Below are 72,089 nucleotides of genomic sequence, written 5' to 3'. Positions count from 1 at the left end.
TCTTCAGAAGTTTAATATACAAATTGCTCACGTGGTTCTAATTTGTTCATAATTTTTGGAGTAGCAGAAGTATGGTTGGAGTACAGATTACTACAGACTGTTCTGTTTCTGACAGATTCTATTTTCAATGCATAGTTTGCTTGTTATCTAGTTTCTATGGCTTATATTGCTCACTATAAATTGTGGAAATGATATGCTACAGTATGAATTGTGTGAGAACAATTATGAATCTTGTTTTTGATAGTACCAAAAGTGAAATGGTTTGCTCTTTATCATACTAACCTATCTCACAAAGTTCAGTTAAGTTTTGTGTGATTGAAGTTTTCAAGTTTTGGGGTGAGATGTCGATATGAGGAGAATAAGGAGTGACAAGACCCTAAGATTGGGGATGCGCAAGGCACCCCAATTTAATATCCAAGGAAGATCCAAGCAACTAAGCTTGGGGATGCCCCGGAAGGCATCCCCTCTTTCGTCTCCAACATTATCGGTAACCTCACTTGGAGCTATGTTTTCATTCGTCACATGACATGTGTTTTGCTTGGAGCGTCAATTTATTTTGTTAGGATTTGCTTTCTATTATTTAGAATAATGTTTTACATCTTTTATTTCAATAAACGTGGCATTGATAGCCTTTACTATGCTTATTTTACAAGTCTACATGTTGCTGTTTGAAAACAGAAAGTTTACCGCTGTTGCAAAAATTCCCTAGAAAAGCTAAAAGCTAGAATGTGATAAAATGTTGAAACTTTTTGCAAAATAAGATCTGATAAATTTTCTAAAGTTTGGTAATTTTTCAGAATTTTTCGATTTAGGGAAGTATGATGAATATTGTATTCTTTACAGACTGTACTATTTTGGCAGATTGCTGTTATGTTTGCATATGTTTGCTTGTTTAATGATTCTATTTGAGGATAGGAGTATTGAATATGCAGAGGCATTTAGTATGCAATGTTGAATAATAATTTTAGTGATTTGCTACAGTAGAGAATGATAAGTGTTAGAAGGGAGAGAGAGATTTGGTGGAATTGTTCGTTGTATTGCTTGAGCCTCGTGGGCATATATATATAGGAGTACATGATCTACTTGGAGTACAAGGCAAGCCAGAATATTTCCTAGTCTAACCTATGTTTCCAATATAATCAATATACTCAACACCCCCCCCCCCCCCCGCAGTCACAACGGTAGCGACGTAGATGGTGAGACTGGAGAAGAATCCGAAGGCAAGCCGACGGACACCCCCCACAGTCGTAACGGCCGATGTATCGCGGAAGCCGTGGCAACCAACAAGGTTGCTCAAGCAAGGCGGTAGCCCTTTGTGCCATTTTTCGAGGTAGCCGAGAGCGTAGGTGGTGGAGCCATGCTCGAGGTAGCCGTGCGAAGAATGTCGTGGTCGATGTCGAGTCGGGGTGGCCAGTGTCGAGGAATTCGCCATGGAGCCGCGGGCGCAAGGGGGCGCCGAGTTAGCATGGGAGCAGTCGTGTCGAAGTAGTGGTGCACCGGGAAGAAGATGTTGTTGACGACGCGTCGCGGTGGGTTTGCCAAGCCCGGGGACACATCGTAGACGAAGGCACGCACCGGTGTTGCCAGTACCGGGCATGCGTAGACAAACGAAGACGAAGTTCACGAAGCGTCACACCAGGCTTGCCAGGCCAAGGAACACGTCATGGACGAAGGCATGCTTCGGTGTCGCCAGCACCGGGCATGCGTAGACTGGGACCTGCACGAGCTGTACGCCATGTCGAAGAAGTTGGAGAAGCCAGCAGAGAAGGACTCGATGACGGTTGCGGCACCAATCAGCGCGGGGCCGATGTCGCCCGTGGTTTTTGGAGTAGACAAAGTGGTCAGGGTAGATGACGGTGATGCTGGCGACGGGTGTCGGTGTCAAAACCGGCGGATCTCGGGTAGGGGGTCCCGAACTGTGCGTCTAAGGTTGATGGTTACAGGAGACAAGGGACACGATGTTTACCCAGGTTCGGGCCCTCTCTATGGAGGTAATACCCTACTTCCCGCTTGATTGATCTTGATGAATATGAGTATTACAAGAGTTGATCTACCTCGAGATCGTGATGGCTAAACCCTAGAAGTCTAGCCTGTATGACTATGGTAATGAGTATATCCTTTCCGGACTACACCCTCCGATTTATATAGACACCGGGGGGATCTAGGGTTACATAGGGTCGGTTACATAAGAAGGGATCTTCATAGTTGGTCGCCAAGCTTGCCTTCCACGCCAAGGAGAGTCTAATCCGGACACGGGAACAGTCTTCGGCCTTCATGTCTTCACAGCCCACCAGTCCGGCCCATTGATAATAGGTCGGACGCCCGAGGACCCCTTAGTCCAGGACTCCCTCAGTAGCCCCTGAACCTGGCTTCAATGACGAGGAGTCCGGCGCGCAGATTGTCTTCGGAATTGCAAGGCGAGTTCCCCTTTCCGAACTCCAAGATAGTCTTCGGTCGCGATGATAGTAACCGGACCTGTCACACACACCATACACAACCACAGAGAGAATATAATTTTACACGAGTCCAATCCGCTGACAAATTTTTGTAGCATGACATCATGTCCGACCGGTCATAATTCCGAACCGTTTTGTGTCCGCCGCCCCACGTCCCGAGACGCGATTGCCATTGGCACGTCTTGTCAAAGCAGAGATCGTGCTCCCTTATTGTGGGATTCTCATCAATGCAGGTATGGGTAACCCAACCGTGCCGTTTACACAGCCCTTGGGAATAGGCGAATTCTAAGGCGAGTGGGGAGGCGTTCAATATTCATTGCCCTTATAAGGGGATAAGGATTCCCTCTTCCTCTCCCACACCTTCTCTCTATCTCCGCCCTTCCAATCTCGAGCTCCAGCGCCCAAGTTCTCATCTCCTTTCCACTCGAGCTAGCACTCAACCATGTCCGGATCCGGAGGTCAGGGCAAGTGGATGGTCTCCTCCGTCAAGGAGGAGGACATTACTGAGCTTCGGGCAGCCGGATACTTGGCGAAGGAAATCACCCACCGTCTGTCGGCCAAGGGACAAGTCGTCCCCACGCCGAAGCTCAACGAGAGGGTGGTATTCATCCCTCATTTCTTCCGCGGACTAGGGTTCCCACTCCACCCTTTCGTCTGCGGGCTGATGTATTATTACGGGATAGATTTCCACGATCTGTCCCCGAACTCCTTCCTCAACATCTCGACGTTTATCATCGTGTGTGAGGCCTTCCTTCGCATCCAACCCCACTTCGGGCTGTGGCTCAAAGTCTTCAACATGAAGCCGAAGGTGGTGGATGGCCAGCACGCGGAGTGCGGAGGAGCCATGGTGAGTAAGCTGTCCAACGTCTCCTGGCCGAAAGGCACTTTTGTGGATACAGTAAAGGAGTGGCAGAAACAATGGTTCTACATCACAGAACCCCGTGGCACCTTGGGCCGCAGCTGCCGAATTCCGCTCTGGTGCTCCCATGCGGCTCACCTCCTGGGTTGAGAAGAGTCCGAACTGGTGTTCGCCCGATGAGCTGATAGCGTTGCAGACGCGCGTTCAAAGCATGATAGTTAAGAACGTCAAGCTTGTCGATGTAATCCAGGTGATGCTAGTTTGCCGGATCCTCCCGTGCCAGCACAGAAGTCGCCCTCTGTGGGAGTTTAATCCGAAGAAGCATCAAACCCTGGCGAGGCTCGTCGAAACCACTCATGAAGGTGCCTGGAAGTTGCTCTTTAAGGGCAACGAGAAACCGCCGGCCACAGATTCAGACCGTGGGCACGACATTAAACACCTCGCCAGCGAGGTATGTTATTTTTAACATATCCCCTACTTGTTTGTTTCGAGGATGATGTCTGAGCTTTTATCATCGCTTTTTCAGGATTGGATGGAGAGGGCGAAGCGGATCCAGTGTCCGGCTCCGCTGCCTGAAGAACCGGTCATCCCGCGTCTAGCGAAGATGTTGGTGCCGACACCATATAAGGCGCCGGAGAAGAAGGCCAAGGGGGCCAAAAGTGGCCCCCGTCGCAAGGGCGCTTCGAACACGACGTCCGAAGACGAAGGAGCCCATTCCTCCATTCCTGAGGATGACGACGAGGAAGAGGAGGAGGAGGAGGAGAAGAACCCTCCCCCTGAGGAGGGAAAGAAGAAAAGGGGGCTTCCACGAATCTGGAGGCGGGAACGCCCAAGAAGGGAAAGGGCGCTCTTGCAGTCAACACCGCGTGGGATGTTGAGAGCAGTCCGGAGCGACGCCCCCGCACTAAACCTCGGGCCGTGTTGTAAGTACTATGACTCACGTATACCCGTATACCCGGCCTCTCCTTTTTATCGTTTTGACGTGGTTAATTGTGCTATTGCAGTCCGGCCCGCGATAGCATCCAGCGTTCCTCATCTGGAGGTTCGTTGGATCCGTCGGAAATGGCCAGCATGTCACCGCCGACCGCTTATTCCCTCGGGGCCAAGGACGACACCGAGGTGTTGTCCCAGAGGACCGCTCCGAGCCGGGGAGGGGCCCAAGACGCTGTCCAGGAGGCGCCGCAAGGCGAGACCTCCGCTGCCGGACACACGGGGGAGCAGATCCCCATGGAGACTGGTGAGGAGGGACGTATTCAGTTCGGCCCTCAGCCGAATACTATTCCGGGGACCAGTACGGCCCTGGAATCCGGCACGCACCTTCCTTCAAAGGAGGGGGGTGCGCCAATTCCACCGATGGCCCCTGTCCAACCAGGGGCACCGGATAACCTGATGGAGGCGCTACAAGGCGCCTCCATTGTGGACGAGCACCGTGTCCTTATGGGTACGGTGATCGAGAAGGTTCAGCCCATCAAGAGCGGACTAAACAAGGCCTACAACAATATGTTGACAGGTTTTGAGGTAAGTCACATAGAAAGAGAACACCCCGTGCTGACAGTAGCCCCTGAGACACTGTCCGGTGTTTGGAAAGAAAGGCCGGACAGAGGATCAATCCTTTGTAGGAGACTAACTTGATATGTGTGAATAAGCAGGCGTCGCTGTTGGCCGCGACCTCGCATGCTGCCGAAGTCTCTGAACTGAAGCAGAGGTTGGAGCGGACCGAGAACGAGCTCGGCGAGGTGAAGATCCAGCTCCAGGAGAAGCAAGGTGAGTAACGACTTGCTTTTACTAACACGGATTCGGAGTTGCCCAGGGTCTTTTGCGAATCTACCATGCAGCGTGTCCGATGCTGCGGAGTTCTTCCGAGCCAGAGAAGGGAATTCCACAGAGAAGCTGTTCTGGTCGCAGTATGCTGTGCCAGAACATCTGGTGCCCTGAAACAGTTGGTCGAGCTGCACAGGGTGACTGAACTGGCCATGAAGGATTTAATAATCCGGCTGTGGCTAGCCGAAGCTATACCTAGCAGTTATTTTGGCCTCGTGAAGCGGGTGGTGGAAGCATGTCCGCGACTATACATCGTCAAGCGATCAGTATGCATCGAAGGTGCCTGCATGGCCTTTGCCCGTTGCAAGATGTGGTGGGCGAAGATGGACGCCGTCGAGGTGGCCCGGGGGCCGCCAGAGGGCAAGGAGCACCGCACACCCGAGCGATACTTTGCGGATGTCCTAGAGGGATCTCGACTCGCAGCAGCGCAGTGCGGGTAGGACATTATTTTCGAATGAATGTATTCGTGTTTTTGTCTTTGCCTTGTATGATGAAAACAAAGCCTGGTTTGCAATATAATATTTGTTATGTTTTAATTGTTTCCTCCTGTGCGGCCGTGTTGTATGGAATCTGAGGGTTGGCCAGTCGTCGGCTTTTGCCGTCACGTAGGTAGTACGGAGGTGTTCGGGATGGAATATAAACAATCTTGATCCAATTATATGGTCCTTGAAGGAGTTGTTTAGCGCAACGAACCAGGCAATCAGACTATGCGGCTTAAACGCCCTCACTTAGCCATGGGAGTTTTATAATAAAACATGGGCGCAGCCCCTGGTATATGAACCAGAGTGCTGTTAGCGTCTGATCAGGAAGTACCGATCCTTCGCAAAATGCGGAAAAAATCTCCAGCGATTTGTAACCTCCGAACAGCTGACCGGCTCTCGCCGCATCATGACAGTCAGTTTTTGGCTTTCTCTACTGAGGTGCTAATCCGGTTTAGACCAGGGCACAATCGCAGTATTCTCCCTTTACTACCCTGGCCGATGTAGCGGAACGTAGGGTAGCAAGCACAGGAGCCGGGCAACCCAACTATTGACCAAAGACATGTTTCGGAGCCAATGCATATAATGCTAAATTCGGGGTGCCGAACTTGTCGATAAGAAGTGTTCGGACTTTATTGCCGCATTATGGGGCGATGGGGAGCCCCTGGCAAATATGAAACGTACCAAAGTGTACAGGTGCGAGAAGATAAGTAGTTACTGGCAAAGGGAAACAGAAAGAGAGCAGAGGTAGTATCTGGGGCCCTTGGACTTGGGCCGTGAACCGTTTCCATTATAGTTGGGTTAATGCGTCAAGGCGCATTTATACAAATAGTGTGATAAGCAACCGGCTATTTAACATGCCATAACCAAGGGAGAGCTGCATTTGGGGTACTGGAAACAGGTAGAGTAATCGTTGGATTGTCCTCTAGAACTCCCCCTGTATGCATGTGCTCTATGCCAATCTGGTGTACTTGTCCTTTGACAGGACCAGTAATCAGGCCATCGAAGGAGGCCTGTATAAAAGAGACCTGAAAAAAGGGGAAAAAGGAAATAGTAAAGATACAAGTGAGTCCGGGATCGGTGTAGCCGAACTATGGACTACAAGCTAGCTGTGCCTCCGTCGATGCCCATGGGATTTTGAGTGCGTAGTTATGTATGCGTGGTACGAATGCCACTACCTCATCGGGACTGGGACGGAGGCCGAATTGCTAATCGAGCTCTTGATGACCCGAGTTATCCTGTTGCAGTGTGGTCCGGACCCTCTTAGTGATGTCCATGGGCTCGGCAGCCGGATTATAGTTCTACTTGAGAAGGCCGCTCTGTACCTCTGCTGCTAGGGCGGCTGTGTGCTCCTCTGTACGGAGGGAGCGTTCGGTGTTTCCATTGACTGTTATGACGCCGCGTGGACCGGGCATCTTGAGCTTGAGATAAGCAAAGTGTGGCACCGCGTTGAATCTAGCAAACGCCGTTCGTCCGAGCAGTGCGTGGTAGCCGCTGCGGAAGGGGACGATATCGAAGATTAGCTCTTCACTTTGGAAGTTGTCCGGGGAACCGAAGACCACTTCCAGCGTGATTGAGCCCGTACAACGGGCCTCTATCCTTTAAAGGTAGTCTTTGTGGGCTTGATTCGTGCGGGACTAATGCCCATTTTGCGCACTGTATCCTGATAGAGCAGGTTGAGGCTGCTACCACCGTCCATTAGGACTCGTGTCAGGTGAAATCCGTCGATGATTGGGTCGAGGACTAGTGCGGCCGAACCGCCATGACGGATATTAGTTGGATGATCTCGACGATCGAAGGTGATCGGGAATGACGACCACGGATTGAATTTTGGGGCGACTGGCTCTACCGCGTAGACGTCCCTGAGTGCGCGCTTGCGCTCCCTTTTGGGGATGTGCGTAGCATATATCATGTTCACCGTTTTGACTTGAGGGGGAAATTTCTTCTACCCCAGTGTTCGGCTGCCGGGGCTCTTCGTCATCGTCCTCACTTTGTGATCCCTTTTCCTTGTTCTCGGCATTTAACTTGCCAGCCTGTTTAAAAACCCAACAATCTTTGTTGGTGTGATTGGCTTGTTTGTCTGGGGTGCCATGTATCTGGCACGGACGGTCGAGTATGCGGTCCAAGCTGGATGGTCCCTCACTGTTCCTTTTGTAGGGCTTCTTTTGCTGGCCGGACTTGGAGCCGCTGAATCCGGCGTTAACTGTAGTGTCATCGGTGTTATCGCCATTGCTTCGGTGTTTGTGTTTGTTGCGCCGGAGCTTGCCGGTGCTGTTTTTGGCCTCGGAGGGGCCTGCTTTGTTGGCTGTGTTTTTACTACGAGCCAGCCAACTATCCTCACCCGCGCAAAAGCGGGTCATGAGTGCCGTGAGGGCTGCCATCTATTTCGGCTTTTCTTGGCCGAGGTGGCGGGCGAGCCATTCGTCACAGATGTTGTGTTTGAAGGCCGCTAGGGCTTCAGCATCCGGACATTCAATGATCTGGTTCTTTTTGGTTAGGAACCTAGTCCAGAATTTTCTGGCTGATTCTCCAGGTTGTTGAACTATATGACTTAAGTCATCGGCGTCTGGTGGTCGGACATAAGTACCTTGGAAGTTGTCAAGAAAAGCTTCTTCCAAGTCCTCCCAGCTGCCGATGGAATTTTCAGGCAGGCTATTTAACCAGTGTCTAGCTGGCCCTTTTAGTTTAAGTGGGAGGTATTTGATGGCGTGGAGATCGTCTCCTCGGGCCATATGGATGTGGAGAATAAAATCCTCGATCCATACTGCGGGATCGGTTGTTCCGTCGTATGATTCAATATTGACGGGCTTGAACCCTCGGGGAATTCATGATCCATTACTTCATCTGTGAAGCAAAGAGGGTGTGCGGCGCCTCTATATCGGGCTGCATCGCGGTGCACCTCCGATGAAGTCCGCCTGCGGTTATCGGCCCGAGCGTGACTAGGTTTGTCACGTCCGAATAAGTAGCCGTCATCGCGAGTTGAAGAGCGTCCTCGCGATGCGTAGATTGATCTGGTGTGTCCTGCTCTACTGTCCAGGTCCTGCCGAAGGTCGTATGTGTAGTCCCGAGTTGTTTTGTCTCTGTTTTTACGAGGCAGTGGGGCAGGCTGCTGTTCGGCCTGACTTGTCGTTTTGTCTCGACCGCGGGGTGGTCGGTCCGCTGCACTACCCCGACCGCGTGGTGGTCGTTTCGCATTGCGCGAGGGAGGTATGGGCTCCGGCGCCTCCTCATCGAACTGAGGTAGCAGTCTGCGCTTCGGGTAACTCTTGGCTGGACGCTTGAGGCCGTATTCTTCGGCTGCCAGGACATCAGTCCATCTGTCAATGAGTAGGTCTTGATCAGCTTGAAGCTATTGCCGCTTCTTCTTCGGGCTTCTTGGAGTAGCTATTAGCTCGCGCTTGAGGCGCTCCTGTTCGAGGGGTGCCTCAGGCATGATGAAATCCTCGTTGCCGAGGCTCTCCTCGTCCTTGGAGAGTGGACGGTAACTATCGTCATCCTGGTCGTTGGGCATGGCCTGTTTATCAGGGTTAACTTGCCTGTTGTCTTGTTCCTCCTGTTCGGATGTTGCTCCAACAGGGTCGTCATCGTTTTCGGCGTCGTCCGGAGTAATATTTTCTCCGGTGCCAGTGTTGCTATCTTTTGAACGACGTGACTTAGAGCGGCGTTTAGGGCGCCGGCGCTTGGACTGTGTCTCAGGAGGTTTATTCGCAACTGGATCTTCTTTGTCATCGTCGCTAGCTTTTTTAGGTGTGTCAACCATGTACACATCGTACGAAGAGGTGGCCCTCCAACGTCCAGTGAATGGTGGGTCTTGGCCTTGCTCCTTGTCGGCATCGTCGTCCATACCGTCGATGTCTTCGGAGCCATAATCAAGCACGTCGGTTAAGTCCTCGACAGTGGCTATGAAGTGGGTGGCGGGTGGGAAGCGAAATTCTCCATCATCAGCCTCTAGTTCGAACCGGACATAGTTCAGCTGTGAGTCCCCCGCCAAGGACAGGCTCTTTAATGAATTTAGCACATCACCCAAGGGCGAGTGTTGGAAGACGTCTGCGGCGCTGAACTCGAAGATCGATAACCGATCCAGCTCTGCGTCCGCAGGCGTGCGTGGTTCGGAACTTATAGCCGGAAACGAGTCCGGAACTCCGTTGACGCAGATATTCCCAGATGTTGAGTCTGTGTGCGGCTCCAACACCGCGGACTCTGTGGCTTCGGATGGTGCAATCTACTCCGGATCTAAGGCCGTAGCAGTTACAGGAACCATCTCCCGAATATGGTCCGATGACAGATTTAAGTCATGTTCATCGGAGCGAGGGGGAGCGACCGCCGCGGTCTCAAATCCATTGAAGATCAAGTCTCCACGGATATCCGCAACATAGTTCAAGCTTCCAAATCTGACCTGGTGGCCAGGGGCATAGCTATCAATCTGCTCCAGATGGCCAAGCGAGTTGGCCCGCAGTACGAAGCCGCCGAATACGAAAATCTGTTCGGGGAGGAAGGTTTCTCCTTGGACAGCGTCACTATTGATGATTGAAGGGGCCATCGAACCTTTCGTCGACGGCACAGTGGAACTCTCAATGAAAGCACCAATGTCGGTGTCAAAACCGGCGGATCTCGGGTAGGGGGTCCCGAACTGTGCGTCTAAGGTCGATGGTTACAGGAGACAAGGGACACAATGTTTACCCAGGTTCGGGCCCTCTCTATGGAGGTAATACCCTACTTCCTGCTTGATTGATCTTTATGAATATGAGTATTACAAGAGTTGATCTACCTCGAGATCGTGAGGGCTAAACCCTAGAAGTCCAGCCTGTATGACTATGGTAATGAGTATATCCTTTCCGGACTACACCCTCCGGTTTATATAGACACCGGGGGGGATCTAGGGTTACATAGAGTCGGTTACATAAGAAGGGATCTTCATAGTTGGTCGCCAAGCTTGCCTTCCACGCCAAGGAGAGTCCAATCCGGACACGGGTACAGTCTTCGGCCTTCATGTCTTCACAGCCCACCAGTCTGGCCCATTGATAATAGGCCGGACGCCCGAGGACCCCTTAGTCCAGGACTCCCTCAACGGGCTGGTGCTGGACGAAGACGAAGGGGGTGGACGGGCGGCTGCGGCGGCTATGGGGGTAGCGGCGGCGGTGGCCGAAGAACGGCGGCGGCGGCGGCCTGACGGCCGCGGCGGCTAGGTTAGGAGCGCGGCGGCGATGCTCGAAGGAGGCGAAGAACCCGACAGTGTGACTAAGACCGGCGGGGACGATGGCGTTCGCGCGCCAAGGGAGCCGGTGCGGCGCATACCACGGGAAGTCGACGCGCGGGGACGACAAAAGTGGACCGCGGGCCGCGACGCTACGGCCTGAAGGGGCGACGCAACTGCGGCGGGCAGGTCGGGGCGATGGCGGGAAGACCTCAGGACGGCGGTGGGGACTGCGGACCGCGACGTTGCGGCCCGAAGGGGCGACGCAATGGTGGTTTGCGAGTCGGTGCAGCCACGGGGACGGCCTTAGGACGGTGGCGTGGACCGTGTGCCACGCTCGCTACGGCCCGACGGGGCGACGCAGCGGCATCGCGAGGGCCGGTGCAACCACGGGACGGCCTGGAGCGGACGGCCTCAGGGCGGTGGTGAACCACAGGCCGCGACACTACGGCCCGAAGGCGCGACGTAGCGGTGACGCGGGTCGGTGCAGCCGGAAGAAGAACCACGGGGCGGCGGCGCTGCGGCCCGATGGGGCGACGCAGCGGCAACCCGTTGCTCGATCGATGGAGGGGCGCGCTGAACTCGGGGATGATCTTCACGGGACCCGCGGAACGCGCGCAACCGACTAGCCAGGTCGATCGTGCGGTGGGGATGAAGTGGATCGCGTGCGCACAGATGATCAGTCCAATCGCTACGAGGTGGAAGATGCACAGACGACAGTAGAAGGCAAGCACCATATGCCAGCGAAGAAGTGATACGTCTCCAGCGTATCTATAATTTTTTTATTGTTCCATGCTATTATGTTATCTGTTTTGGATGTTTAATGGGCTTTATTATACACTTTTATATTAGTTTTGGGACTAACCTACTAACCGGAGGCCCAGTGCAAATTGCTGTTTTTTTGCCTATTTCAGTGTTTCGCAGACAAGGAATATCAAACGGAGTCCAAACGGAATGAAACCTTCGCGAGGATCGTTTTTGGAACAAAAGCAATCCAGGAGACTTGGAGTGGACGTCAAGGAAGCAACGAGGCAACCACGAGGTAGGGAGGCACGCCCCCCACCCTCGTGGGCCCCTTGTGGCTCCACCGACCTACTTCCTTCGCCTATATATACTCTTATACCCTGAAAACATCCAGGAGCACCATAAAACACTTTTTCCACCGCCGCAACCTTCTATACCAGTGAGATCCCATCTTGGGGCCTTTTTCGGCGCTCCGCCGGAGGGGGAATCGATCACGGAGGGCTTCTACATCAACACCATAGCCTCTCCGATGATGTGTGAGTAGTTTACCACAGACCTTCGGGTCCATAGTTATTAGCTAGATGGCTTCTTCTCTCTCTCTTTGGATCTCAATACAAAGTTCTCCTCGATTCTCTTGGAGATCTATTCGATGGAATACTTTTTGCGGTGTGTTTGTCGAGATCCAATGAATTGTGGGTTTATGATCAAGATTATCTATGAACAATATTTGATTCTTCTCTGAATTCTTATATGTATGATTTGATATCTTTGCAAGTCTCTTCGAATTATCAGTTTGGTTTGGCCTACTAGATTGATCTTTCTTTCAATGGGAGAAGTGCTTAGCTTTGGGTTCAATCTTGCGGTGTCCTTTCCCAGTGACAGCAGGGGCAGCAAGGAACGTATTGAATTGTTGCCATTGAGGATAAAAAGATGGGGTTTATATCATATTGCTTGGGTTTATCCCTCTACATCATGTCATCTTGCCTAATGCGTTACTCTGTTCTTATGAACTTAATACTCTAGATGCATGCTGGATAGCGGTCGATGTGTGGAGTAATAGTAGTAGATGCAGAATCGTTTCGGTCTACTTGTTGAGGACGTGATGCCTACATACATGATCATGCCTAGATATTCTCATAACTATGCACTTTTCTATCAATTGCTCGACAGTAATTCGTTCACCCACCGTAGAATTTGCTATCTAGAGAGAAGTCACTAGTGAAACCTATGGCCCCCGGGTCTATCTTCCATCATATAAGTTTCCGATCTATTTTATTTTGCAATCTTTACTTTTCAATCTATACCATAAAAATACCAAAAATATTTATCTTATTATCTCTATCAGATCTCACTTTTGCAAGTGGCCGTGAAGGGATTGACAACCCCTTTATCGTGTTGGTTGCAAGGTTCTTATTTGTTTGTGCAGGTACGAGGGATTTGCGTGTAGTCTCCTACTGGATTGATACCTTGGTTCTCAAAAACTGAGGGAAATACTTACGCTACTTTGCTGCAACACCCTTTCCTCTTCAAGGGAAAACCAACGCATGCTCAAGAGGTAGCAAGCAGCACGACTAGCCCAGTCCACGTCCCGTCCACTAATTGCGTACGGTATATGTAATGCACAACACATGTGCGTGCATGTAAGCATCGCGTGCAAGCTAGCTGGATGTGGACGGCAGACGGAGCACCCGGCCACACGCGCGTAGTCATCCGACGGTTGATGAAACGGGGTGAACGAGTTGATGTAGGATTCTCGATCTGATCGAGGCGACGACAATTGGCAGACTGATGTGCGAACGGAGGCGCGGACGGCGGCCGTTCCGGGCCGCCGTGTACCGCGCGAAGCCGTTAAGTCGGAGAAGACGCCGGTGGAGTCGATGCCAAAGTCCGAGTAGAGGCGCAGGGGTCGACGGCGGCGGCAGGCGACGTAAACCGATCATAGATTGGAAAACCAAAAAGAATCGCCGATCTAAATGACCGGCGAGAGAGAGAAACCCAGAGCAAGAACTCTGGAAAAATACTCTCTAGGGTAGCCGGTCAACACGACCGGCAGACGAACCCTAGGTATGGGCGGCGCGGCCCCCAGCGGCGGTCATGGAGGCGGACCGCCCCGGGGACGGCGGGGAGCTGAAGCGTCGGGCAGCGGCTAGGGTTTGGATCGATTAGGCTGATACCATGTTAGAAGGGAGAGAGAGATTTGGTGGAATTGTTCGTTGTATTGCTTGAGCCTCATGGGCATATATATATAGGAGTACATGATCTACTTGGAGTACAAGGAAAGCCAGAATATTTCCTAGTCTAACCTATGTTTCCAATCTAATCAATATACTCAACAATAAGGTTTTTGCATTGGTTTATACTAACTTATCTCACGAGTTCTTGTTGAGTTTTGTGTGGATGAAGTTTTTAAGATTTAGGAAAACCGTGATATAAAAGGAATTAAGGAGACACAAAAGCTCAAGCATGGGGATGCCCAAGGCATCCCAAGATAATATTTTCAAGAAGTCTCAAGCATCTAAGCTTGGGGATGCCCCGGTAGGCATCCCACCTTTCTTCAGCAATTATCGGTTAGTATCGGTTGAGCCTAAGTTTTTTGCTTCTTCACATGAGTTGTGCTATTCTTGAAATGTCATTTATTCTGTTTTGCTTGCTGTTTGAATAAAATAATTAGATCTAAAAGTTTTTAAATAAAATAGAGTCCTCAAATAGTTGCCAGGGAGGCTAGGTAAGCGGCACTCACATCCCATCAACGAAGCTCTTTTCTATGGAATTGCTCTTGTGCTTCACTTTTATCCTATGAGTAATTGTTGAATAAATTGAATGTCATGAAGTTGAAATCATATCATGCCTAGTGGTAGCTTCACAATAGGTTTAGAAAGTGAAATCTTTTGAGGCTTGACAATCACAATATTGGTCATACAAGAAATTCATGAATGATTAAGTAGAAGGAAGAGAACTTTCACATGCAAATACACTATCTTGGAAAGCTTTTGTGATTGTGAGCCCCCATCAAAATATTATATGCCAAAATTGTTGACGTTGGACAAGGAAGACAACGTAATGATTTATGTTTGTTCATATTCACATAGAAGTTATATTGCCATAGATCCTTCAACATGTGGTGCATGCCCCCCATCTTTGCTAGCCAAAAATTCCGCACCAAGTAGAGATACTACTTGTGCATCCAAAAACCCTTAAACCCAAATCTTATTTTCAAGAGTCCACCATACCTGTAGGATCGGAAGTATGTCTAGAGGGGGGGTGATTAGACTACTTGACCAAATAAAAGTCTAGCCTTTTCCCAATTTTAAGTCTTGGTAGATTTTAGCAACTTATCACAAGTCAAGCAATCAACCTACACATGCAAGTCTAAGAGTATAGCAGCGGAATGTAAAACATTTGCATATGAAGGTAAAGGGAGGAGTGTGGAGGAAGCAAACGCAATGTAGACGCGGAGATTTTTTCCGTGGTTCCGATAGGTGGTGCTATCGTACATCCACGTTGATGGAGACTTCAACCCACGAAGGGTAACGGCTGCGCGAGTCCACGGAGGGCTCCACCCACGAAGGGTCCACGAAGAAGCAACCTTGTCTATCCCACCATGGCCATCGCCCACGAAGGACTTGCCTCACTCGGGTAGATCTTCACGAAGTAGGCGATCTCCTTGCCCGTACAAACTCCTTGGTTCAACTCCACAATCTTGTAGGAGGCTCCCAAGTGACACCTAACCAATCTAGGAGACACCACTCTCCAAAAGGTAATAGATGGTGTGTTGATGATGAACTCCTTGCTCTTGTGCTTCAAATTATAGTCTCCCCAACACTCAACTCTCTCTCATGGATTTGGATTTGGTGGAAAGATGATTTGAGTGGAAAGCAACTTGGGGAAGGCTAGAGATCAAGATTCTTGTGGTTGGATTGGAATATCTTGGTCTCAACACATGAGTAGGTGGTTCTCTCTCAGAAAATGTATGCTGGAAGGTAGGCACGTTCTGATGGCTCTCACCACGAATGAAGAGTGGGTGGAGGGGTATATATAGCCTCCACGAACCGTTACACACAATTTACCAAACTCGGTGGGACCGAATCATGAAACTCGGTCAGACCGGTTCAGTTCAAAATGTGAACGTTAGGCTTTTCGGTGGGACCGACATGTCAACTCGGTGGGACCGATTTCATTAGGGTTAGGGCATAACGTAATCTCGGTGAGACCGATCACATAAACTCGGTAGGACCGATTTTAGTAATAGGCAAACAGAGAGTTTGTCAGGCAAACTCGGTGGGACCGATTCGCTCATTTCGGTGAGACCGAAATGTTACGAAAGGGAAGTAGAGAGTTTTCATTGCGAACTTGGTGGGACCGATCGCTCATCTCGGTTGGACCTAAACGTTACGAAGGGAAACAGAGAGTTTGCAATCCCATCTCGGTGAGACCGAGATCCCTATCGGTGAGACCGAAGTGACTAGGGTTTCTGGCAGTGGCTATGTCAAATGAACTCGGTGGCGCCGGATAGATCAAATCGGTCGGGCCGAGTTTGACTTTTGGTTTGGGACATATGTGAATATGAGAAAGTGGTTGAGGGCTTTTGGAGCATATCACTAAGCATTTTGAGCAAGCAAGCCATTAAGCAACATATCATCCCCTTTTAATAGTATTGGCTTTTCCTATGGACTCAATGTGATCTTGGATCACTAAAATGAAAATGTAGAATCTTGAGCTTGAGCCAATATGTGTCCTTAGCATTTGAGGGGTCCACATTCCTAGTCCATGCCATGCCAATCATTGAACTTTCTAAAATGATCATCTTGAAAGAGCATTAGTTCAATGAGCTATATGTTGTCAGGAATTACCAAAACCACCCAGGGATAGTTGCACTTTCAATACCTACCTAAGGATTGAGTGAGATCCTTCAAGTAAGTTGTCATCGGTGCAAAAAGGCAATAAAAATTTCTTCTAAAAGTGTTAGATCATTTAGTGTAAGAGAAAATTGAGCGTTGTACGAACTTGTGATAGCAAAGAATAAAAGCGACAGACTTCATAATAAAGGTTGCTATCATAAGGGAAATATAATGTGACGTTCTTTTGCACTAAGGGGTTGAGCATACAAACAAATAAGTGCATGGCAACCTCTGCTTCCCTCTGCGAAGGGCCTATCTTTTACTTTTATGTATTTACTTTTATGCAAGAGTCAAAGTTTTTCTCTCTATTCCTTTTTACTTTTCTCTTTTGGCAAGCATCATGTGGTGAGGAAAGATCTAGGCACATATGTCCAGTTGAATATGGGTAGCATGAGTTATTATTGTTGACATCACCCTTGAGGTGAATACGTTGGGAGGCAAAACAATAAACCCCTATCTTTCTATGTGTCCGGTTGAAACGTTTTGCTCATGTGTACGCTGTGAGTGTTAGCAATCATAGAAGACTATATGATGGTTGAGTATGTGGAGCTCTTATTTAAACTCTGTTGAATAAGTTGAATTACAATTGCTTGGTGACTGAGAACATAGGTTGTCTAATTTCAAGAGAATTCATTGTTTGAACCTTAACATGTGAATTGGTTGCTACTTTAACATGAGAAGTTTTATAAGAAAGAATTGCTATTATGATGCCAGGAAAAGTGATTGAAATTGTCATTGATCAAACTTGTGCACTTTGCTAGCATTCACACTTCATAAATGATTTCTTTTATCATTTACCTACTCGAGGACGAGTAGGAATTAAGCTTGGGGATGCTGATACGTCTCCAACGTATCTATAATTTATGAAGTATTCATGTTGTTTTATTATCATTCTTGGATGTTTTACAATCATTTTATAGCAACTTTATATCATTTTTTGGGACTAACCTATTGACCCAGTGCCAAGTGCCAGTTGCTGTTTTTTGCTTGTTTTTTACATCACAGGAAATCAATATCAAACGGAGTCCAAACACCGCGATACTTTTTGTGGATTTTTTATGGACCAGAAGACCACCAATGTGCCAGAGTAGCACGTGGGGGTTGCCCCGAGGGGGGTACAACCCACCAGGGCACGCTTGGGGGCCCAGGCGCGCCCAGGTGGGTTGTGCCCACCTCGGTGGCCTCTCGCACCCCCTCTTTACCCTATAAATTCACAAATATTCCGAAAACCCTCGGGGTTAACCTAGATCAGAAGTTCCGCTGCCGCAAGACTCTGTAGCCACCGAAAACCAATCTAGACCCTTTCCGGCACCCTGCCGGAGGGGGGAATCATCTCTGGTGGCCATCTTCATCAACCCGACGGTCACCACGATGAGGAGGGAGTAGTCCACCCTCGGGGCTGAGGGTTTGTACCAGTAGCTATGTGTTTAATCTCTCTCTCTCTCTCGTGTTCTTGAGATGTCACAATCTTGATGTATCACGGGCTTTGTTAATATAGTCGGGTCCTATGGTGTTTTCCCCTCTCTATCTTGTTGTGATGAATTGAGTTTTTCCCTTTGAGATTTCGTTGTTATCGGATTGAATACTTTTATGGATTTGAGAGCACTTGATATATGTCTTCATATGAATACTCGTGGTGACAATGGGGTATTATATTGATTAACTTGATATATGTTTTGGCATTCAACTTGCGGATTCCCAAGGTGACATTGGGGTAATCTATGCATAGGGGTTGATGCATGTTCTTGTCTTTGTTTCTCCAATAGAAATCTTGGGGCACTCTTTGAAGTTCTTTGTGTTGGGTTGAATATTATGAATCTGAATTTGCTTTGGTGTTATTTTAGTATGAACTCTTGGTTAGATCAATCAGAAAGAATAGCTTGGTGTTATTTTAGTACGAACTCTTGGTTAGATCGATCGGAAAGAATAGCCTGGTGTTATTTTAGTACGAATTCTAGGATAGATTGATCGGAAAGAATAGATTTGAGGTGGTTTTGTACCCTACAAACAATTCCGTCTTATGTTCTCCGCTAGATAGGAACTTTGGAGTGATTCTTCATCGCACTTTGAGGGACGGTTATATGATCCAATTATATTAGCATTGTTGAGAGATTGCACTAGTGAAAGTACGAACCCTAGGCCTCATTTTCAAGCATTGCAATACCATTTTTGTGCCCATTTACTATTTGCTACCTTGCTGTTTTTATTTATTCAGATTATAAAAATATATTTCTACCATCATTATTACACTTTTATCACCATCTCTTCGCCGAACTAGTGCACCTATACAATTTGCCATTGTATTGTGTGTGTTGGGGACACAAGAGATTTCTTGTATTTGGTTGCAGGGTTGTTTGAGAGAGACCATCTTCATCCTACACCTCCCACAGATTGATAAACCTTAGGTCACCCAATTGAGGGAAAATTACTACTGTCCTACAAAACTCTGCGCTTGGAGGCCTAACACGAGTCTACAAGAATAAAGTTGTGTAGTAGACATCATGGCGCGCATCATAAACGTAGAGCCAGTTTGGTACGTGCCTGGACTGCGCCTGGTAAGGGAAAACCACAGAAGTCCGACTGCAATGGTAATGCGAGCACAAAAGAGTAGCAAGGATGGAGCATATGGGATATGCGAGATATCATAAACAGTTGTCTGAAGACTCGCGTTTGGGATACATGTCAGTGACGCATACGCTTAGTTATCTAAAATGGATGCATTGCTACTCCCTATCCCCGACGGTTTCTGGGTCGTGTGGGAAGGACCCCTTATCGCCCACACTCACCAGGCGATGGTTTAAAATGATGTCACGGAAAGGGGTTAAAAACCATTTGTATAGCAACTTGTTGTACCAGTGATCACCTAGTGTGATACCTTGGGGCCTTTGGACATGAACCATCTTCAATTCATTCACTTGGTGAATCAAATAAGTCACTGGAGTTGGAGGATATGATAGCTATCCTAGCAACACCTTCATCTTGACTATAGTCAGAGTCAGAGTGATAGCTTCTATAGGATTGGTTTTCAGCGTTGGAGCCAGATATCCATTCACCAACATGAGCTTGGGGGTCTATTCTTGAGTAGTTGTTGACTTGTCTTTCCTCTCCGAACCCTTGCTTCTTCGGGAACGTCTTTGTTCATATTGATCTTCTCTACTCCTTCTCTCTCTACGAGGTGAATCATCTCTTCTACTCCTTGGTGACTCATCTCTTTTCTTAAGAGGTGTTGTACACTCATTTGAGAAGTGTTTGTGTCTTCCACAATTGTATCAACTTTGGTCACGACTTGAAGATCTTTTTGCATAATGTCTTGAGTTGTAGCTTCTCTCTTTGCCTCTATTCTTGTAGAATTTGATGAAGTTCTTGACCATTAGGCTTATCTCTTCATTGGACACAAGCTTGTCACTTGATGTTGTGGGAGCATCACTTGAAGCTTTGTAGGCACCACTAGACTTGTTGTGGAGCTCCTCTTTGTTCTTGAGTGACATTTCATGAGCAACAATCCTTCCAATGACTTCCATGGGCTTGAGATCTTTGTAATTTGGCATCATTTGGATCGATGTGCAAATGCTATCATACTTTCCATCCGAGGCTCTAAGGATCTTCTTAATGTTGAATTTGTCGGTCATCTCTTCACTTCCTAAGCCGGCAATCTCATTTTTTATGAGAGCGAGCCTAGAGTACATTTCCGTGACTCCCTCACCATCCTTCATCTTGAACTTGTCAAGTTGACACTCGAGCACATACAACTTGGATTCCTTGACGGGATCGGTACCTTCGTGCATATCAACCAAAGTATCCCAAATTTCCTTTGCATTCTTGAGGCGGGTAATCTTGTTGAACTCATCGGGACACAAACCATTGAAGAGAATATCACATGCTTGAGCATTGTATTGCAACATCTTCAATTCTTCTATGGTTGCTTCACGATCCGGTTCGTTTCCATCCTCAAAGAATTCACCTCTCAAGCCAATAGGAACAACAACCCAAACGACAGGATTATGACCAAGAATATGCATTTTCATCTTATGCTTACAACTAGCAAAGTTTGTACCATCGAAATATGGACCTCTACGGTGATAGTTTCTTTCACTGGACGCCATACTATCTTTGGTGGTTAAAACAATGCAATGGAGACCAATGCTCTGATACCACTTGTAGGATCGTAAGTAGGTCTAAGGGGGGGTGATTAGACTACTTGGCCAAATGAAAACCTAGCATTTTCCCAATTTTAGTTCTTGGCAAGTTTTAGCAATCCACACAAGTCAAGTAACACCCTACACATGCAAGTCTAGATAGTAGGCAGCGAAAATTGAGGACTTTGCATATGAACGTAAAGGAGGGATGAAAGAAACCAAACACAATGAAGACACGGTGATTTTTGGTGTGGTTTTGATAGGTGGTGCTATCATACGTCCATGCTGATGGAGACTTCAACCCATGGAGGGTAATAGCCACGCGAGTCCACGGAGGGCTCCATCCATGAAGGTTCCACAAAGAAGGGACCTTGTCTATGCCATCATGGCTTACGTCCGTGAAGGACTAGCCTCACTCAGGGTAGATCTTCATGAAGTAGGCAATCTCCTTGCCCTTACAAACTCCTTGGTTCAAATCCACAAGATTTGGAGGCTCCAAAGTAACACCTAACCAATCTAGGAGACACCACTCTCCAAAAGGTAATGGATGTTGTTTTTGGTGATGACTCCTTGCTCTTGTGCTTCAAAAGATAGTCTCCTCAACACTCAATCACTCTCTCACAGATTCGGCATGGTAGTAGGAGAAGGATTGGAGTGGAAAGCAACTTGATGGGGCTAGAAATCATGGATCAAATGATTGGAGTGGAATCCCTTGATCTCAACACAAGTGTAGGTGGTTCTCTCTGAGAGTAGGTGGTGTAGGTGGGGTATATATAGCCTTCACCAAAATCTAACCGTTACACACCTTTATACAGAACTCGGTGGGACCTGGTGAAATACCCGGTGAGACTTTATCAGTGCAAAAGGTTTGAACTTTAGGCATTTCGGTGAGACCAGACGAATCCACTCGGCGGGACCGATTGAAGATGACCTAAGCACTTTTGACGATTCGGTGACACCGATCTGTTTCACTCAGAAGTTTCGAAATGAAAACAATGGGTTATAGAAGGTCTGTCAGTGCACTTCGATGGGGCCGAATGTCATCTCTGTGAAACCGAGTTTCTAGGGTTTAGGCAGTGGCTCTGTCAAGTGTATCTCGGTGAGTCTGGGTAAGATTGAATAGGTGGGACCAAGAATGACTTAGGGATTTCAAAAGATTGGAATGTGGGTGTGTGGTTGAGGGTTTTTGGAGCAATATCTCTAAGCACTTGAGCAAATGACTCATGATTAAAACCTCATCCCCTTTTAATAGTATTGGCTTTCCTATGGACTCAATGTGATATTGGATCACTTAACCAAAAATGTAGAGTCTTGGAGCTTTTGCCAATGCCTTGTCCTTTACATTTGAGGGGTTAACATTCACATCTCATAGCCATACCTAGATTGAACATTCCCGAAATATTCTTTGAATAGGCATTAGTTCAATGATGCATATGTTGTTATGAATTACCAAAACCACCTGGGGATTAGTTGCATTTTCAGTCCCTGAAGTACTAAGGAGTTTGCTATAAACTAAGAAGATTAACATCTGTGTTGCAGAGAAGACTTCTATCCAATATATTGCGTGATGGAAGTGACCCCTGAAAATTGCTGACCTGAAGAAAATTTTTCAGTACATGTTCCATGTGTTTGACTGCAACCAAGAAGAAGGCAGAGAGAAGACGTAGTATTTTCTTTCGTAGTTCTTTTTCTCTTACTTGATTCATAGGACCACCATACTACTAAGGGGGTAGAGTGTTTTGAAACTTATGTTTCTTTGATGATAAACCAAAATCTATAAGAGTTGAGAGAAATCTCTTCCAGCCTCTAAACATTACTTGCCAGCTAGAGACGTTGTTCTTCTAGGCTGCGAGAGATATATTTCAACAAAGGAGTTAGCTTTACTCATTACTCGAGTTAAGTTGCCGAGTGGGTTTGAAATCCGACCATTAGAGACGTGTCTGTTGGCCATTGGTTGAACGTCATGTCCTGAATGGTCATTTTCCCCTCGGGATTGCTTTGGCTATAAATAGACACCCCATTCCAACTATGATGGTTAGCTGCTCCGTGCGATTCTGGGAGTTTGTTTGAGCACCCACTCTTCAAGACATTTGAGTTTAAAATCCATGGACAGAAAACCCCAGAGTTGAAAAACAAGATAGTGGTTTAGCATCACGGGGATCCAAGTTTAGTACGCTTGGCCTATTACTCTTGAGAGGTGCTAACTCTCTAGACGGCTAGGCGTCAAAGTCTTTACCAACCAAGAGTCATTGTGGTTAGCAAAGACAGTCAGTGAAGGTTTTGGAGATCGCCTGAAGTATCTACCTTGAGTAATAGGCACAGGTTGATGAACATGATGTCGAGGAGAATAGGACGAAGAGAGTTCATCTTCTGTGTTAAATCACAATCCCCTCCAACTGGAAGTAGATCTTTTGCAAAAGAGTGAACTGGTCTACCAAATTCTTTGTCGCCATCGAGCATCATCTTTAACTTGAAATACTTTCAGTTCCTCTGTAGTGTTTTAGTCATGTAATTTATTTTCGGTGTTGGTATTTGTTTTGTTTCAATATCAAATCTGTCTGAGTAGTTTCCTTTCATAGTTAAGTCAAGTTTTCTTTCATAGTTAAGTCACTGGGAGATTTCAAGTTTCTCAAAGAAATTTTAAATCTCCCATGCACCCCCTTTGGTGACATACTTTGTTCCTACAAAATCAACAATATGTAGATCTCCTCTAAGCACACCAGTAGACACCATATATGATTATCACGGCGAAAAACTTGACAATCTACTTTGGTAAATCGAACATTGAAACCAAAGTCGGTAAGTCTAGATACGGAAACTGGATTGTGGCCAAGTTATTCACAAGCATGTCATTTTTAATTGAGCTATCATGTGTGATGGCCAGCTTACGAAGGCCTAGTACCTTACCCTTGGAGTTGTCTCCAAAAGTCACATACTTGCGTGGACCATGATTTTTGTCAAGCTCACGAAACATGTCTTTGTCACCAGCCATGTGGTCGGTACATCCACTATCAAGAATTGATTCGTTTCCACCAGAGATGTAACCTCTATGAACGTTCACCATGAGACTAAGATTTCATATTATCTTGTCATACTCTTCATCATCATAGTCATCACTCTCATCATAGTATCCATGTCACCAATATCAACATTTTCTTGATCACGCAAATCATCATTCTCATTAGTGACATGCGCATTATATTGTTCAAGAGAATGAACTCTAATTGCTTCGGAGATGATATTGGTAGTGGTAGTAACATTCCCTTTAGCATGAATAATATCTCTAAGCTCAAAGGAGTACTTATCATAGTTAGGATCATTGGCCTAACTTTACAAAAAGTGATAGTCTTATATAGAATCCCATCGAAATTATTGAGAGAATAATTTGGATACCGTTTTTCTAAGTCATTCCACAAAGTATAAGCACATTCAAACTTTTGCATGCTACGAAGAACAAGATTAGGAAGGCATCTAACAATAAGATTAACGGTTCTTAGATTAAGAAGCATATCAAGTTCTTCCTTAGGAGTGGGATGCAAGGGATCAATGGGGGGTTCATATGGTAGAGGAATATACTCACTCAAGTTGCAATCGTAAAAAATATCAAGCATTTAATCTTTCCAAAAGTTAAAGTACTCTCCATCGACAATAGGAACTCTACACCTAAGACTCCTCAAAGTAGATAAACCCATCCTTCTCCAAGGTGGTGAAGCCAAAACAATGGAGACCAAAGCTCTAATACCATTTGTAGGATCGAAAGGAGTGTCCAGAGGGAGGGATGAATAGACAACTAACACGAGCCAATGAGCAATTTTAAGTTCTTTAACATTTAGGCAGATTTTGGCACAAGCTAGATAACAACAACCGCACCCTGCACATGCATATATAGAGTATAGGCAGCGAAAAGTAAAGATCATGCACGTGCAAGAAAGTAAGGAGTAGAGTTTGAGAGATTCGCAAACAATAGTTGACATGGAGAATTTTTGACACGTGGTTCGGACAAGTGGTGCTATCATACGTCCATGTTGATGGAGGCTTCAATCTCAAGGATCCAAGATCATAAGGATTATGGTTGCGGATTCCACGGAGGAATCGAGTCCACTAAGGACTCACACCCACATAGGGTCCATGAAGAAGCAACCTTACCTATCCCACCATGGCTTACACCCATGTAGGTCTGGCTGGTAGATCTTCACGAAGTAGGCGATCTCCTTCCCTTACAAACTTTTTGGTTTCTCCACACGATTTGGAGACTCCCAAGTACACCTAGCCAATCTAGGAGGCACCACCCTCCAAAAGGTAATAGATGGTATTGTTTATGATGAACTCCTTTCTCTTGTGCTTCAAAAGATAACCTCCTCAACACTCAAACACTCTCTCACATATTTTGGCTTTTGGGTAGGAGAGGTTGGGGTGGAAAGCAATGAGGTGACTAGAAATCAAAGGACCAATGGTTGAAGTGGAATCCCTTTGAAATCGACACAAGGAGTGGGAGCTCTCTCTCAAAACTATGGATGTGTAATGTGTTTGCTTCGAGGGACAATGGTGGATTAGGTGGGGGTATATATAGGCATCACGAAAAAATTGACGTTACTCACCTTTTAGCACATCTCGGTGAGACCGACTGAAACACTCGGTCAAGCCGATTTGTACAAAAGGTTCAAACTTTAGATAATTCAGTGACTCCGGATGAAACTGTCTAGTGTCTCCAGTTGTGCTGACCTAAGCACTTTAGACACTTCCGTGTCATCGACTGAAATTGTTCAGAAATTCCAAACGAATTTTAGTAGGCAACAAAAGGTTGGCAGGTGCTCTTTCGGTGAGATTGAAGGGTCAACTGGGTGAGACCAAAAGTTAGGGTCTAGGACAATGACTATATCAGTGTGACTCGGTGACTCTGGTAGGATTGGTTTGGCGAGTCGGAGTTAAATGTTTGGTTTGTGATATAGTGCGATCATGTGAAAATGATACGAGGCTTTTGAACTTTGATCTTTAAGCACATGATCAAGAAACTCATTTTCATAATATAGTATTGGCATGCATATGAACTCAGTGTGATCTTTGATCACTAAAATAGAAACGAAGAGTCTTGAGGCTTGATCCAACACTTTGCCCTTAACATTTGAGGGTTCCATCTTCACTTCCCAAGTTGTACCTGAAATGAACTATCCTAAAATATACTTAAGCATTAGTTCAAGGATATGTATGTTGACATGAATTACCTAAATCACCAAGAGAGTGGACGTGCTTTCAACAAGTGGAGTACGTACTTCACGGGCGTCCGTTCGGACGCAAACTCGGCCCAAATATGGGCCAGAAATGGGTTGAGGCGGACAAAAAAGGACATCCATCCGTTTGTGTTGGCGCGTTGAGCCGTGTTTTTTGTCTGCGTGGATGCGAACGGATGAAACACGTCCTTGCGCTGGAGTTCGCCTAAGTTAGATATGTTGATGGTGTCATGATCATGTGAACCATATGTGTTTTATATGGCACACATGATTTGTAATAATATTATGGAATCATTATCTATGTAGATATGTGCAACATCAAAGTATACGGTGGTTGAATTGTGTATGTATTAGCTATGAATCTCCTACGTTGTCATAATTTTCCTTTGCAAAATGATTGTTCAATTAGCTACAAATGAAGTACATATGTTCAATTATCTACAAATGAAGTACATATCGGTTAATTAGCATATAATATAAACACATTCACTTAGGCCCCAGAGGTATTACAACAATTTACAGCCAAATATACTGTTCCACAATTATTTTAATCAAATAGCCTTCAGCTTTACACAAATGTATTTTCACGGGAGCTTTTTACTACTCACAATTGCCCCTCCCCTCAGAGCATCTCCACCCGCCCCCAACAGGCCCCCAAGGCACCTTTTTTATCGCCGGCGAAAAAACCCGCCCAATAGCATCCCAGGAGCTCAAATTTCGCCGGTTTAGGCCAAAATTGGCGCCGACGGACCCAGGCCGAACTTAGCGCGCTGGGGGGCGACAGGGGGCGCCGGAGGAAAGAAAATGGCGCGAAAACAGCCCTCGCCAGATTTCCACCCCCGCCCGCCGAGCCAGCGACTCAGCTTCATCGTCCTCATCGCCTCGCCTTGGCTCCCACGTGAATCAATGATCTCGTTGGTCGGCCTTCCATTGATGACGGCATAGTCAAACCCGAGCCGCAGGAGACGCCGCTCCGTCGGCGCAGCCGTGGCGATAACCTCGTCATCAACGAGGGCGGCCGCGCCCCTTCCCCTCCCCGCGGCAACTACCGCCTGGTTAAGCCGAAGAAGGAGCCGGCGGCGACCATCGTGGTGAAGGAGGAGCACGAGGTCATGGCCGCCGACCTCGAGAGCAGCCTCGCCTGGTCGCGGCAGGACTACGTGGCACAGGAGATGGAGCGCCAGCACCGCGCTCTAGAAGAAATCGCCGCGGGGCGCCGCGGCCGCGACGAGGGCGGCGTCAGCGTGCTCTCCGACAACGACGAGGAGGTCACTGCGCCGAGCCAATTGGCCCGCAGCAGCGATCCAGGGAGAGCTGCAGCCAGGCCGCCCCGAAGGACGGGCCACCAAGCGACGGCGACGACTACTACACAGCCTTCTACAAACTCCTCGGCATGAACTAGGAGTAGTTTTACATTTTATCTATGTAAATTCGCCTAAATATCAATGAATTTGCCTATATTTCGTTTAAATTAACTGAATTTCATTGAATTTGGGCTTTTTAATTTTTTTTGATCGATGTGGATGCGGTTCTCACGTCAAAATCGCCGGCATACCCAAAGGCGCTATTTTTGGTTGGAACGCCCCTCTCTCTCTCTCACACACACAACAACACAACAGCTGACCCCTGCGGCCCTCATCCCGACGCCGCGGCTCCGGGGGCCCCCGATCGAGGCCCGGATCGCCGGAATCCGTGCGGCGCCGAGGTCGCGTGGGGTGCGAATTGGAAGCAGCGAGCTGTACTTTCGGACCCGAAAAGTGGGCAGTTCCGGGGTAAGGTTTGGCTCGCCATCTCTTGTTCCGTGCCGGAGCTTGATTTGGTCCTGGATGCGGTTTGGTGCTTCGGGTTCCTTTGGTTTAGGTCACTGTTGAGGGTTCGATTTGGTCTGGGCAGGGGTCTATTCGGAGCGAAGTCTGACCCTGCAAGGATTATTTTGGGTGTTCTTTCAGGGATTAGGGTGTTCCTCCTCGTGGATTTTGTGTTTTTCTTGCTGTATCGTATCGATTTTATGCTTGCGTGCTGGCAGTTGTGGCAATTGTATAGCTTGCAGGATGAAGACGAAAACTTTAGCTTATTGTCGCTTCTAATCTCCGTTGGGTTCTCTCTGCAGGCAATCGCCTTTGGGTGGACTGTGTGAGGGAGAAAGGGAAGAGCGGAAAGGTTGCCGGAGCTCAGGCTTTGGTTATCTGAGAATGATGGAAGGGGGCAAGTTCCCCGGGATAATTGGTGCCGTAAGCGGCCAGGACGGTGGCGTCAACTTCTGCGACATGGCATACTACCAGAAGCTAGGGGAGGGCTCCACCATGTCCATTGATAGCCTTAACAGCATGCAGACCAGCATGCACGGTGGTTCCATAATGTCTGTGGACAACAGTAGTGTCGGTTCTACTGACTCGCGTACTGGGATGCTTAACCATCCTAGCCACAGGGGACCTGTTGCTGTGGTCAGCTACTCGGTTGGGAACAGCATTTTCCGTCCTGGGCGGGTGTCTCATGCCTTGAGTGATGATGCGTTGGCACAGGCTTTGATGGACACTAGATTCCCGACTGAGACACTCAAGGATTACGAGGAGTGGACCATTGATTTGGGGAAGCTCCACATGGGATTGCCCTTTGCACAAGGCGCATTTGGTAAGCTGTACAGGGGGACCTACAATGGGATGGATGTTGCCATTAAGCTTTTGGAGAGGCCCGAGGCTGACCCCGCACAAGCTCAGCTGCTGGAGCAACAGTTTGTGCAAGAAGTTATGATGCTTGCAGAGTTAAGGCATCCAAATATAGTCAAGTTCGTTGGCGCATGCAGGAAGCCAATAGTTTGGTGCATTGTCACAGGGTATGCAAAGGGTGGATCTGTTAGGAATTTCCTGAATAGGAGGCAGAACAGGTCTGTTCCACTGAAGCTGGCAGTGAAGCAGGCACTAGATGTTGCACGTGGCATGGCTTATGTTCATGGCCTTGGGTTCATCCACAGAGATCTTAAGTCAGATAACCTCTTGATTTCTGGTGATAAATCGATCAAGATTGCTGACTTCGGAGTTGCTAGGATTGAAGTGAAGACCGAGGGGATGACACCTGAAACAGGAACATACCGTTGGATGGCTCCGTAAGTTGAACAAACTGCTCTTTATCTTGCTTATTTCTGTTAGTAGTGATGTTACTCTAAATAGGCAATTATGCTTCATTTCCTGACATTGCCATCACTCAAGACCATAGTTCGGACCTAATTATACCTTCTTTTGGGAGATGGGCAAGAACCAATTGGTAGCCGATCAATTGATAGCCAATTTTCTAGACTTGCCAACAGTCGGCATCAAACCAATTAGGCTTGTATTACCTGGTGGTACATCTCAGCCAGGAATATTTGGTTGGTCTTAACTACAGGATATTTCAAACTGATTTTGTTCATAATATTCTACTACTATGAGATAAATAGAATTTGCTTTAGGTTATTCTCTTATTGCTTTGACCTTGTCATTCTCTCATTAGCTCTTGATGCAAAACTAAGCTATCATTCTAATCCACTTTTAGGGAGGGGAATGGCCGTTGCAGGGTAATTTTATCTGTACATCTGAATTTAGTCACTAGACATGTAAAACTTATTTGCTAGATATGTAAGACTTATTTGGCTTTCTTGCCTTAAGCCATTATCTCCTGTTTGGTTGACCAGCTATGGTTGTTCAATCCTGTACACTCTTGCTGCTATTACCCAGTTTTTTAAGTTTTTCCAAGAGTGGAGATCCATTTCTGGAAGACACTAAAATGTTAAATGCAGGTCCTGTATAAAAAGGTGAGTTAGCAGTATCTGATCAAATAACTCAACTCTGTAGACATAGTTTCTTCTGTGACCAAAATTTCCTCTTTTGGGTCTTTCAGAAGTCACCTTAACTTGTGTATTATCATGCTTGTTTTGTTCGCAGGATTATACTATCTTCCCCTAACAATGGAACAATAATCCTGTGAAACTTTGTTTATTTCCCTCTGCATAGTCCCATAGTTTCAGACTGAAAATCTGCCAGACCCCATGACCAAGACTATATGAATCTAGCAGAGGAAATCATATGGGAAGCCGAGATTGGTGCTTGGAACCAACCACACTGCCAAGCGCCATCTCCTCTTGAAGAGCCTGGAATCGTTGGTTCATCAATCCCCATCAGGAACCACATCCGACAAGGGAATCATGATTCCCACACAAGTTCTAGAGGACATGGGTGATGAAATCCCATACAATAGAACGAGTTACTTAACCCCGTAATTTGGATAACCCGCTTAAAGGTATCAAGAATCTACCCACGACGTACACTTCATAACATAGACGCACGGTATGAATAAAGTCGGTATCACAACATTACCGCTGCTGCCAATATATTAATATAGCAAAAGCTCATACATGGAGCAAGATAGCAAATTTATTACATTTATAGATCAGATGACCTAACATCTCCTCATACATCTGTGGAAACGAAGTAGCGTCTGAGTACGGACAAATTTAATAGCATTTGCGTAAGAGGCTGAAAGATAAAAAGATCTCATCCATGAGGACTCAGGCTGCCACCTGGGACCTCCTATCTTGATGTAGGGTGGAACCCTATACGGCCGATCTTTCACGAAAGGAGCGGATCCCAACTAGGAACACGAAGAACACGGGGAAGAACGGAGAGAAATCACAAGGGGAAACACTCAAGAGCAAGTCCAATCACACATCTACTAGACAATCAAATACACAAGATCCACAAGGTATATGAACAACAAAGGGAAAGATACAAGGTAAGGTTCATCTCCATGAGGAGGTCTTGAAGGGGGCCACCCAAGAGGGGTGAGGGGGTCTTGAATCCAAGGGGGATCTTCTCCGTAGAGGGGCGCGGTCTCCCTCGTGGAGTAGATTCGTATGGATGAGCAAAGCTCTATCTCAAATGAGCTAATCCTTTGCTAACCCTAACTAGGAGGGGAAGGAGTATATATAGTCTAAGCCACGAAGGGGTATGTGGGAAAGGGATACATGGGCCTCTGGCCCGACTCTGCGCGCAGGCAGGCGCCGGAAGTCCGGGCTGGGGGCCGGATGTCCGGCCGTTCACGGGGCGCCGGATGTCCGGGGCTCTCGCCGGATGTCCGGCTTGGCGGGGCCGAATCTGTTCTTCTCTCGATAGTTGCTGTCCGGATTTCCGGGGGAAGGTCCGGATGTCCGGGCATGGGCCGGATGTCCGGGGCCTAGAGCTGGTTTGCGGCTGGTCGGCTGTTGGGGCAGTTTCTGTGCGGCTGCCCAGGTGCCGGATGTCCGGCCTCTGGCCCGGATGTCCGGCCGCTGTAGCTTCAGCAGCTCCGTCTTCTTCCGTCTTCGCTTCCAGGCTTCTCTCGCGGATGGTGTAGTTGTTTTTTGGCGCTTGCACTCCTCAACATCCGTGAAGCTCCGACAATACCTATGCATGCACACGGGAGAAGTGTTAAGTAGTATGCCATCCTCGAAGGGGTCAAGTGAGCACGTGTAAAGGAGATGATTCACCTTTGTGTATGTGAAGTAGATGTCGCACGTGTCACTCGCCGAACGGACTCTTGACATGGTGATGTCTATAGGATGCTCCGCATCATCTCCCCTCCCTTGGGAAAGATCCGACCTCGGATCGAAAACCAAATCACCATGGGAAAGAGATGGCTTTGCCGTGTAGAAGTGGACGTTCACCAAGTACTTGTCATCTTGAAGCTCAAAATGGGCATTCTCCAATGTCGCACCGTCTTGTGATTCCTTCAAAAGGAGTAAGGACAACAAACACTTGAAAAAACAAATGTGGTTAGCGTTAATGCAAAACCAAACATTCAAGAGGTGAGTCACCAAACAAGTGTCGTCATCATGCAAAGCATATGGTGTGACAAAGGATTATGACATGGCATGTAAGCATATCAATCGAGCACAAGCAAAGATATCATGGGGACAAGCATGTAAATGTGAGGTAGTGATGTAAATATGTGTAACAAGAGAATAAGCATCTACCACAAAGTCATAGCAAGCATGGGCAAAGCGCTCAATGAAAAGTCTATGATAGGCATAAGAAGCATTAACAACACCAAATAAAATGAAGTGTCTAAACACATGGGTCAAGTGCAAGACAATCCAAGCATAATGTGCATGGGGTGTAGTGAATATCGTGTGTCACTCAACACAATGGAAAGAGCAATTGTTCATCATGTGTGAGGCAATCAAGGCAAGCATGTAGCAATCAATGGGATATGACATATGTGAAGTGATGACATTGTTGCAACCAAACATATGAGAGGAGCAAGTAATCCAAGAATTGGATGCAACATACAAGGCATATGTATCATGATGCATGGAACGGTGAAAATGACAACTCGAAGCAAGATCTCTAACATGTGCGCAATCAAATGGTCCAAGATGAACAATAAGTCTCATGATGCAAGCAACACAAGTAGTATGATCCGCAATATCCATGCTCAAGAAAGATGTCACCTTGAAGGCGTGTCCTTGTGCATTCTTCACAATGCGGAAGTGGTAGGAAAGATGGTGTAGAAGCGAGTCGTGGTCGAATGTATGAGGCTCGCTCTCAAGAGCTCGGATGGTCAACTCACGTGCAGTGGAAGTCGACACAAAGTCCAAGTATCCTACACATGCACAAAAGAAAGCAAAGAATGTATGCGCATGGTAGATAAACACATCATCCATCATGATGGTTCTCTTCTCTTGCATATAACCATTAGAAGCACAAGTGAATGAATAATATGACGCAACAATGGCAATATTCATGGCACTAGGTATATGGTGCAAAGAGGTAAGACAAGCATGCTTCACAAGAAATATGTCAAAATCTCCAAATATATGAGAGAATGCTATGGGGGCAATCTCATGAGCAAGACTATAATCATTGTTGCACTCAATACATGTCAAATCATCTATCATGAGAGAGGCAACATATGGAGATATATGACGAGAAGCAATAACAATCATGTGTAAACCATGTAGATGGTTGTCATCAACCGCATGAAATGAGCAAGTATGAATCATTGGTGATGCAACATAAGCAAGCATATCAATCATGTCGTGCAAACTAGTAGTGCGAAGATGCAACATACTAGAGGAAATCATGGCAATTATGTCATGTGAGAAAGTAGTTGATATAGGAAATGCACATGACATATCGCAAGCACGAACACAAAGCAAGATCATAGTATCTTCATAGGCATGGGGCACAAAGCAAACATGGCAATAAGAAGTGGTATCTCCACCAAGCTTGCAAATACACATACAAGTACTAGAATCAATCATCATATGTAATGCGAAGCATGGGTCAATGCATGACGAAGGCATAGGAATGTGCATATCATGCAAAGTGAACATGGCAAGATGGGCATAGAATATGTATTGGACAATAACCCATAGCCAAGTGAGGGCCATGTAGAATGAATGCGCGAAGTCTTTGCGTGAAGAGAGCGGTGGGAAAGACAATCCATGGGATCCAAAATCATCGTTGCTCTCTAGAGCTCGTTTTGTCAACTCGTGGGATTGCGAGGTTGACAAGTATTCATGGTACCTACACAAAAGAGACACAAACCAAAGAAATTGTGCGCGTGGTAAAAGTACACATCATCCATCATGATGTGTATGTGCATGTGAGTGTTAGCACAAGATAAGCATCGCTCAAAGAAATTTGATGCATGGTATAAGAACATGTCATCCATTATGAAAGAATAGTTATTGTGTATGACACGATGGGGATGCAAATTTAGCATAGAAGTATATGGCACATCAATAGCATGTTTATTCATGGGAGCATATTGTGCACACAAGTATTGGGATCATGCAATGGATAGGATGAATCAAAATCTCCTAAAATGTATGAGGAAACTGTGGGGGTCTCCTCATGGGCAATATTTAAAACATCATATGAAGAAAATGGACAACATCCAAAACAATGCATATCTGAAGCTAGGTCGTCATGGCATGGCATATGAGATAATGATGCAAAGGGAGCATATCAGTATCATCACAAGAAAAATAAATGCCAATAACCATGGGCTTGTCATCTATGCCATAAGTGCAAATTGGGTTAATTTTAATGGCATATGCATAGTCACTACGTTGAGATTGCGAATATGACATATGGTGGATCTCATGCATAGCATACGACAAGTCAAGCAAATTGTCAAACATGATGTGACCTAAATAATTGTCACAAGAAATCCTATGTAACATGGCATCACAACTAAGAGACTCCATATGGCAATCATCATACTCATCATAAATGGGTAAATCATCGCATGGGGAAATCATACTAGCATGAAGCATGGTAATAGGTTGATCAACATCATGCAAGCAATCAATGTCAAGAATGTCCAATAGTGGGACTAGAGCATCACCTTCACCTATGTTACCTTGTTCATTCTACTTAAGTGGTGTAGGTGAGGTGGCAAAGACCGAATGGTGGTCATCTTCATCTTGATGGAACCATGTGGGGGGTGCATCATATTCCATCATGGCCATCGTTTTGTCCAAAGGGAGGACGTAGTCGTCGCAAATCGTTGCGGCATTATATATGGGACCTAGCACCAAATGAGAAGACACAATAGAGGTAGAGGTTAAGTCGTTAGAAATCGAAGTGGTCTCACTCTCTCTATGTAGTGGTTCACTCATTCCCTCAAGGTAGGTGCACTCAAAGTCATGGAGTCACTCATCTCACTCAAGTGGTGGGGGTTGTGGCTCTCCTCACATGGGAATTGGGGCAACTCGTCATATATGGGGCTAGTGGTGAAGTCACTCTCACTCTCAATATGATGGCACAAGTCACTCAAGTCATCATACGTCGCCGTGGTCGAGGTGAAATACTCAACCATCTCATCGCCGTCGCCATGGATGAAGGCCGAAGATGGCACATCATCACTCTCCTCCATGACCGAAGGGAAAATGCCATGCTCGATCATCTCGTCACCGTCACCATGGATGAAGGCCGAAGATGGCACATCATTACTCTCGCCTCCTAAGATGAAAGCATCATCCTTGCTCGTCACCAAGTCACTCGCCTCCACAGTTTGGTCCTTGAAGGTCTCCGTGGTCGTACTTGTCGCTGCACCATCTTGAAAAAGAGTCGTGGAGGACTCGGCATCATCAATGCCATAAAGAGGGATGGCGGTGAAGTTTAACTTGGGAGCATCGTCTTGGAGCTCGTCGGGCTTGGACATCTTGGTGGTACTAGCCTCATGCTCGTCGTCTTTGAGCTTGGTCTTCGAGAAGTGTGCTTGGGGTGGAGAAGCATTGGCCTTCATGAGTTCTTGTCCCGCCTTGAGAGCACCAATGTAGTTGTTGTCGAGGGACTTGTAGTTCTTGAGGAAGATAGTCTTGGAGATGTCGTTGTTCAATCCCATCATGAAGTGGAACTTCATTGACATGGGGTCGTCCACGCTGGCTCGTCGCAAGGCATGATTCATCTCCTTGAAGTACTCGTCGATGTTCTTGGATCCTTGGGTGGTGTTCTCCAATTGGCGTAGAAGTTGTTCCGTGTAGGTTGGAGGGACAAACTCTCGCCGCAAAGCTCTCTTCGTCTTGGGCCAACTCATGTCATAGCTCTCCGAAGGTGTGTGAAGCCACCATGTGGACGCGTAGTCGTGGAATTCGTTGTGGCGCACTTCACTTGATCTTCGGGAGGAACTTGATGTAGTTTGAGGTAGTCGTCCATTAGGCGCTCCCACTCGAGATACTCCTCGGGTTCTTGAGTCCCATAGAAAGGAATCTTGTGGTCGGTGTCGAGGTCGTAGTAGCTCGTGGAAGTCGCGGACTTGAGCTTGGGGAGCTTCTGTTGAGCGTAGTCTTGAGGTGCTTGTAGGCGAAGATGTCGTATGTCCGTAGGCGAAGATGCCTTGAAGTCGCTTGGCGAAGATGCCAAGGGAGATGGTGAAGTCATTGAGCGGTTGTTGGTGTTGAGCTCTTGACCTTCACGTTCTTGTTGGTGATGGTGTCGATGCCGATGTGACCTTGCCGAAAATGGTAGCTCGGAAGCATGTGTACTTGAGCGTCTTCTCGAAGATGATGAAGATCTCTTGTAGGACTTGATGAGGGCTTTGATCTCCTCCATTTGAGCTTGCATCTTGGCGTCGGTGGAGTTTTTCGTGGCATCGAACTCGTCGTTGTTGTTGTAGACCGAAGGTGAAATGCCCTGCCTATCCATCACAAGACTCGAGTAGAGGTGAGTAGGAAATGAGATAAACAATACCAAGTTACCTTTTCCCAAAGTTGAGGATGTATCCCGTTTCACTCAATGTGAGATGAAAGAATAGTGGAATTGGTACCTGACTTGTTCACTCACACCTATCAAGTAAAGCTTATGGAGTAGCTCGGTGAGGATAGTGGCACAAAAATTTAATGCAAAATGTTAGCAAGAGTCAATAATATTGAAAGAGATTCACAAATTCGCAAGTGAAACAAGTAGACCCATAGCAATATGTCGCACACGGAAACTCACACACGGATAGATAAATGGGGTCGTGCAACCACGGAATGAGCTCAAAATGTGGAATCCACGGAAAACGCTCGTGTTGCACAACTCAAGAGAGACGCTAGCACGATTGCTTTATAGGCGGATACGACACTTGTGCACAACCTATAAGATGCAAAATGGACAAACTTTCTATCCCAAGTATGCTATATATGTATGGTTCCCGGTGTTTCTCTCAAGATGATCCAAGATGATCGGATATGACAATCTTATATGCAATGTGGTATGATGTTATGGCTATTGCTTACAAGCTTCTTTGCTGTCTCTTTTTCTTAAAAGCTTATTCTTTTTTTTGTATGGCCACTTTTGCACAATGCATAAACCAAGATAGCAATAGTGTATATGCGGGAACAAACTTGTGACACAAGCAATGATACGGTGATATCAATATGATATGGTATGTATGCAATGGAAGGTGTAACCAATGATCACTAGTGTGCACAAGTAACGTTGCCGGCAATACTCAAATGGCTAGTCTCGATAGGCAAGTGACGCAAAATGGGCTAGGGGTTATCAATGCAATTGCAAGGGAATATACAATGGAGGGATACCATGATACCAAGATGATATGGAGGTTACCGTCGAGGGTTTCTCGTTTGTAAGCCACAGACGGATGATGGTGAAGTGGTCAAAGTCGATGACCTCGTGGCGATGATGAGTGGCGGTGTTCTTGATGTAGAAACCAAGATGATGGAGACTCGTCCCTAAGTAGCCGAAACACCTTAGGAAACGAAAAAACCGCGAACTCAAAATCTCAAACGTCAAATGGCGGTAGCGGGAATGCGGTGGTGGTTTTGTGGAAACTCAATGGAATTGCGGAAATGCAATGATGGGGTTTGGAGTACGCAATGCGGAAGTGGAGGGTTAGGTGGTGGACTATACACAGTGTCAGAGATGAAAGCACGGTCCTTAAGTAGCCGAAACACCTTAGGAGACACAACTCACAACACAAACGAACTTGGGTTAAATTGGGGTGGCGGAAGTGTATGGTGGGGAAGCCTATGCGAAAGTTATGGTGGTGGTTGATGAACAAGTAATCGTCCCTAAGTAGCCCAGACACCTTAGGAGACTCAAGTCACTACTCAAACAACCACTAATGCAATGGGGAACGAAATAGGTTAGGTTGCGGAAGTCGGTGGTGGTTATGCGGATGATATGGTGGAAGCCCTAGGCAAAGATGCCAAAGTGCCAAAAAATTTGATGGAGTCAAATGGTGTTGTAATCTATCTAGATGGATAGAGGATGTCAATAGCTACTCAACGAGCTAAAGAACGCGAAAATCGGACTCCGGATGTGAAAGTTACGGTCAAAACGGTGAAACACGGGAGGCTGATGCTCCAGGGGTCGGACATCCGGGGTCGGGGCCGGATATCCAGGACCTGATGTCCAGAAACTTGCGCGAGTTTGCGCTCCAGGAGCCGGATGTCCGGCTTGGGGCCCGGATGTCCGGCCTGAGGCCCGGATGTTCGGCCCGACGATTCCAGATCGGGATTTGGACTTCGAAACTCGATTTGGGGCGGAAATGGATGATTTCGGAGGCAAAATTTGACGGATTTCGTGGATGGAAAGTAGGGAAACTTGGGGAGATGCTAGATCCACTCGAAACTAAGCAAATCCATGGATCAAAATCAACAAAACATCATCAAACCAACAAATCATAAAAAATTTAGGGGGCTATTTTTGATGGGGAATTTTTGAATTTGGGACAAAATCAACAAAACAAGGCTAGACAACAAAGAGAGGAGGCTCCGAAATCGTGATCAACGTGGCTCATGATACCAAGTTGATGTAGGGTGGAACCCTATACGGCCGATCTTTCATGAAAGGAGCGGATCCCAACTAGGAACACGAAGAACACGGGGAAGAACGGAGAGAAATCACAAGGGGAAACACTCAACAGCAAGTCCAATCACACATCCACTAGACAATCAAACACACAAGATCCACAAGGTACATGAACAACAAAGGGAAAGATACAAGGTAAGGTTCATCTCCATGAGGAGGTCTTGAAGGGGGCCACATAAGAGGGGCGAGGGGGTCTTGAATCCAAGGAGGATCTTCTCCGTAGAGGGGTGCGGTCTCCCTCGTGGAGTAGATTCGTATGGATGAGCAAAGCTCTATCTCAAATGAGCTAGTCTTTGCTAACCCTAACTAGGAGGAGGGGAAGGAGTATATATAGTCTAAGCCACGAAGGGGTATGTGGGAAAGGGATACATGGGCCTCTGGCCCGACTCTGCGCGCAGGCAGGCGCCGGAAGTCCGGGCTGGGGGCCGGAAGTCTGTCCGTTCGCGGGGCGCCGGATGTCCGGCCTGGCGGGGCCGAATCTGTTCTTCTCTGGATAGTTGCTGTCCGGATTTCCGGGGGAAGGGCCGGATGTCCGGGCATTGTTGGGATCTACCGTAGGGTGCGTCGACTGCAAATTAAAATTTTCCTACGCGCAGAACAACAGGAACATGCTACGAGAGATGGATCACAGTTCGTTACCACTAGACGCGCAGTGCCGTGCAGCGGAAAAAGAGTTGGGGCAGCGCGTCCGCGTGGATCGTCTTCTCGTCCGATCTCTCTCGAGCAGCTGGTCGTCCGATCCCACGTACAAGTTCGCCGGAGCGGCGCACGTGCACCGCCTCTAACGGTATCCGCGCGTGCAGGAGGAACGTCGTGCGGCGGGCTGCTAGGTCCGATCACACAACTGACGGCGAGTGGAGGTGTCTATTCGCAACACATGCAAACCCTAGTGACAGCGCCGAAGCGATCAATCGCATGAGTGTGCCGCACCTCCACTTTATATAGGCGTCCGTCGTGGGCTCAACACTTGGGCCTCGCACGGACCCTAAAGCCCATAAGTCTACTCGGCCACAATCCGAATACAGCTCGGATTACATCCGACCAGTGTCCTTGGATCCGACCTCGTAGGTTCCTTCCTTTAAGCGCGCGACCCCTTAGGTTCAAGCCGGCTTGGTCGCAGTTCGGATCACCTCCGAATTGCACAGTTGGCAGCGGCCTCTAGCAAGGCATACCGAACACCAAGCAGACTATGAAGCTGGTTAGGCGAACCTGTACATCACACTTTCATTCCTTTTGCCACACGATATATGTTGTCGGGCTCAAGGCGAGATTGTCGTCCTTGTGCTAGCCCAACCTCTTTCTCGTTCCAGTGATGCCGACCACTATCCGGATTATCTCATAATCCTTGTCGCATGGCCATGCTTATCCTGGTCGGATCACACGAGGGGCCCAGAGTATATCTCTCCTGGTCGGAGGGGCAAATCCCATCTTGCTCGACCATGTCTCGCAGCATGGGTTTGGACAAGCCTGAAACCTACCTTTGTAACTACCCAGTCACGGAGTAGCGTTTGGTCGGCCCAAAGCAAGTCTGTCACCATCCCGAGTACATGTGCCAGCTCAGGTCGTAGGACATAGAACGTATGTTGTACTAGAGACTCACAGATGACATATCGCTGCGTCTCATAGTTGGGTCTGTCCGACTCGGACCTTATCTCGACTCGGATCCGACTATGTCGAATCCGACCAGACCTTTCCAAGTCCATATTATCCGGTTAGCATCCAATGCTCCATGGCTAGTGAGACCAAGCCATCAACCGTGTCATATGCTAGTCTAGTTGGCTGCGCGTCCACACAGCCCTTTCGACTAGGGACCTTTTAGGACAGTCATCATACAATGCATAGTCCCACAAACAAGTCACGTACTTGCTGATACACATCATTGATAATGTCCAAGGACTATCTTTATTCATAAACACATAGGAAATATCATCATACATGATTGCCTCTAGGGCATATCTCCAACAGTCTCCCACTTGCACTAGAGTCAATCAAATAGACATCGAATGCCCATAGCTCTAACGTGCCCCTCATGCTTGGGTTGTGGAAGCGGCTTAGTCAACGGATCTGCAACATTTGCATCCGTGTGAATCTTGCATAACTCTACATCACCATTCTTTACGATCTTTCGTATCAGGTGATATTTCCGATCTATGTGTCTGACCTTGTGGTGATTCCTCGGCTCCTTGGCTTGTGCGATGGCACCAGAATTATCACAATAAAGGTCCAACGGTTTTACCGAGGCTGGGAAAATACCAAGATCATCCAGAAAGTTCCGGATCCAAACACCTTCCGTCGCAGCTTCACAAGCCGCAATGTATTCGGCTTCTGTGGTAGAATCGGCCACCGTATCTTGCTTGGAACTCATCCAGCTCACTGCTCCTCCATTCATGACGTACACGAATCCGGACTGTGATCGACAATCATCTCTGTCGGTTTGGAAACTAGCATCGGCGTAACCCCTTACGACGAGCTCTTCCTCACCTCCATAAACTAGGAACATCTCTTTAGTCCTTTTCAGGTACTTCAAAATAGTCTTTACCGCTGCCAGTGACTCTCACCTGGGTTGGCCTGGTATCTGCTTGTTAGGCTTATCGCAAAAGCAACATCTGGCCTTGTACATATCATGGCATACATGATGGATCCGATTGCCGAGGCATACAGAATCCTACTTATCCTGCTTCGCTCATCAGATGTCGAAGGACTCTGAGTCTCGCTTAGCCTTATACCATGTGAGAGTGGCAAGAACCCTTTCTTCGCCTCACTCATGTTGAACCGCTTCAACACTTTATCTATGTACGTGCTCTGGCTTAAGCCGAGCAGCCTCCTCGATCTATCTCTATAGATCTTAATGCCTAAAATGTACATTGCCTCACCAAGGTCCTTCATCGAAAACTTGCCATTCAATGACTCCTTGACCGAGTTCAGCATCGAAACATCATTTCCGATCAGTAGTATGTCATCCACATACAAGATCAAAAACACTATCGAGCTCCCACTTAACTTCTTGTATAAACAAGAGTCCTCTTCGCTTTTGATGAAACTGAGACCAGTGACGACCTCATCAAAACGAATGTTCCAGCTCCGAGATGCTTGCCTCAACCCATAAATGGATCTCTTGAGCTTGCATACCTTACTAGTGCTAGTCGGATCGACAAAACCCTCGGGCTGTATCATATACACGTCCTCGGTTAAATTTCCGTGAAGGAAAGCCGTCTTGACATCCATCTGCCATATCTCGTAATCGAAATATGCAGCTATAGCTAGTACGATCCTCACCGACTTCAGCATCGCTACCGGCGAGTAAGTCTCGTCGTAGTCAATTCCTTGAACTTGTCCATAACCCTTAGCGACAAGCCGAGCTTTGTGGATCTGAACATTTCCATCCACATCGGTTTTCTTCTTAAAGACCCATTTGCAACCAATGGCTGTTACGCCAGGCGGCGGATCAACCAAGTCCCAGACTTGATTCTCATCCATGGACTTTAACTCGGATCTCATGGCCTCCAGCCATGCCTCGGAATCTGGGCTCACCATCGCTTCCGCATACGTGGCCGGCTCGTCGCTTTCTAGCAACAATACATCGCGCACTCTGCGCAATCTTTCCGACCTCCGTGGTTCCGGTGCCGCTTCCACTACGGGTTCCCTGACTGACTCCGGTATGATCTCATCACCAGCCGAGCCGTCCCCGAGTGGTCCTCGAATTTCTTCGAGTCGGACCGTCCTCCCACTGGCCTCCCGACTGAGAAACTCTTTCTCAAGGAAAACCCCGTTCCGAGCAACAAACACTTTGTTCTCTTCCCGGTTGTAGAAGCTATATCCCAAGGTTTCCCTCGGATATCCCACGAATATGCATTTATCCGACTTGGGTGTAAGCTTGTCTGACATAAGTCGCTTGACAAATGCTTCACAACCCCAAATCTTTAGAAAAGACAAACTGGGAGTCTTCCCGGTCCACATCTCATGTGGTGTCTTATCTACGGATTTTGATGGTACCCTGTTAAGTGTGAAAGCTGCAGTTTCTAGAGCGTATCCCCAGAAGACAAGGGTAAATCCGATTTGCTCATCATAGACCGGACCATGTCCAACAAGGTACGATTTCTCCGTTCTGACACGCCGTTTCTCTGTGGCGTACCCGGAGGTGTGAGCTGAGGTACTATACCTCGGCTTTTCAGATGATCATCAAACTCCTGACTCATGTATTCACCTCCACGATCAGATCGTAGAAGCTTTATAGTCTTGCCGAGCTGATTCTCAACCTTGTTCTGAAACTCTTTGAACTTTTCAAAAGTTTCCGACTTGTGCCTCATCAAATAGATATATCTATATCTACTCAAGTCGTCGGTGAAAGTCACGAAGTACTGATAGCCACCTCTGGCAGTTGTGCTCATTGGACCACACACATCACTATGTATAAGCTCCAACAGCTCGGACGCCCTCTCGCAACTCTTTGCGAAAGGAGACTTAGTCATCTTGCCGAGCAAGCATGACTCACATGTCTCGAACGACTCAAAGTCGGACGAAGTTAGGAGCCCATCATCATGGAGCTTCTTCATGCGTTTCAGACTAATGTGTCCAAGCCGGCAAAATGTCAGAAGTATGTCGGATTTATCTCATTAGGCTTATGCCTCTTGACATTCACGTTATAGACCGGTTCCTGTTCCAGATTCAATATAAATAGCCCATCAACAATGGATGCATAGCCGTGGAACATACCATTCAAATAAAACGAACAACCATTGTCCTTTAAATTGAATTCATAACCCCGACTCATCAAACATGAGGTAGAAATAATGTTCCGACTAAGTGCAGGAATGTAATAACAATTATTCAATTCCAAAATAAATCCAGAAGGAAGCTGGAGCTGCATCGTGCCGACTTCCAACGCAGCAACTCTTGCTTTGTTGCCGACCCTGATGTCAATCTCCCCTTGTGCCACACGCGTAGTTCTTACCAGCCCCTGCATCGAGTTGCAAATATGAACAACCGATCCGGTATCAAATACCCAAGAGCTACTAGGTATGTCAGCAAGGTAAATGTCTATAACATATGCAACAAGTGTACCTTTGCCTGAAGCAACATTCCCGGCCTTCTTGCCATGCTTTGCAAGCCACTTGCTACAGTTCCTCTTCCAGTGACCAGTTTCCTTACAATGATAGCAAATGGTCTTCGAGTCCGGTCCAAACTTCGGCGCAGCGGCGGGGTTACCATCTCCGTGCCCTTTGCCTTAGCCTTCTTCTTAGACCAACTCTTCTTGAACTTAGCCGATTTCTGCACCATCAACACTTGATGCGTGCCTTTCTTAATATCCTGCTCTGCCACTTTGAGCATCCCATGCAATCCAGTGAGCTTCTTATCCATGCCACGCATATGATAGTTCGAGATGAACGTCCCATAGCTGGTTGGAAGAGAACCCAGAACTGCATCAGTAGCCAGCTCATCCAAGAGCGGGTGCCCAACCTATCCAAAGCTTGCACATATCCGATCATCTTGATCACATGTGGGCTCAGTGGATCACCTTCCTTCAGCTTACAATTCATCAAGGATCGCCAGACGTTGAACCTTTCGGTCCTAGCCTGTGTCTGAAACATGCTCTTGAGACTCTCGATCATATCGTAAGCCTCAACATTTTCGAAATGCTGTTGCAAATCGGGCTCCATACAAGCCAGCATCAGACAACTGATCTCCGTTGATTCATCAACGAGTTTCTGGTAGGCATTCTTAGCTGTGGCACTAGCATTATCGGCAGGTTCCTTTGGAAGTGGATCCTCTAGAACATGTTCTTTTTGCTATTTTTTTTAAAAAATACATTTTTTTAATTAATTTTCATAAATATTACGCTGGATAATTTTTTTTTAAAAATAATACACCGTCGGCCCGCTGCAGGCTAATTGGCTCGCTGTGGGCTAATCGTTTTTGCAAAAAAAGTAGGCATAAAAATATATATTTTAAAAATGTTAATTATGTAATTAAAAAATGTTAAACGTGTATAAAAAAATGTTCCTGATGTATAGAAAAAATGTACAATATATATGCAAAAAGTTGACATAAAAAATATGTTTTAAAAAGTGTTAAGCATGTATTTAAAAATTGTTAAATGTGTGTATAAAAAATGTTCCTTATTTATACAAAAAATATAGAATGTGTATGAAAAAAAGTTGACACCAAAAAAATATGTTTGAAAAAAAATGTTAATCATGTATTTGAAAAAATGTTCCTTATCTATACAAAAAATATAGAATGTGTATGAAGAAAAGTTGACACCAAAAAAATATGTTTGAAAAAAATGTTAATCATGTATTTGAAAAAATGTTCAACGAGTACACAAAAATGTTTCATGTATTGGAATGAAAGGTTAAACGTGTATAAAAAAATGTTCCAGCTTCGGATCCGGTATGGGAGCATCACGGACCTAAGTCTGATTGGTTGCTCTTTTTGTATGGAACTAGAACATTTTTTTCAAACATATTTTTTTGGTGTCAACTTTTTTTCATACACATTCTATATTTTTTGAATAGATAAGAAACATTTTTTATACACACATTTAACAATTTTTAATCATGTATTTGAAAAAATGTCAACTTTTCAAACATATTTTTCGAACATATTTTTTTGGTGTCAACTTTTTTTCATACACATTCTATATTTTTTGTATAAATAGCGCGAGGTCGTGGCTTCGATCATAGAAATCAGCGAACGACGCACGCCGGCCATGCCAGTAATCGAGGTTGATGTAATACACGCATGATCCTTTTTTTTAGTCCTGAGCGGTCAGGCCAGTTGCATCGATATGAACTAGCATATGTATTGTGCACTGAGCTGCTATAAAAAATCCGAGGCCCCTAAAAACCAGAGGCCCTGTGCGGCCGGCACTGATGCACATGTGGCTGGCCCGGGCCTGCTCATCATTCCTGCTCATCTCCCCTCTGTTTCCCTCGCTGCACCGTCTCGCGCTTGTTAGCCATGGCGCCACACTATCTGGCAGGGCGCCCGCCAACAAGCTCCGGCACCAGCCCTCGGCCACCTCCACAGTCGCCCTCACCGTCGTGGTAAAACCACAAGCGTCGTCAAGTTCTTTTGGCAACTGAGCGCAAGCTTTGATTCATGATCTCTTTGCGACAATGTTTGGAATCCCTACTCAGATATCCCAGGAGACTGAAAAAAGTATATCCCTACTCGGCCAAGGTGGGACTATATTTAGTAGGAGTTGATATAACCGGCATTTAATTCTTCTGTGGGCCGTTTTTGTTGGTGGCTTAGTTGGGCCGCAGTCGTGCCTTTGTGATGGACGAACAAAATCAGAACGAATAGTAAAAACGTATTACGACGGTCTTTGACTTAAGTGCAGGGATATACAGATAGATTAGTACCACCTCGGATATATCCATTAAAAAAACTGAAAGCGTAAATTCACGGGGAGAAGCGTATTGTGACGGTGAACCCGACAAAGTCAATCCATGCTTTATTATTAGGGAGAGATAAGGAACATTTTTTATACACACATTTAACAATTTTTAAATACATGCTTAACACTTTTTAAAACATATTTTTTATGTCAACTTTTTTGCATATATATTGTACATTTTTTGTATACATCAGGAACATTTTTTTTATACACGTTTAACATTTTTTAAACATATTTTTTATGCCTACTTTTTTGCAAAAACAATTAGCCCGCAGCGAGCTAATTAGCTCCAGTCGGCCCAGAGTGGGCCGACAGGACCCAATCACCCCATAGTGGGCCGACAGGGGCCAGTCGGCCAGCTGTAGGCCGACTGGAGTCCAATCGGCCTGCTGTGGGCCGACTAGGCCCAGTCGGCCTGCAGCGGGCCCACGGTGTATTATTTTTGGAAAATTTTTACCCAGCGTAATATTTATGAAAATTAATAAAAAAAAGTATTATTTAAAAAAATTAGCTTCCTTTTTATCATGCTTGAGAACAATTCTCAGATTTCTATACTAGGTGGTAAAGTTTGTTCCATTCAGTTTATCCTTTTCCAGAATTGATTTCAATGCAAAGTTGGGTTGAGCAGGTGGTGCCATTGATCTACAACAGAAAATATGCAATCACTAAGCAATGTGTTTATGTAGAGTAATTCTAGCCTTAAACGAAAATACTTCCACTGAAGTTGGCATCCCTCCGCAAACTTTCAGTGATTCAGGATCCAACTAGCACATGCGACTAGTGAGCTTTAGCATCACTGCTAGACAACATGCCTATCCGGTAAGCAACTCCTTGCTAATCGTATCTCTATACGACTCCTGTCGGTCGGGAAGGTATCTCATACCCCGGCCCTCAACCTTGCCACAAGGCCCAAAACCGTTTTGATAGCCTTGTCAAGTTAACCGGATGCAGTGCATGTCCGTGTCCGACACGAACCCTTCAGTTCCTTCAGTTCAAGGACACCCAGCAGCACCTCAATTTTATGAGCCCACTACTAGACGTACTTGACGTGCGAAGGTGCAACATCGGGGATGGCAATTCGCTTGATATTCACGAGGGATCTTTCTACCATTCTAACATGCATAGAAAACAAGAAGCATAACAATCACAAATAAACATATATTGTGAAATAGTATGGCTCCTTCATGGACGTTCTTCCAGGTCGGCTCCGACTCCGACGACCATCTAGGAACTCCATCTTGTTTGTCACGCCGGGACGCCAAGCCACCAACCTGATCTCTATTATCCAACTACAACAACTAGTAATGAATTTTACATAGAATCACAAGTCGACACGCAGGTCGTTATACAATATAATGACAGCACTTTGGCTCCTGCCGGCTGACAAACATGACACGCATGCCATGTATAATTTACACACATGCATCACATACACATGAGCCATACTATTCACATCAAACCTGCAAAACAAAGTTATGCATAGAATCGCATTCTACCGGTTTGTGTGATCGTGTACGAAATACAAGGCGCTACGCACACGGCGGTCCCGCTAGCCGGTTAGCGGGCGGGGTTCGAAGGGGCAGCGCCCCTCGCGGGTGCGGGCAGCGCCCGACATTTTCGGAAATCACATATCACATCTGAACTCCGATCACGTTGAATTCTCTGATCAGACCGATCTCATCGATCATCGCGAATCCGATTCGGATTCACGTTTCACTGTTAACCCCGATGGCGGATAACCGACCGGTAGGGGTAGGTTGTGTCACGACCTCATCGATCCCGATTGACAGAAAACATAGCCTCATCGATCCCCATGTGTAGTTGATCTCATCAACCGTGCACACAGCCGATCTCATCAACGACAACAGATCTCATTAGCTGCCTCCACATATCTAATATGCATATGATCTGAAACCAAATCCTATAACCTGGCTCTGATACCACTGCTGGGATCTACCGTAGGGTGCGTCGACTGCAAATTAAAATTTTCCTACGCGCAGAACAATAGGAACATGCTACGGGAGATGGATCACAGTTCGTTACCACTAGACGCGCAATGCCGTGCAGCGGAAGAAGAGTTGGGACAGCGCGTCCGCGTGGATCGTCTCCTCCTCGTCCGATCTCCCTCGAGCAGCTGGTCGTCCGATCCCACGTACAAGTTCGCCGGAGCGGCGCAGGTGCACCGCCTCTAACGGTATCCGCGCGTCCAGGAGGAACGTCATGCGGCGGGCTGCTAGGTCCGATCACACAACCGACGGCGAGTGGAGGTGTCTATTCGCAACACATGCAAACCCTAGTGACAGCGCTGAAACTATCAATCGCATGAGTGTGCCGCACCTGCACTTTATAGGCGTCCGTTGTGGGCTCAACACTTGGGCCTCGCACGGACCCTAAAGCCCATAAGTCTACTCGGCCACAATCCGAATACAGCTCGGATCACATCCGACCAGTGTCCTTGGATCTGACCTCGTAGGTTCCTTCCCTTAAGCGCGCGACCCCTTAGGTTCAAGCCGGCTTGGTCGCAGTTCGGACCACCTCCGAACTGCACAGTTGGCAGCGGCCTCTAGCAAGGCATACCGAACACCAAGCAGACTATGAAGCTGGTTAGGCTAACCTGTACATCACACTTCCATTCCTTTTGCCACACGATATATGTTGTCGGGCTCAAGGCGAGATTGTCGTCCTTGTGCTAGCCCAACCTCTTTCTCGTTCCAGTGATGCTGACCACTATCCGGATTATCTCAAATCCTTGTCGCATGGCCATGCTTATCCTGGTCGGATCACACGAGGGGCCCAGAGTATATCTCTCCTGGTCGGAGGGGCAAATCCCATCTTGCTCGACCATGTCTCGCAGCATGGGTTTGGACAAGCCTGAAACCTACCTTTGTAACTACCCAGTCACGGAGTAGCGTTTGGTCGGCCCAAAGCAAGTCTGTCACCATCCCGAGTACATGTGCCAGCTCAGGTCTTAGGACATAGAACGTATGTTGTACTAGAGACTCACAGATGACATATCGCTGCGTCTCATAGTTGGGTCTGTCCGACTCGGATCCGACTATGTCGAATCTGACCAGACCTTTCCAAGTCCATATTATCCGGTTAGCATCCAATGCTCCATGGCTAGTGAGACCAAGCCATCAACCGTGTCATATGCTAGTCTAGTTGGCTGCGCGTCCACACAGCCCTTTCGACTAGGGACCTTTTAGGACAGTTATCATACAATGCATAGTCCCACAAACAAGTCACGTACTTGCTGATACACATCATTGATAATGTCCAAGGACTATCTTTATTCATAAACACATAGGAAATATCATCATACAAGATTGCCTCTAGGGCATATCTCCAACAGGCATAGGCCGGATGTCCGGGGCCTAGAGCTGGTTTGCGGCTGGTCGGCTGTTGGGGCAGTTCCTGTGCGGCTGCCCAGGCGCCGGATGTCCGGCCTCTGGCCCGGATGTTCGGCCGCTGTAGCTTCAGCAGCTCCGTCTTCTTCCGTCTTCACTTCCAGGCTTCCCTCGCGGATGGTGTAGTTGTTCCTTGGCGCTTGCACTCCTCCTCAAACATCCGTGAAGCTCCGACAATACCTATGCATGCACACGGGAGAAGTGTCAAGTAGTATACCGTCCTCGAAGCGGTCAAGTGAGCACGTGTAAAGGAGATGATTCACCTTTGTGTATGTGAAGTAGATGTCACACGTGTCACTCGCCGAACGGACTCTTGACATGGTGATGTCCATAGGATGCTCCGCATCATATCTACTCGTCGTTGACATCAGTGAAGTCCACGTACTAACCACCAAGTGGATCCATAAAATCCTCTGCAATAAGTTGGTTTGAAAAACAAGGTGACTGCATGATGTACACCGCAAGACTTCAATCAGATCTGTTCTAAGTATGCACCCTTCTCAAAGAAGGGTACGTGGTTTTGAGCGGCAAGAACACTAGCTTCCTATAGACACACTACAACTTGTGTCTCTTAGAATAAGGTAAGAGAGCGCGTAAGAACCATCTAGTTTATTATCCTAACCACCACATCATAACACTATCTTGTATCACCCCCTCGCATCTCTCACTAGGAAGCAGTCCCAAGGCACTCATACAGTTGGTAAGTTTTATAGATTATTGATTGAAGTTGTTCTATGTTACTAACAAGTCATTAATGATTAGTTGAAGTTCTATGATCGAGTACAAAATCTCCAAGTCGTCCATAACCGCGGACATTGTTTATAAGGCGTCTCGCCTTGGACACTTAGGCAGTAAGGCGCCCTGCCAACACCTTACAATTATGCCCACTTTAAGCGCTTAGGCGTCAGGGCACTTGGTGCTTGTCTTAGGCCGCCTTACTGCCTTATGAACAATGACCGCGGGCATGGCTATTCAAATAAATTTATCCCTTTAGAGGTGCACCAAGTTACTCATATGTTCGATCATCCCTTGATGCATGCGGGTAGCACACCTCACGTGGTGAGCCAGCGGAGGTGATTGACTCGACACTTTCCCTTCGCTAAGGACAAATCCAAGAAGCCACCCAAACTGAGTTGCACCCGAATGTCGAGTCCGGCCGTAGCTCTGAGTCGGACCCAGACGGTGTGAGCGAGAATAGGGATCGGCTAGGCCGCAGGCTGACCGCCTGCCTCGCCACATTCCTATATGTATGTATCGTACCATTCACCATTGTCATCGTAACAAAAGATCGAAAACATGCAAATGCAACTATGTGTATGCCAAATGGATAGCCCGAACTAGGTGTGGCCCTTGGATAGGTCTGGTAAGGTAGTGGGCCAAGTGTCAGCGCTCTGGGGGGGGGGGCGTGGTCTCCTGGGCATGTTAACATGGCTGACCTGAACGTTGTGGCAGCCCAAGGGGTGCGGATGACTCGGTAGGTTGGGGCTTGGGGTAAGCTCACGGACCCGAGCGCGCCCCCCTTCCCCCCAAGTACCCTCCTCCCGAGCGCTCGGCTGGTCGAGCACCCAAGCGGGTCTTGCCAGGTTAGGCAAGCCGTTGCGCCCTGTGGATAGGTCTGTCCCCCTGCTGCAACCCACGTCAAGCCCTTAGCATGCATACTACGACACAACAAAGATATCATGGCATAACACAAGCAGGTAACATGGCTTGGTAGGAATGGAACATTAAAGTGGTGACTTAGTCAGGCTATGCATCAGATAGGCATCAAAAGACTACTATAGCATAGTTAACCCTAATGAAAGCAATTGAGCGAAGCATGGGTATGATCAAGGGGTTTTACTTGCTTGTTGGCTCAACAGCTTGGCCCTAGGCAAGGTCCTCGGAAGTGGGGTCACAACTGTCGTCAACAACTTAGGTACCCGAGTCTATCGTGAAGAAGCACACTTGTCATAGAAGGAAAATAAAACGACCAAAAGCTTCAATGCAATGCTCAAGCAATTATGACGCGTGCCATTTGAAAAAAGTTGTACTGCCCTACTACTACGCTACTCAAATTATAAAGAGCTGGAAATCACAATGCAATTGGTTTCCAAAACAACCCCATATGCAATTTGGAGTTAAAATTGAATTAATACTAAACAGGAGGTTAAAGTTGTTTAATAATGCATGAAAATAGCATAAATGGTGTCTATATTTTCTATCAAAAAATATATATTATTTATATTTTTCTGAGGTATAATTATTTAATTAGGATTTATGCAAGTTATTAACGCATTAATGACATTTAATTAAATGCATGCATTTTGAAGTGCTCAAATCTGTTAACAGGGGACAGATTTGAGATCTACAAATGAACTTATCATATGTATTAAACAAATTTCATATGGGTTTGATTTGATTTTGGAAAAAATTGAATTGCAAAAGAAGAGAACAAAAGGAACCGACATTAATGACCTTTGGTGGACAAGAACTTACATGTGAGTAAATTAGGATGTCTTGATGGGCTTGGCACTTTGAGCTTCAAATTACAATTTAGTTTGGTGTCACTAAAAAAAACTAAGACCTAGATGCAGCCCAATTTAAGCAAGATCTAGACATCCAGTAGACTTGTGGGTACGGCGACAGGTTTAGGCCCAAAATGAACAAGTCATTTTGCTAGCTCAAGCTGGGCCTAGCCTACACAAAAGGGCAGCCCGATGCACGTAGCTCCTACCTGTGTAAGGTCCGGGGAAGGGTCCAACCTTGGCCTAGCCTAGGCCAGCCTTTTTTATCTAAGTGGGAAAGTTGTTAAGCAACATAGAAGGAAATTAATTATACTTCATGCAAAGCACTCATGAATCACAATCATCCTTTACCAAGTCAACCCATTGTTAGCTACACCTACAACATATGCCCCCCTAAGTTGGTTTTGCTATTGTTTTAAATGATGCATCTTGTCGTAACTATTTTCATTGTTTACGGATTTAAATAAACACTTGATCAAAGTTCAGGGGTAATATACTCTTACCATAGCAACATGTACTTTTTCAAAGCAAAGTTGAGCTATTGGTGGAATTTCTATCTCGTTTTATCTAACCAGATGTCTTAAGCTTCGCTCTAGCCTACGACATGACCTTAGCTAACACCCTCTTTAAAAAGAGAGAATCACATCTAGTGACTTTTAGTAGTGGTCAACAATCTAGCTAGATTCATTTTGTCCTCTTGAGAAGAGAAGATAGGCGTGCTTGCCTAGATTGTAAGGTGATACTTGGAGAGAGTGTTGTCCATCAACATAAGCTTGTGGTGGCTGACTTCCGCTTTCGGATTCTTGTCCAACGGGATAAGTGTGCCAATGTCGCTAGAATGAAGTGGTGGAACCTCAAGGGAGAGGCAGCTCAGGCTTTCAAGGAGAGGGTTTTTAAGGAGGGTCCTTGGGAGGAAGGAGGTGATTCAAACAATGTGGATGAAGATGGCGACTTGCATTCGTAAGGTGGCTTTAGAGGAGTTTGGAGTGACCAGGGGAAGTAGAAGCGAAGCTAAAGATACCCGGTGGTGGAACGATGTTGTCCAGAAGGCTATTAAGGAGAAGAAAGACTGTTCTGGACAACTACACATGGATAGGAGTGTAGACAACATAGAGAAGTACAAGGTGGCAATGAAGGCTGCAAATCGAGCTATGGGTGTAGCAATGGATCAGGCGTTTGAGGGGCCTCTATCAGCGCTTAGACACGAAGGAAGGCGGAATGGACATCTATAAGATGGTCAAGATTTAAGAGAGGAAGAGGAGGGATGTCAACCAAGTCAAATGCATCAATGAAGGAGCAGATCAACTCAAGGACGAGGAAATTAAGCATAGATGGCGGGAGTACTTCGACAAGCCGTTCAATGGAGAAAATGGGAGCTCTACCATTGAGCGGGACAACTCCTTTGACGATACCAGCAGGTGTTTTGTGTGAAGAATCGAGGAGTCTGAGGTCATGGAGGCTTTGAAAAGGATGAAAGTAGGCAAGGCGATGGGCCCTGATTGTATCCCCACTGAGGTGTGGAGAGGCCTCGGAGACAGTGATAGCATGGCTAACTAAGCTTTTCAACATCATTTTTCAGGCGAACAAAATGCCAAAAGAATGGAGACGGAGTATATTAGTACCAATCTTTAAGAACAGGGGGGATGTTTAAAGTTGTACTAATTATGGTGGAATTAAGCCGATAAGCCATACAATGAAGCTATGGGAGAGTCATTGAGCACCGCTCAAGAAGAATGACAAGCGTGACCAAAGTACATTACCCTCATATGGTGTTCATTGACTTGGTGAACCATGGAGAAACACAAAGTCCCAACAAAGTACATTACCCTCATCAAGGACATGTACGATAATGTTATGATAGGTGTTCAAACAAGTGATGGTGACACTCATGACTTACCAATTAGAATAGGAATGCACCAAGGGTCAGCTTTGAGCCCTTATCTTTTTGCTTCGTGATGGATGAGGTGACAAGGGATATGTTTTTAAGGCGGTAAGGCGACCTAAGACGAGCACCACCCGCTCTAGCGCCTAGGCGACGCCTAAGCGCCTAAGGCGGACGCCTAGGCGCCTAAGGCGGGCATATTTGTAAGGCGCTGCCAGGGCGGGATATACAAGGAGATATTCCATGGTGTATGCTCTTTGCAGATGATGTGGTGCTAGTCGATGATAGTTGGACGACAGTTAATAGAAAGTTAGAGCTATGGAGACAAACATTAGAATCGAAAGGTTTTAGGCTTAGTAGAACTAAAATAATATATGAGGTGCGGTTTCAGTACTACTAGGCACGAGGAGGAGGTAAGCCTTGATGGGCAGGGGATACCTCAGACGGACACCTTTCAATATTTGGGGTCAATGCTGCAGATGTATGGTAATATCAATGAAGATGTGAGTCATTGAATCAAAGCCGGATGGATGAAATGGTGCCAAGCTTCGGGCGTTCTCTGTGACCAGAGAGTGCCACAAAGCTAAAAGGCAGGTTCTATAGGATGGCAATTCGACCCGAAATGTTGTATGGCGCTGAGTGTTAGCCGACTAAAAGACGACATCTTCAACACTGAGGTGTAGCGGAGATGCGCATGTTGAGATGGATGTGGGGCCACATAAGAAAGGACCGGGTCTGGAATGATGATACACATGAGAGAGTTGGGGTAGCACCTATTGAAGAGAAGCTTGTTCAACATCGTCTAAGATGGTTTTGACATATACAGTGCAGGCCTCCAAAAGCTCCGGTGCATAGCGGACGGTTAAAGCATGCTGATAATGTCAAGAGAGGTCGGGGTAGACCAAACTTGACATGGAAGGAGTCCGTAAAGAGAGATCTGAAGGACTGTAATATCACCAAAGAACTAGCCATGGACAGGGGCGTGTGGAAGTTAGCTATCCACGTGCTAGAACCATGAGCTGGTTTCGAGATCTTATGGGTTTTAGCTCTAGCCTATCCCAACTTGTTTGGGACTAAAGGGTTAGTTGTTGTTGTTGATTACTATACCAGAGCAGCTAGGGATGCAAACAAGTCAAGTTTGAGCAAACTTGACTTTGCTCTGCTCTTGTTTGCACTGGAAACCTAGCTAGATCTAGTTGAGTCGGGTCAGTTGTCACACCAGGGAATGGGCTCATGCTCAGCTTGTACCATGCTCGAGCTGAATTCAAGTCATAATAAATAAATGAAGATCCTTAGAAACATTTCAGTATGAGTTGAATTATGGGGGTAGTATTCGTACATAGTTGGTACTTGGAAGTGAGAAATTATTGTAACGGCCAAACTGGTAAAACCAATAAAACTAATCCATGAACTACCCGAAAAGATTATTGATTAGTTCTTTCATAGTGCTAACAAATTTCTTCTAAAGAAAATTATAGGTCTTAACTAGGTTTCCATTTATTGAACAACACGAGATTGCATAACTGGAACGAGACAACCATGCACGCTAAACTTAGATGCTTATTTCATATGTGCAAAAATGTCTAGATTTCCTTAACAGACTCCGCTGTCCAGCCTAGGCTCAACCTTAGCTTGCTTTTTAAACCATGACCAAGTTGGAGAAGTGCTCAAGCTTGTTATTTTTTGAGTCTCTTGCTGGCAAGCCTTCAGTTTTTTCTTTGTGCAGTTCTAAGCATATCAAAGTGGGCATCCTGATATACCAGAACTCCGGTGGCAACATGTTTTTGATAATAAACTTGCATAATAGCAAGAGACTGACTATGGCACATATGTATGTAAATTAGACTTTACATGCATTTTCACACCATCCTTTAAGTATCCTACAAATATGAGCGATGGGGAGCGGGGGAAACAGTGAGAAAAACTTACTGAAAGTTGTATGTACCATAGCCATGTCCAAAAGCAACAATCGATTAGTTGCTCTATATAATAATCTGACTATGTAGCTCAGCTAAGTTCTTTGAGCAAACTACCTGGGAACTCCTGAACTGGTATAAAAAGTGAACAACATGCATTTAGTAGCGATAATATGTTTATGCAGGTGCACTCCTTTTTGCATCTCATACTAAAATCATGTTTGCATGTAGTTTAAAATTCTCTGCTTCGTTAGAACTTGTCTTGAATTTTGAAAAGCTAAGTACTCCCTCCATGCTTGAAAAGAAGGCCTGCAAGTTTTTTCTGAAGTCAAACAGTGCAAAGTTTAACCAAGTTTAGGAAAACTATCAACAACTACAAGCACGGAGGTAGTACCATTTTTACTAATCACCATTGCAGTGCTAATCTGATCTCGATGAAATAACATGTTAGTGGTTGTTATCCTTAGCATCAAATTCGTTCCTCTAATGTTCATGTGGAAATTTAGCACTTTGTTAAAGTGGAAACAAGGAACACCTTGGGCACATTCAGTTTTTTCTTCGGACCCATCCCATTGGACCATTGTATTCTCAAGGAAATGTGAAATTAATACGTATGGTGTTCCTGAGATTCTGCATGACCCTGCTCCAACTATATAGCTTTGTGCAATACTGCAATTGGATGAACTATTTCTTATTGTTTATTGTTCTTATTTTTGGGGTTGCAGTGAGATGATCCAGCACAGACCATACAATCAGAAAGTTGATGTCTACAGTTTTGGCATTGTCCTGTGGGAGCTAATAAGTGGGACCCTTCCTTTTCCAAACATGACAGCAGTGCAAGCTGCATTTGCTGTGGTGAACAAGGGTGTCCGCCCAGCCATACCCCATGACTGCCTACCTGCCCTTGGGGAGATCATGACAAGGTGCTGGGATGCAAACCCCAATGTCCGCCCCCCATTTACCGATGTTGTGAGAATGCTGGAGCGTGTGGAGATGGAGGTCCTGAACAATGTCCGCAAGGCCAGATTCCGGTGTTGCATCTCCCAACCCATGACCTTAGACTAAAGCAGGCAGAATCCAGGAGAAGAGAAAGCAATCTGGAGAGAAGTTAAATCCCATGTATTTATCATATTAATACTTTTGATACAGAAGCAGAAAAGCCCACCTGAGCATACGTGTGTGCTCGGGCTTCACATATTTATCTTAGACCATACCATAGTCCCTGTCGTCTTAAAACTGTCATTGTACTGGAGAAAGGTTTATCCTTAACATTGTCAGAACATCGTCATGCGGTTTCCTCTGGTTGTACCGACGTCATGCTCCTGCTGCTCTGTTCATGTGTTGTTATATAATGGGGTAATAGCACTGAGGTACCCTAACTTGCACATAATGTGATAATTTAGTCCCAAAGTTGCAAAATTTGACTCCACCATACCCAACTTGCATCTCATGTGATGATTTAGTCCCAGGCCAATCACAGCTCGCCAATTAGCTGCCAGGTGGTTGGACTGGTCAGCGCACGCAACTTTGCACAAAACCCCCTGCCATTTCCTTTTATCAACGGACGGACAAGATGAGCTTGAGAATCGGGTGCGTCGTACGAACGAGATGACAAGGGGTGAGAAATTTTTGCCGCGCTCGATCTTGGGTCTTCACTCACTCTCGTCTGGCTAGCCGTGACATCTTGGAACAATTTTCATCTCGACTGTCGAGCTCTTCTCTGACTGTGAAACATGTCGCGTTCGAACAGGATTGGAGATTTGGCGCCATCATGGTTCGGTCGGTCATGGGCTCATCCCCATCCTAGACGCCCTGGACACGACCGCGTCGCGCGCCTGCGAGTCGCACACCTGCGTGCTGAACTTGCACCGGTACCTCGACCGCCAGCCCGCCGGGGCGGCCGCGTCCGGGCTGCCGCTGCCTTGCGACGCCGCGCCACCGCCGTCGATCTTCTTGATCGCCCTTCGCATGCTGGAGCACTCCCTCTCCAGGCCCTGCACCCGGCTCCTCATGCCGTCCATGTCCACCCGCAGCGTCTGGCTCTCCTGCACCGTCGTCGTCCGCCACGCCTCGCTCGGGCCAGCGGCGTGACGCACCGCCGCCGCCGGCCGCTGTGGATGAGGATTCGGATGCCGCGCTCGCGGGGAAGCCGTGGACGCCAGCAGCGTGCCCGTGATGGCGCGCCGGAGCTGCAGCTGCTCGAAGAAGAGCACCTGCAGCACCGCGCGCAGCAGGAGCCGCTCGTTCTGCGCCGCGTGCGTGCACGCCTCCATCGTCAGCTTCCTGCAGTCCACCACGCCGCACACCCTGTTCCGCTCCTCCGCCGTCAGCCGCGGATGCGCCTGCGCATGCATGCACCAGTCACGAGCCATGGAGTCGGCAACAAACTGCTACTCGACAAACGCGCATTCTTCCTTGACTTGTCAGAAGCAGTCAATGACAAATCGGGGAATGTACGTACCTTGAGGTAGATGTCGACGGCGCGGTAGACGCCATCGTCGTAGATGCGGGCGTGGTCCGGCATTGCCAGCGCGAGCTCGCAGAATTTGGTTGGCTCCAGGTTGGCGTCGGACGCTACCTCTGCCAGGTAGTTGTCCACCAGCTTGCCCACCTGCACCATTGCCACGGCCGACGGACGCGACGTCGTCGTCCTCGCCGCCGCTTCCTCCTCGGTGATTGCAGCTGACGACGACGCCTCGTCCTCGCCCACCTCCTCCTCGGCCAGGAAGTGCCTGACCACCCACTCGACGTAGTCCACGTCGTAGAGCATCTCCGCGACGCCGGAGTAGCTCGGGATGAGCACGTCCTCCACCGTTGCCTGTTCCAGCTGCGTCGCGGCCTTCCGCTCAATCGCCGTGCGCGCCGCGTCCGAAGCGCGCAGGATGTGCGCCGTCCGCAGCACCGCGAACAGGAACTTCGCGGTCACCACGCTCCCCGAGCCCTTGTTCGCGGGGAGGCTCGCGACCACCACCTCCAGGAGGTCTCTCTGCTCCACCTCCGACGAGACCGGCGCGGACGCGCGGCGCCACCTCATGGACCTCGACAGCCCCGGGAGGGTGGCCTTGGCGTAGGACACGAGGCAGCCCTCCAAAGCCTCCGTCCTCACGTCCTTGCGCGCGGCCATGGCCGCCATCACCCGCTTGTACATGTGCAGGCCGAGCACGGCCAGGTCGCCGAACCAGGAGCGCGACGTCGCCGACGAGCGCGCGGCGATGGCGTCCACGCAGCGGGCGACAATGCCGAGCTCCTCGGCGTGCGGCAGCAGCTCCTCGCAGGACTTGAGCGCCTTGGTGGCCTCGCCGGGGTGGCGGAGCACGGACTGCGAGAGGTAGGCCTCGGCGCGCGCGACCAGGTTGTCCTCGGAGGATAAACTTGACATCCATAGTTAGTGGAGACAGCCGTAATTAGTTTCACTAACTATATTGTCATCACAAAGCCATTTAGAGATAAATGCACTTTCACTTTCTCCCAACCAGTATGCCCTGCAGCCTTTCCACTAACCATATTGGCAGCCAAGACGGACGCCGCCCGTCCAAACCCACACCCGCCAACTGCAGCTCGAATGCAGGACAAGGTGGGACATGAACAAAAACCATGCCAGATAATAACACAGAGGAAACCGCAGGTCCAAGCTTGCTACTATATAGGAGTACCAAGAAGCGTTCAAGCTTTGCATATGCCCTGCTGGGGTCCTTCGAGTTGCCCAGCAGCATGTTAGGTAATAGCACCCCAGCCGGCTCGAAGGTGCCCGACCCGCCGGGAAAGTCCGGGAAGGTGATGCGGTACGACTTGCCGTCATGCATCCTAACATGTTGCTGTTCCTCGTCCCCGTCCTCCTCCTCTGCTTCCTCAATCTTTGTTTCCGCCGCAGCATGCTCTTCGACATTGCCTTCAGAACTCCCACGCCGACGCCGCCGCTGGCCCGCTGGACGCTGCTCGTCCTGCTCGGCAAGCATGCGGCTGATCTTGCGGCTCTTGGACATGAGCGGGAACTGCGCGCGCAAGCACCAACTTCTCAGCGGAATTTCGTTGAGCACAGATTTAATTCAGGTGTGCTATACTGCGGGTTGATTCAGGGAAACAACAGGGGGTTTTGTGCAAAAGTGCGCGCGCTGACCGGTCCAGCCACCTGGCAGCCAATTGGCGAGCTGTGATTGGCCTGGGACTAAATCATCACATGAAGTGCAAGTTGAGGTATGTTTTGGTCAAGTTTTGCAAGTTTGGGACTAAATCATCATATCGTGTGCAAGTTAGGGTACCTGGGGTGCTATTACCTCTTATATAATCATCATCACCCTGCAGGGCATATGCAAAGCTTGAACGCTTCTTGGTACTCCTATATAGTAGCAAGCTTGGACCTGCAGTTTCCTCTGTGTTATTATCTGGCATGGTTTTTGTTCATGTCCCACCTTGTCCTGCATTCGAGCTGCAGTTAGCGGGTGTTGGTTTGGACGGGCAGCGTCCGTCTTGGCTGCCAATATGGTTAGTGGAAAGGCTGCAGGGCATACTGGTTGGGAGAAAGTGAAAGTGCATTTATCTCTAAATGGCTTTGTGATGACAATATAGTTAGTGGAACTAATTATGGCTGTCTCCACTAATTATGGATGTCAAGTTTATCTCAGGTCATTGGTTCCTTGGTTTTCCAACAACTCTATGGTTTTTTTTTGATTGGGTTTGAGTCGTAGGGCAACCGCAATGTCGTGCGTACGACGATCTATGGGACCAGCAAAGGCCCCTTTGCGGTTCGACTGTGGGGATCCACGAGCACAGAGAGCAGAATCAGCAGAACACACAAGGTTTTACCAGGTTCGGGCCGCTGAGAAGTGTAAAACCCTACTCCTGCTTTCTATATTGGCCGTGTTTGAGCTCAAGTATAAGGAGTGCAACTTGCGACAAAGTGCGCGGGAAGTGCAGCTACGCGTGTAATTGAACAAAGTTTCGACCTTTGTAAAGGTAGCCACGAGCCTCCTTTTATAGATGAAGGGGTCACCACAATGGCAAAACCGTCTTTACACAGGGTAAATAATGGCTACAGTGCCAAATACCTAACTCTGACGGGTTAGGACAAATGCATTAAATACATCATGAGGTGTCGCACTGGTGAAGCTTGCCGGCAATGGCTGTCTCTTCTTCTGTGTTGTTTGGCCAGCTACCTCTTATTAGCTTGACACGCTCCAGGGATGAGTGTCATTGAAGTTGTGTCTTCGGCGGTGAGTTGGCACCTGCCTAGACAGAGCTCACCAAACAGCCTGCCGCTCGACACCTACTTGACAGGCGACTGGCATGTCGCTGAGGTGGAGCGGTGGACAAGTAATGGGAGCATGGCGACACGGAGCTTGCCGGCAACCGAAGTCTTGATCTTCAGTACTAAGTTAGTACTTCTCAATGACCTGTCTTGGAGTCTTCTCCATGGTTTTGCCAACCAAGTCTTGAGTCTTGTTTATAATTGTCCTTTGGCAAGCCCTGCCGTCGGGAAGGCTGCCACTGGCTGTGCACAAGTCAGGGTATTAAGCCACCCATGTCTTGGTACACCGACAGGAGCCCCCTGGCTGGGCCATACACGCATGAGAGGCATCGTTGGGCTAGGCCCAAACAGTGCACACACACGCGTGGCAGAGGATAACTGCTGTAATCTTCTCTTTTACCACGCTCCCACGACGCACATTAAATGCAGAATGTGGAGAGGTGGATTGAAATGGCTGCTAGGGGTAGTGCGCCTGAAAAAGCGCAGCCACGTAGGACAGAAAGAGCCAGCCCCCACGGCTTCCCCATAAAATGGAGACGCGAGGGGCACTGCTCATTTACCCCCTTCTTTTCCAATCTAGTAATTCGCCTCCAATCGTCTTCTACCTTGCGCAAGAACAGAGTGCAGGTTCTTCCGCCGCCGCGCCACGCCATCGCTCGCTCCCAAATCTGCCCTTCCCAGAGCAATCATGGCACCCAAGAAGGGCCAAGATAAGCTGGAGAAGGTAGTCAACCCGGAAGCGGAGGCGAGGAAGGAGGAGATGGCGGCGCTGCGGAGGGATAATATCGTCTTTGCGCCGGCCTTGAATCACAGCGACATGGTGGAGCGGTACGCATACATGTGGGGGAAGGAGACGACGGCTAGACTGCGCCCCACGTTCTTCCCAGCACCACCAAATCTGGCAAAGATAAATATCCCTTTATCACCGCATATTTCTATTGCGGGCTTGTTCCTCCCTTCTCTGATTTCTTTTCAGAGATCATGTAGATATATGGGTTCCGCCGCTTAGACTTCACGCCAAATGCCATGACCTGCATGTCTGTCTTCGCGCATATGTGCGAGAATTTTGTTGGAGTACTGCCCAACGTAGCCATCTTCCGACATTACTTCATTCCACGCATTGAGGGAGATGCTCTCTCCGACAGCGTCACCTGGATCCCCAGGTGATAGAGGCAAAGGTGTCCCGTCTTTCGATGAGATGATGAATATCGCTTTGATGGAAGTCGACTTTGACGATCCGACTACGAACGTGCGAGGACGTCGCGCCTTAGCAATCGCTAAACCAACTCCGAGAGGTTATCGACCACGCCGGAGCACGATCAACCTGACCACGAGGGTCTGTTTCCTGCGAGCAAACGAAGAACAGGCAAGAAACTGAGATTGCAATCTGGATATTGCGAATATAAGATGAAAGCTTTATTGATCAAGGTGTGGTTCTGTGACGCCTTTGTCTGGTCGCTGAACACAAACGAAGTACGCGAAGTTGCAGCTATGGCGAACTTTTAATCTAAACAAAACCCAAAGTCTAAACGACGCCCTAAGGGCTGTATATATGGAGGAAGAGGGGGGAATTTCGTGGCCCTTGAGGAAGGGGTCCGAAACCAACCCTATCTCTTGTTTCCCCACACATACGGACTCTAAAAACAGCCTATACTTATGTATTTCGAAATTACATGGGCCTGGCCCAATAATAAGGTGACGCAGCACCTAGAATAGCCTCTGGACGAAAGTTATGAAGTAGCATCTTGTATATTTCGTCCAAGGCTTCATGCACGCATTATGGTGGCTTCAACGTCCTGAAATCATCACTTGTAACTCCGTTCTTGTTCCCCATGCGCATGCCATCATCTCCATGCTTGTTCTTGCTCCAATGTTCATCCTTCTCAAAGCTAGGCCCTTCATTTGTAAGCAAAACAAATGTATCCAATTTAGGCAGCATCATATTCTCATGAACATTAGAATCATTAGCAAGAAACGAAAGTACCTGATAATTTAATTGGCGTGCGCGAGCTCTAGTAATTGGTCCAGTATGTATAGCAGCAGGGCCTGTGGGTGTAATAATTGTATTGATGTCCTCATCATCCTCCCCTTCTTGAAATGAAGTCGTCCTCGACGGAAGCTCATCTTCCTCACCCAAATAAGGCTTCAAATCTGCAATATTAAAAGTGGGACTAACCCCAAAATCTGCAGGCAGCTCAAGTTTATATGCATTATCATTTATTTTCTCTAACACCTTAAAAGGACCATCAGCACGTGGCATTAGCTTTGATTTGCGCAAATCAGGAAATCTATCCTTACGCAAATGTAACCAAACAAGATCTCCAGGTGCAAACACAACATGTTTTCTACCCTTATCTCCAGCAAGTTTATATTTAGCATTCATACGCTCAATGTTTTCCTTAGTTAACTCATGCATTTTTAAGATCAATTCAGCACGTTGTTTAGCATCAAAATTAACCTTCTCCGAAGATGGAAGAGGCAACAAATCAATAGGTGCACGAGGTAGGAAACCATACACAATTTCAAAAGGGCACATCTTAGTAGTAGAATGCAATGAACGATTATAAGCAAACTCAATATGAGGCAAGCAGTCTTCCCACATTTTCTTATTATTCTTCAAAACAGCCCTAAGCATAGTAGACAATGTTCTATTGACTACTTCAGTTTGTCCATCAGTTTGGGGTGACAAGTAGTACTAAAAAGCAGTTTAGTCCCCAACTTAGCCCATAAACATCTCCAAAAGTGGCTAAGAAATTTAGTATCACGATCTGAAACAATAGTATTTGGCACACCATGCAAGCGAATAATTTCACGAAAGAACAAATCAGCAACATTAACAGCATCATCGCTTTTATGACATGGTATAAAGTGCGCCATTTTCGAGAATCTATCCACGACAACAAATATGCTATCCCTCCCCTTCTTTGTTCGAGGTAAACCTAAAACAAAGTCCATAGATATATCCTCCCAAGGAACACTAGGTACAGGCAAAGGCATATATAAACCATGAGGATTTAGTCGTGACTTAGCTTTTTGACATGTAGTGCAGCGAGCAACAAAACACTCAACATCCCGTCTCATCTTTGGCCAAAAGAAATGTGTAGCAAGTACGTCCTCCGTCTTCTTCACGCCAAAGTGTCCCATTAATCCTCCTCCATGCGCCTCCTGCAACAACAAAAGACGAAGAGAGCTAGCTGGAATGCAAAGCTTGTTAGCACGGAACACAAATCCATCATTAACGACAAACTTGTTCCAGGTTCTTCCTTCTTTACAATTCTGCAATACATCTTTAAAATCAGCATCATGCACATATTGATCTTTGATGGTCTCCAAACCAAATATTTTGAAGTCAAGTTGTGAAAGCATAGTATAGCGACGAGACAATGCATCAGCAATAACATTTTCTTTACCCTTCTTGTGTTTAATGACATAAGGGAAAGTTTCAATGAATTCAACCCATTTAGCATGTCTACGATTCAGTTTAGCTTGACTTTTAATATGTTTCAAAGATTCATGATCAGAATGTATAACAAATTCTTTGGGCCATAAATAATGTTGCCATGTTTCTAAAGTCCGAACAAGAGCATATAGTTCTTTATCATAAGTAGAATAATTCAGACTAGGCCCACTCAATTTTTCAGAAAAGTATGCAACAGGTTTGCCATCTTGTAATAACACACCTCCTAATCCAATGCCACTAGCATCACATTCAAGCTCAGAAGTCTTATTAAAATCAGGAAGTTGGAGTAAAGGAGCATGTATCAACTTAGCTTTCAATACCGTGAAGGCTTCTTCCTGTGCGGTACCCCAAACAAAAGGCACATCCTTCTTTGTAAGCTCGTTGAGAGGTGCAGCAATGGTGCTAAAATCTCTCACAAAACGCCTATAGAAACCAGCGAGTCCAAGAAAACTCCGCACTTGTGTGACCGTTTTGGGCTGCGGCCAACTCTCAATAGCTTCAATCTTGGCTTTATCAACTTCAATTCCCTGTGGAGTAACAACATAGCCAAGAAAAGATACTCGGTCGGTGCAAAAGGTGCACTTCCCAAGGTTACCAAACAAACGTGCATCACGTAGAGCAATAAAAACAGCACGTAAATGTTCCAAATGTTCTTCCAAAGATTTGCTATAAATCAGTATATCATCAAAATAGACCACCACAAATCGTCCAATGAAAGCACGTAAAACTTCGTTCATTAGTCTCATGAAAGTACTAGGTGCATTAGTTAACCCAAAAGGCATGACTAACCACTCATATAAACCAAACTTAGTTTTAAATGCAGTTTTCCATTCATCTCCCAATTTCATACGAATTTGATGGTATCCACTACGCAAATTGAGTGGGCCTAGTCTGAATTATTCTACTTATGATAAAGAACTATATGCTCTTGTTCGGACTTTAGAAACATGGCAACATTATTTATGGCCCAAAGAATTTGTTATACATTCTGATCATGAATCTTTGAAACATATTAAAAGTCAAGCTAAACTGAATCGTAGACATGCTAAATGGGTTGAATTCATTGAAACTTTCCCTTATGTCATTAAACACAAGAAGGGTAAAGAAAATGTTATTGCTGATGCATTGTCTCGTCGCTATACTATGCTTTCACAACTTGACTTCAAAATATTTGGTTTGGAGACCATCAAAGATCAATATGTGCATGATGCTGATTTTAAAGATGTATTGCAGAATTGTAAAGAAGGAAGAACCTGGAACAAGTTTGTCGTTAATGATGGATTTGTGTTCCGTGCTAACAAGCTATGCATTCCAGCTAGCTCTCTTCGTATTTTGTTGTTGCAGGAGGCGCATGGAGGAGGATTAATGGGACACTTTGGCGTGAAGAAGACGGAGGACGTACTTGCTACACATTTCTTTTGGCCAAAGATGAGACGGGATGTTGAGCGTTTTGTTTCAGATCGTGATACTAAATTTCTTAGCCACTTTTGGAGATGTTTATGGGCTAAGTTGGGGACTAAACTGCTTTTTAGTACTACTTGTCACCCCCAAACTGATGGACAAACTGAAGTAGTCAATAGAACATTGTCTACTATGCTTAGGGCTGTTTTGAAGAATAATAAGAAAATGTGGGAAGACTGCTTGCCTCATATTGAGTTTGCTTATAATCGTTCATTGCATTCTACTACTAAGATGTGCCCTTTTGAAATTGTGTATGGTTTCCTACCTCGTGCACCTATTGATTTGTTGCCTCTTCCATCTTCGGAGAAGGTTAATTTTGATGCTAAACAACGTGCTGAATTGATCTTAAAAATGCATGAGTTAACTAAGGAAAACATTGAGCGTATGAATGCTAAATATAAACTTGCTGGAGATAAGGGTAGAAAACATGTTGTGTTTGCACCTGGAGATCTTGTTTGGTTACATTTGCGTAAGGATAGATTTCCTGATTTGCGCAAACCAAAGCTAATGCCACGTGCTGATGGTCCTTTTAAGGTGTTAGAGAAAATAAATGATAATGCATATAAACTTGAGCTGCCTGCAGATTTTGGGGTTAGTCCCACTTTTAATATTGCAGATTTGAAGCCTTATTTGGGTGAGGAAGATGAGCTTCCGTCGAGGACGACTTCATTTCAAGAAGGGGAGGATGATGAGGACATCAATACAATTATTACACCCACAGGCCCTGCTGCTATACATACTGGACCAATTACTAGAGCTCGCGCACGCCAATTAAATTACCAGGTACTTTCGTTTCTTGCTAATGATTCTAATGTTCATGAGAATATGATGCTGCCTAAATTGGATACATTTGTTTTGCTTACAAATGAAGGGCCTAGCTTTGAGAAGGATGAACATTGGAGCAAGAACAAGCATGGAGATGATGGCATGCGCATGGGGAACAAGAACGGAGTTACAAGTGATGATTTCAGGACGTTGAAGCCACCATAATGCGTGCATGAAGCCTTGGACGAAATATACAAGATGCTACTTCATAACTTTCGTCCAGAGGCTATTCTAGGTGCTGCGTCACCTTATTATTGGGCCAGGCCCATGTAATTTCGAAATACATAAGTATAGGCTGTTTTTAGAGTCCGTATGTGTGGGGAAACAAGAGATAGGGTTGGTTTCGGACCCCTTCCTTAAGGGCCACGAAATTCCCCCCCCCCTCTTCCTCCATATATACAGCCCTTAGGGCATCGTTTAGACTTTGGGTTTTGTTTAGATTAAAAGTTCGCCATAGCTGCAACTTCGCGTACTTCGTTTGTGTTCAGCGACCAGACAAAGGCGTCACAGAACCCCACCTTGATCAATAAAGCTTTCATCTAATATTCGCAATATCCAGATTGCAATCTCAGTTTCTTGCCTGTTCTTCGTTTGCTCGCAGGAAACAGACCCTCGTGGTCAGGTTGATCGTGCTCCGGCGTGGTCGATAACCTCTCGGAGTTGGTTTAGCGATTGCTAAGGCGCGACGTCCTCGCACGTTCGTAGTCGGATCGTCAAAGTCGACTTCCATCAAAGCGATATTCATCATCTCATCGAAAGACGGGACACCTTTGCCTCTATCAAGTGGTATCAGATTTCCAGGTTGCTCGGTGAGATTTTACAGTTTTTCGTAGTTTAGATCGAGTCTGTTCTTCATACCTACAGTCCACGAAAAAGCCACAAAAAAAAATTAGGGTTAGTTCATCATATCCGAACCAATCTGAGCCTTTGCATAATCTTTTTAGGGTTTTTGCTTTGTTGAATTTGCGGTTGCATCGTCGTGTCAAGTTGCTGGTCTTAGAGTCTAGTCTTTTAGAGTTTCGAGTTCTGGTCATAAGTTGTCACGCCGCCGCCGCACCATCTTCATCGCCTTGCCATCTACCACCATTGCTTATCCGCCACCGCTTTGAATCCGTATCCATATACCACCACCGCTGCCATATACTACCGCCATATATCCACCACCAATCCGAGTTCTTTTCATAGTCGGTTTGTTTTAGAGATCCATATATTTTCCGTTTCGTGTTTCCTTGCCTGAGTAGGTCTCGGATGCCCTAAGGGCTGTATATATGGAGGAAGAGGGGGGGGAATTTCGTGGCCCTTAAGGAAGGGGTCCGAAACCAACCCTATCTCTTGTTTCCCCACACATACGGACTCTAAAAACAGCCTATACTTATGTATTTCGAAATTACATGGGCCTGGCCCAATAATAAGGTGACGCAGCACCTAGAATAGCCTCTGGACGAAAGTTATGAAGTAGCATCTTGTATATTTCGTCCAAGGCTTCATGCACGCATTATGGTGGCTTCAACGTCCTGAAATCATCACTTGTAACTCCGTTCTTGTTCCCCATGCGCATGCCATCATCTCCATGCTTGTTCTTGCTCCAATGTTCATCCTTCTCAAAGCTAGGCCCTTCATTTGTAAGCAAAACAAATGTATCCAATTTAGGCAGCATCATATTCTCATGAACATTAGAATCATTAGCAAGAAACGAAAGTACCTGGTAATTTAATTGGCGTGCGCGAGCTCTAGTAATTGGTCCAGTATGTATAGCAGCAGGGCCTGTGGGTGTAATAATTGTATTGATGTCCTCATCATCCTCCCCTTCTTGAAATGAAGTCGTCCTCGACGGAAGCTCATCTTCCTCACCCAAATAAGGCTTCAAATCTGCAATATTAAAAGTGGGACTAACCCCAAAATCTGCAGGCAGCTCAAGTTTATATGCATTATCATTTATTTTCTCTAACACCTTAAAAGGACCATCGGCACGTGGCATTAGCTTTGATTTGCGCAAATCAGGAAATCTATCCTTACGCAAATGTAACCAAACAAGATCTCCAGGTGCAAACACAACATGTTTTCTACCCTTATCTCCAGCAAGTTTATATTTAGCATTCATACGCTCAATGTTTTCCTTAGTTAACTCATGCATTTTTAAGATCAATTCAGCACGTTGTTTAGCATCAAAATTAACCTTCTCCGAAGATGGAAGAGGCAACAAATCAATAGGTGCACGAGGTAGGAAACCATACACAATTTCAAAAGGGCACATCTTAGTAGTAGAATGCAATGAACGATTATAAGCAAACTCAATATGAGGCAAGCATTCTTCCCACATTTTCTTATTATTCTTCAAAACAACCCTAAGCATAGTAGACAATGTTCTATTGACTACTTCAGTTTGTCCATCAGTTTGGGGGTGACAAGTGATAGAGGCAAAGGTGTCCCGTCTTTCGATGAGATGATGAATATCGCTTTGATGGAAGTCGACTTTGACGATCCGACTACGAACGTGCGAGGACGTCGCGCCTTAGCAATCGCTAAACCAACTCTGAGAGGTTATCGACCACGCCGGAGCACGATCAACCTGACCACAAGGGTCTGTTTCCTGCGAGCAAACGAAGAACAGGCAAGAAACTGAGATTGCAATCTGGATATTGCGAATATAAGATGAAAGCTTTATTGATCAAGGTGGGGTTCTGTGACGCCTTTGTCTGGTCGCTGAACACAAACGAAGTACGCGAAGTTGCAGCTATGGCGAACTTTTAATCTAAACAAAACCCAAAGTCTAAACGACGCCCTAAGGGCTGTATATATGGAGGAAGAGGGGGGGGGGATTTCGTGGCCCTTGAGGAAGGGGTCCGAAACCAACCCTATCTCTTGTTTCCCCACACATACGGACTCTAAAAACAGCCTATACTTATGTATTTCGAAATTACATGGGCCTGGCCCAATAATAAGGTGACGCAGCACCTAGAATAGCCTCTGGACGAAAGTTATGAAGTAGCATCTTGTATATTTCGTCCAAGGCTTCATGCACGCATTATGGTGGCTTCAACGTCCTGAAATCATCACTTGTAACTCCGTTCTTGTTCCCCATGCGCATGCCATCATCTCCATGCTTGTTCTTGCTCCAATGTTCATCCTTCTCAAAGCTAGGCCCTTCATTTGTAAGCAAAACAAATGTATCCAATTTAGGCAGCATCATATTCTCATGAACATTAGAATCATTAGCAAGAAACGAAATTACCTGGTAATTTAATTGGCGTGCGCGAGCTCTAGTAATTGGTCCAGTATGTATAGCAGCAGGGCCTGTGGGTGTAATAATTGTATTGATGTCCTCATCACCAGGAGCAGCACCAAGGAGATTTTTCCTGAAGACAACTTGCATCTGAAGTGGAACGAGTGGCGGGCTGACTGGTGTTGGATCAAGGAGGACAACTTTCCTGATTTATGCAAACCCCGGAGGAAGAAAGTGGGGCGTGACAAGGATTGGAGCTACCTTGATGCTCGTGATAAGGATTGGAGCTATCTTGACGCTGTAACACCCCGGTAGTACAGCTAGAGTAACCACACACTAATGGTGCCATGTCGTCGCAATTAATTTTCTAAACCTCACTTTGATCCAAACCGAATTCAAATTCAAATTTAAATAAAGTCAAAATTTTATTTCTTCAAACGGTAAAACAAAAATGTTCGTTGGGTTGCAAAAATTCAGTAACTAATTGTCATAAATAAACCAGCATTATTTGATTTATTTAGCTGCCCCTAACCTATTTAAAACAGTGCCCAAAACAACCTTTTTAATCAATTTGTATTTAAGTAAAATTCAAATGAATTCATTTAACTGTCGAACTTCTTGTGGCAGTACCAAATATTGCACGGCATTTATATGGCCAAGTTCCATATTTTGCAAAAATCTTTTGATAGCTTAAATAAATACAAACAGTGCCATTTAAAAAAGAAACAGAAAAGAATAAAGAAAAAGGAAAAATAAAAGGAAAGAAAAGAGGGAACTTCCCTCGGCCACATGGCCCATCCGGCCGACAAGGCCCAATCCACCCCATCATCCCTTTCCTGCTATAGGGAGGTGGGGGGGGGGGGTCGTGGCGCTCACCCCCCGGCCATGGCGCCCGAGCCTTGCGTGGCGACCATCGGCGGCCCCTCCCAACCTATATGACCCCTCGCCCCTCTCCCCAGGCGCCATAACCCTAGTTCCTCCCGCTCGGGTCCCATCTCGCTTTCCCTCGTCTTCCACGCGGTGGGACCGTGCCGCCCCGTCGCCTCGTCGCCGTCCCGCCTCACCGCCCGGCTACATCGAGCCTCGCCGCCCTACTCATCAATGGGGGTGAGCCCTTTCTCGACCCCGACGCCGCACTGCCCCTCGCTCGCCCGCTGCCGCTACTCGCGACCACTGCCGCCGCCACCTGCGCCCATCACTGCCCACGCGTGCGCCCCACTCGCCGCTGCTCCCCCACTCCTGCTCGTGCCTGCTCCCGCCGCTCGCCTCCCCCGCTGAGTGCCCCAGTCACCGCGCGCTCCTGCCTTGGCCGCGCCCTCGCCTCCCCTGTCCACTCCACGCCAGCGCCGCGCTGGCTGCGCCATGCGCGCCCCTGGCCGCACCCCTCCCCGCTGCCTCCTGCCCCGCCGAGGTCGCCGACACCGTTGTGCGTCCGTGCGCGTCCTAGGCATGGTCACGGCCTCGCCCCTGTCGTGTGCGCGTGTGCGTGCACGGCCACGCTTGTGGCCGGCTGGGCCACTACACATGTGGCCTGCCCCTCTACAGGAAAAAATAAGAGAAATTAAAAATTAAAAATAATTAGTTAATTAATTGATTTTAGTTAATTAGCTTAATCATACACTAACATGTGGGTCCATTGACCGCTGCTGACTGGACCATCGTGGCCCACTGTTAGCCCCTACTGCACATCTCCGGGTACACTTCTGTGTACCCATAGCAATTTAATATTAAAATAAAGTCGAATTAAATTAAATCCAGTAATTTAGGAAATCATTAAAACTTTGGAAAGTCATAAAATTAAACCGCAACTCGGATGAAAATAATTTATATATCAAAGTTGCTTAAAAAATATAACGAATTCGTTTACGCTATCCGCATGCCTTCCACACCCCTTAACATAGCGAACATCGACATTTCCCCTCTGGACCAAAATACCGAAAATCACCCGGAGCTGGGAAAACATTCCCGAATGTTTGCCCTCTTCTTTTAAAATGCCTAGGGGTGCGTTAGAGCATATCACCACCACATTCTGCCATGACATGCATTGTGATGAATTTGTTTGAGCCGTTATTTATCTGTTTGCCCCCTCTTCTCTCTTCCTTCGGTAGACCCTCAGACTGCCAATGATGCCCAGTACGACTACGACGTCAACGACCCTTCCCTCTCGTCAGAGTTTCCACACAAGCAAAACCCCCTTCATCATTCCAATACCGCCTACTCTTTCCCTCTACTTCTTGTATTAGAGTAGTGTTACTGTTACTGCCTTACCGTTGATCCTATACTGCTGCATAGACTGTCCTTGCCACCACTTTTGATACTTTCACCTGTTATCCTACATGCTTAGTATCAGTTTGCTAGAATACGACCAGTGGCCCTACCTTCTTGTCCGTCTTCCATGCTATACTATCGGGCCGTGATCCCTTCGGGTGGTGATCATGGATATATACTACATACTACTATAATACTTATGATATTGTTCAGATGTGGGGGCTGAAGGGACAGGTGGTTCCATCCAGGTAGTGGTGGGCCTGGGTTCCCGATGACCCCCTGAGTGATTCTTTGTGGCGGAACGATAGGGTAAGTTGAGACACCTAGGAGAGAGGTGGGCCTG

At 46.8% G+C, this 72,089-nt stretch overlaps 2 protein-coding genes across 3 annotated transcripts; one reads left to right on the top strand and one right to left on the bottom strand.

Annotated features, from left to right (window-relative positions):
- The first annotated feature begins 27,329 nt into the window (after window positions 1-27,329).
- LOC123169498 (serine/threonine-protein kinase STY13) lies at window positions 27,330-56,576 on the top strand. 2 transcript variants are annotated; one of them, XM_044587370.1, is made up of 3 exons: window positions 27,330-27,592; window positions 27,926-28,918; window positions 55,990-56,576. In XM_044587370.1, exons 1-3 carry the CDS (start codon window positions 27,333-27,335, stop codon window positions 56,327-56,329), a joined length of 1,593 nt encoding a protein of 530 aa, XP_044443305.1. In that variant the 5' UTR covers window positions 27,330-27,332; the 3' UTR covers window positions 56,330-56,576. The 2 variants fall into 2 exon arrangements, with proteins under 2 accessions (XP_044443305.1, XP_044443306.1); XM_044587371.1 differs by having other exon boundaries at window positions 27,369-27,587.
- Window positions 56,577-56,686: 110 nt separating this feature from the next.
- On the bottom strand, window positions 56,687-58,686 carry LOC123169499 (BTB/POZ domain-containing protein At5g66560-like). Its single transcript, XM_044587373.1, has 2 exons — window positions 57,726-58,686; window positions 56,687-57,606 (listed from the first exon to the last, which is right to left on the bottom strand). Exons 1-2 carry the CDS (start codon window positions 58,641-58,643, stop codon window positions 57,049-57,051), a joined length of 1,476 nt encoding a protein of 491 aa, XP_044443308.1. The 5' UTR covers window positions 58,644-58,686; the 3' UTR covers window positions 56,687-57,048.
- Window positions 58,687-72,089: the final 13,403 nt, after the last annotated feature.

This window comes from Triticum aestivum, chromosome 7D (genome assembly GCF_018294505.1).
Source record: "Triticum aestivum cultivar Chinese Spring chromosome 7D, IWGSC CS RefSeq v2.1, whole genome shotgun sequence".
In the NCBI taxonomy this organism is placed as follows: domain Eukaryota; kingdom Viridiplantae; phylum Streptophyta; class Magnoliopsida; order Poales; family Poaceae; genus Triticum; species Triticum aestivum.
This window is presented reverse-complemented; position numbering and strand designations above follow the sequence as displayed.

Excerpts from the sequence above, each read along its gene's own strand:
- LOC123169498 (XM_044587370.1), top strand. The coding sequence starts at position 27,333 with ATGTGGATGCGGTTCTCACGTCAAAATCGCCGGCATACCCAAAGGCGC. Across the intron at positions 27,593-27,925 it reads GTGGGCAGTTCCGGGGTAAG|GCAATCGCCTTTGGGTGGAC; the intron begins GTTTGGCTCGCC and ends TTCTCTCTGCAG. Across the intron at positions 28,919-55,989 it reads ACATACCGTTGGATGGCTCC|TGAGATGATCCAGCACAGAC; the intron begins GTAAGTTGAACA and ends TTGGGGTTGCAG.
- LOC123169499 (XM_044587373.1), bottom strand. The coding sequence starts at position 58,643 with ATGTCAAGTTTATCCTCCGAGGACAACCTGGTCGCGCGCGCCGAGGCC. Across the intron at positions 57,607-57,725 it reads CCGTCGACATCTACCTCAAG|GCGCATCCGCGGCTGACGGC; the intron begins GTACGTACATTC and ends ATGCATGCGCAG.